Raw genomic sequence first — 60,580 nt, 5'->3', positions numbered from 1 at the left:
GGACCTAGTTCTCACTAGAGAAACGGTTCCTTTTCTCAGGAAGGAGATGGAGTGCAATTTTGCTTTACTGGTATGTTGTTGGAGCTGTTGGAGTGAGTCCAGAGGGCTGGAGCACCTCTCCTATGAAGACAGGCTGAGAGAGTTGGAATTGTTCAGCCTGGAGAAGAGAAGGCTCCAGGGAGACATAATTACAGCCTTCTAATACCTGAAGGGGCCTGCAGGAAAGATGGTGAGGGACTGTTTATCAGGCAGTGTAGTGACAGGACAAGGGGTAATGGGTTTAACCTGAAAGAGGGTAGGTTTAGATTAGATGTTAAGAAGAAATTCTTTACTATGAGGGTGGTGAGGCCCTGGAACAGGTTGCCCAGAGAAGCTGTGGATGCCCCATCCCTGGAAGTGTTTAAGGCCAGGCTGGATGGGGCTTTGGGCAACCTGATCTAGTAGAGGGTGTCCCTGCCCATGGCAGGGGGGTTGGACTAGATGATTTTTGAGGTCCCTTCCAACCCAAACCATTCTATGATTCTATGATTGTGAAAAAAACAACGGGTATAGTTTCTCAGCTACTCAGAAGTAATTCTGTTGCACGAGCAGCAAGCGAAATGCAATAGCTCTACAGCTTTTTGGGAACAGAAGCACTGCTTTCAAAGTTTGAAACAAGGGTTATGTATTATCATTACTTTAACATAACATAAATTGGTATTGCCATCCAAAAGTCAGCCCTGAAATTTTGTGAATTTTAGTCCTAAGGTGGTAGTTTGTGACACTGGAATGGGCCAATCTAATGCCTTACTGATACTGCAGCAGCAGGGTCACTAATCCAGGAGGATCTGGGGGTAGGACAGTAGGATGGAGACTGAGAAGCTTGACTGTAAGAAGAAAAGGTCATTTTAATGTCCTTTGTCTGATATATAGGGCAGGAGGTGATTTTTGACAGTCTTGAGTTATAATTGATGCTAGCATCTAATCAGTGAGTTATCACTTGAGGTGTAGATTGAACTCAAAATTGTCTGAAATACAAGAAGCAAATTTAGAAGAGTGCTGCACTGTAACTGCATTTAAATTTAGCTGCTCATTTTGCCTTCAGGATTTACGGAATGCTCCCTTTTTAAGGTACATATTGAGAACACATTCCATACCAAACCAGTAATTTAAGTAATGCCTTGGACCTAGGTTAGCATTCATAACTCAGTGCACCAAATCTTAACAGCCAGGGTATTAACCAGTAACCATTTTTCTTGTTACCATTTTTTGTGAAGAACTGTTTCAAGATGACCTTAACCAGCCTAGTGAATAGTTCCCCAACCAGAAGGCATATTCGGAGAGCTCAGAAAGAGCCCTGGAATCACAAGGAAGTCTGAGAACAGAGAGCACTGGTAACAGAGGGCTGTATCCCGGCCATGGTGTACTCTCTCTGCCCCAGGAGGCTTTTCTTTGACCTCCTCTCCAGGATACTTTCAGTTCACAGCCTCAACTCAGGGATTACTAGGTGTCCTAACTAGGTAAGCTCTCAGAAACTAGGTCACAGTGCACATCAGGATGAGCCCAGACCACACTGGCTGGGTTGGCACAGGACAGCAGGTCTAACTGGGTGCTTCAGCAGATCGTTTGGGAGCTGGAGTGGGAGAAGAGCAAAAGTATCTTGTGGGCTGACGTCTTGTGTGAGTATGTAAAACTTCACACCACCAATATTTTTAAGAATGACGGCAGTAACATAGTGACACTTGCAACACATGGGAATTTTGCTCCTTTATTCCAAATAAATCGGTTACAATTAGATATATGGATACCTACAAAGGGACTTTCATTGTTTTAAGGCTTTTAATGTTATCTTTGAGATTAAAAGTTTTAGTAAGAAAAGTTAGGAAACTTGGTCACAACACAATATGGTTTGAAAAAAATGTCATACTTAAATACATATATTTGGATTATGTGAAGGCAATAAACAGCTGGAGTTGCTTAAAAGCAATGTAGACCAGTTGCTGAAGACAAGCATTTGGATTATGACATAAATTAATTTTTACAAAGAAGTAGTTATTTCTGTAGCACCAGTAACTAGGGTATGATGACTGGCTGTGTGGACAAGGGGAAACAGGTGGATGCTGTATATTTTGAGTTTACCAAGGACTTTGATAGTCTCCTATAGTACCTTTACAGGCAAATTGGTGAGATACAGATTGGATAAGTGGGAAACAAGGTCAGTGGAAAATTGGCTGGGCCATCAGGCTTAAAGTGTGGCAATCAGCAGTATGACTGCTTGACTCTGGGATCAGTACCGGAGCCGATACCCTTAATTCTTTATTAACAACCTGGCAGACTGAACGCACTCTCGGCAAGTTTGCCAATGATGATGAATCGAGCAGAGCAGTTGCTACACGAGAGGAGGGCAGGGCTGCCATTCAGAGGGGGCTGGACAGCCTGGAGAAACAGGCTGCTGAGAGGAACCTAAGGAAGTTCAACAAAAAGCAAATGCAAAGTCACACATTTGGGATGGGAAAAGCCCGTGCATCACTGGAGGCTGGGGTAGTAACTGGAGTGCAACCTCGCAGGAAAAGACACAGGGGTCCCTGGTGAAGAAGCAGACCATGAGGCAGCAATGCACCTTGCAGCAAACCAGACCAATGGCCTCCTGGGCCGTGTTAGCAAGAGCACGGGCAGGAGGTTGAGGGAGGTCGTTCTCAGCACTTGTGGGACCACCTGCTGTAGTCCTTAGCTTTGGGCTCCCAAACAAATCCCAAGGCCCTGCCAAGCTGGTCAGGGGCTGGCGCACATGACCTGTGTTCAGCTTAGAGAAGAGAAGGCATAAGGAGATCTTAGTGCTGTCAACAGCTACGTAAGAGGAAGGTGTAGAGAAGATGTAGAGAAGACAGAGAAGCCAGACGTTTCTCCAGTGTGCACTAGGAAGGATAACCAACAAAGTACCTGAGTCCACATAAAAAAGCAAAACTGGCCCAGTATAAGGGAGAAATATTTTTACCTTTACTGGAGTCAAACTTGGCAAAGGTTGCCCAGAGAGGTTGCAAAGTCTCCATCCTTGGAGATAATCAAAGCATGAGCAGAATTGGCACAGAATACTGTGCTCCAGCTGGACCTGTTTTGAGAAGGGTGGACTACAGACCTCTGTAGTCCAGGACCTCTGGGGGTCCCTTCCAACCTACACCATTCTATGGTGGGCTGGTCAGCATTGTTTTAGTGGAATGTAGTTTTACCAATTCCTTTTTAAAGGATTACAGATTCAGTTTGTCAGAGAATATTAAGAGATAGGCTATCCCAAAGTGGTTTTAAATCAGCATTAAACCAACCAACCCTTGGAATCTAGAGGAATCCATTCAAATGAAGGGCTTTAGACTTGAGGCAAGATCAGTGGTTCATACCTACAGAATGGTGGAGATGCCAGAGATGGCAGTAGCTTATGACTTAGAGGTCATTAAAAGTAATCTTCTTAAGATTTGAGACCAACATTATAGCAGAAAAGACTTTGAATAATTTAATTTGGAAATAGCAATGCATTATGAAATCGGGTAGCAGTTTACTCAGTAAACAGCATTAGTAAGACTATTTCTAGGAGTGTCAGACATCCAAGGATGTTCAGTGTTCCAAGGAGAACCAACCAAGCTGGGAACAGAAAAGGAACCTAGGATATAAGGCTTAGGGAGCTCAATGTATATAGCCTATAAAAGGGAGAGATGAGATAAGGCAGTAAGTATGTGAAGTAAGTGGTAGAGGAACTCTGGAGAATCCTATGGATTTGCTGCCCAGGGCCCAAGTAGCGACAGCCGAAGCAGGGCAAGTTAAACAGCATATTTTCAGCAGTGTGAATTAACTAAACTTCAGAACAGCGGAAAAAGGAAAGTCATGGATGTATCACATTAAAAACTGTAAAATGGGGTAGGCATTATTTTTTAAAAAACTTTAATCAGCTTTGAGACAAATTTGAAAGACTAACTGAAGAGAACAGTGGATTGAACAGTACAACAATGCTTGCCTGATACCAGTGGCATTTACCTTTTTTTCCCCTCAATTTGTTACAACTTTGTCTCTTGAAGACTGTAAGACTTGGATCTTAACCGTTTTAATACAACTTGTTGTTCTGATGGTTTATAGATTAAACCAAAGGGCATGAGCTATATGCAAATCCAAAATGGGAGGGAGAAGGAAGACAGAAATACATACATCACTATTGTTCCTAACAACAAAAATGCTTTTGCTAGTGTGAAGTCTTTAGTAGCCTTAAATTGGTTACACTTGCTGGCAAGTAACAGCCTGTAGTAACAGAAATTGCTGGACCTTTTTAGTTTCTAGTATTTTAAGCTCTAATTGATGAGCTTGTTTCTACCATAGACATATTCCAATGCTGTTCTTTTATTACTTCAGAAGTGCAAGTCTTTCCACTCACTGATCCGTACAATAGCTTCACATCATAAAAAGGCCAAGCACAGATTAACCAATTTTAATTTCATCTTTATTTCCATAAATCAAAGTTACACTTCAGTGGTTAGATCCTTTGTTTCACATTTCTCACCGTAAATACACACCTACAGTAGCTACCACAAAATGTGCACCTATTACCATTCTAACAGACATTAGTTGTTACTGTATTTTTTCAATCTGATGCAAATATAATTTCCTAACAACAATTTATAGTTATTTTCTCCATTTACATGAAATTGATTTAAGTTGTAAGTTGATGGTGTTCTGTTTGCTGCAGGTCCCACCAATATCAGAATGTGTAGCAGCTTTAAAACTCAGTAATAAACTGTTAAATAAGTAGCAGTGTAAAAGCATCTCAGAGGTTCTCCATATGGAGTTATTTCCCAGTGCACTAGGAATAAGATGAAAAACCTACACAGTAGCATCTATTCTATTCCACACACATCTCTCCATTAAAAGGGCTTGTCTTCATACCCTTTAAAGATGTACCTTGTGCAACTATGAATTTAATGGAATAAAGATGCTGACAGTTAGAACTACTTGTTAAAGCAAATACATGATGTCTTCCATTAGGAGGCCATGATATATATACTGAATTTTTCTGGATTGGCTGAAAAGTGCAGAATGCATAGAAGTTCCTAGTGTCCTCTACAGAACATTTTTTACAGAAAAATAATTTATGCAAAAACATACTTATCCTCTCTACATAAAAATCTCAATTTCAAAGAATCTTTGTATATTCCTTATGGAGTCAACAGGAGAATACATTTCTCTAGAGTTGCAAATACCCTCTTTTAGAAGAAATACTTGGTGTCTTTGGTTTGCTTATATGCTGGATGGGAAAAAAAAATTAGTTTTTAAGAGAATAAATACCTAATTACCTGAGGTTCATCTTTCATTTCTTCTAACATGAACTTTGGGTAAGATTAGCTGTTTGGTAGCTGAAAAGGGAAACTCTCTACAAAACAATGAAACACAAAGCTTATTTTAGTAGCGCACATGAAATAAGACAAGGCTGGTTTAGTAAAGCTAACTCTTAAGGTTAGTTAAAAAACAAAACTAGTAATCCTATTTGTTCCAGAATTAGTAATCCTATTTGTCCTGTATCACCTCTTTCTTTACAAATATAAAGTATTACAAAAATATTCATAATAGTATTTCTACATAAATCCATTATTCCATATTATATTCTGAAAAAGTGCTTACAGGGGCAAGTTTATTAACTGCAAACTCCTATCCTTGCAGTTGTTAAAAACCCTGATCTAGTTGTTTAAAACCCTTGTTCAATACAGAACAAGGAGTAAAAACAACTTTCATTCTTCCTTCTATGAACACCCTCCCTATTTTTACATTTTCATGTCAAATTAAGTAACAGGTGCTTGAAAAGTACAGTGTGATTTCTGTTAAATCGCAGATGAGCAATGTAGTTACTTCTAAATAGGAAGTTTCATCTCTAATGTAAGGCTTTGAGAAATATTTCACTGATTTCATTTTTTATCTTTCTTCTCATTATCCAATACTTTATATTCATCCAGCACAGCATGGCCGGTTTCCTTTGCAGTTCTCTTTACAACAGCTTTGAGACCAATATTGTCGATGTTAAATGCTGTCACACCAACATTGATTGCAGAATTCATAGCGTTGTCTGTAGCATGGCCAGCATCATCTCCATACCTTAAGAAAGAGCAGTTTTATAGGTATGTATACTTGTACTGTTCTCTTCACTAGAATTCTTTTGAAAGTAAAAATTAAGCATTACCAAGAACAAATAATAAGCACATAGCCTGAACGTCTAAAGAATAAAATTAGAAATTACCAAGCCATTTGAGTAAGGGCTGCTCCTCTATCAGATGGATTACTCTTTAAAGAGATACCAATATGCTTCTGCCCTTTTTCCTCAAAAAAACCTTCCAGTCTTTCTCCCTCCTTTCCCCTCTAGTTTTGAAGAGAAGAGCAGAAGCTTATCTATAGAACCATAAGAAGAAGGGGGATGGTCGTTGTGTGCAATAACACCTAAGTACTTTTTCATCTAAGTTCTCAGGTAAAACTCTTAGTAGCCTCTACTCCCCCAGATAAGTCCTCACAGCTAGACCCTTGCATCTGCTAAACCTTCTCAGTCGTTATCATGGGTGGCGGCACTGAGGAGGAGGAAGGGCAAACACTGTCCTGCCTTCTCGCCTGTTACAGAAAAAGGGACTGGAATCATCTCAGGTTTTTTTTTTTTTTCTTCCTCAGTTGGTACCACCACTGCCAGAACCGTGCTTGGTTAGTACTCATCCTATATCACCTTTCCTCTGTCTACATGGCATAATATGATACTATGTCTGGTGTAACAGCAACACACCAGCATGTTAGTTCAAAGTCCCAAAAGTAGACTCACTGAGGTAGTGCATCACTGCGCTCAAGCAAATTAACCCAGACAGTCTCTGCTCAAGCAAATTAACCCAGACAGTCTAAAGGGTCTCCTGGGTACAGAGAATTGCTGATACAGCTATGATCATATGCTGGAGGTGGCAAGGTCCCTACAAAAAAAATCCATTATGCAGTGAAAACTTATCTGAAGTAACCTGGAATCAATACAGTGGCAAAGGGGAAGAGGCGGCAGGGAGGAAAAGTTACACAAAACCCCAAAAGGCTCAGAGCTATCTTGAAGATTTCTTAAAAATTACCAGGAGATAAAAATTTGTGGTCTCTCCACTGGGCTGTGGGTCTAGCTTCTTTATGTTTTAGGGGGCAAGTCAGCAGTCTCATATTAATTAGTTATGTGTGAAGAAGGGTACACAACTACACCAGTAGAGAGCATACTGAAGGAGGACAAGAATATAGTGAGAGCAGTAACTCCAGCTGTTCCAGGCAGCCAGCCATTTCCCCAGAGAGCACTGTCATCAGACAAACCAGGCCAAAGGGAAGTATTTCTGGCAGCACCAGAATCCCAGCAGTTCGCCAAGTTACTTTTCCCCTGTGCTTCTTATGCCCAGATTCTTTGAGGACCTCAAAATATGGCTAGAGAGAAGCACACAATATCAAAGAATCCAGAAATCTATTGCATTTTCAGTACAGCAGCCATGGCATAATGGCTGGAACAAAGAATGAATAAAAAGAATTAGTAATTAGTGCTTTTGTTTTGTTTTGAATTCTCTGATAGAGCAACAGCCTTGAATCACTAACATCTGATTTGCAGATCACAATTAATCTCACAGCAAAACTGCAGTATTTGTCAATTTGATTAATTATTTTCACCTTAGGAACATCATAAGCCAGTTTTATATAACGTCTGTAAAATGGGTAACCTCACTTAAAGTAAGACTGTAGCTAATCCAATACAGTTAGACTATTTCTTAATATTTGATAATTGATTTTTCAGTTTGCCTACCTCAGCCACATCATTCGTAACTTTTTTTTTTTTTTTTAAGGAAAAGGTTGGGCAGATGTAGATACTGCAGTTATTTATAGTATTGTAAAAAAACCCACCAAGGTAATAGCATGGTACTTTGGCAGAACTATTATTTCTGAAGCTATGTTTTCCTCCAATTCTGATCAACATACACATATGATGAGTATCTCTTTATAATTCCATCCACAAAGGTACTGCAGCTAAATTTTAGCTGAGTTTTCTGCTGATTTAGAGACACTGTGATGATGCTCCTTTAGCTTTGTTTCCATTAAGTGGAATTTAGCTCATTCACTGAAGTATTTTGAGTTGCAGAAATCTTTGTCACTGAAGCAAAAAAAAGCTTCCAGAGAGATATGTAGAATTTTAATTTATATAGATAGATTCTAAAGATCAAATATTTTCAATTGTATTGTAATTAACTGCAACATTTAATTACTTATCGTTTTTCACTCTTAGTGGCTGTTGACTGCTGATCTCCATATTTCCTATACAAAAAATAGTAATGTGAATTTATGTGAAACGAGTGCCAGTACAATACCTCCTGACATTCCTACTGAAAACAAACATTAACAATAAAGCACCACTGACTAGAACTTCACTATTTAGCCTCCTATTTGAAATGCATCACAACGCAACCCTGAATGCCGATCCACTTTGTACTGTATGCTGATGATTCCCTTGTTACTTTCTGCTAGTAGCCTGTGTGCACTTTCAGCAATCCTTTTTAACATCTCTTTTGCTACACTTACCCATTCCATTATTCCACTTAACCTACATGCTTTTGCTTACTCTTCACTTTCTATTATACCTACTGCACTTTCTTTTTTTTTTTTTTTTTGAGGGCTGCACTTCATAAGTTTTGCAGCTAATTCAATATATTCCCTTATTCTGCGCAGCATCTCCCAGTATATACACTCATGTATGGGATTTGCACAGCAAGGTTTTGGTAGCGGCAGGGCTACAGGGGTGGCTTGAACTGACCACAACCCCCATTCCCCATCCTGCATCACACGGGAGTAGGAGGTAGAGGTAAATCAGGAGTAAAGTTGAGCCTGGGAAGAAGGGAGGGGTGTGGGGAAGGTGTTTTAAGATTTGGTTTTATTTCTCATTATCCTCCTCTGATTCGATTGGTAATAAATTAAATTAGTTTTCCTGAGTTGAGTCTGTTTTGCCTGTGATGGTAATTGGTGAGTGATCGCTCCCTGTCCTTACCTTGACCCGCGAGCCTTTTGTTATATTTTCTCTCCCCTGTCCAGCTGAGCATCGACAGTAACAGAGCGGCTTTGGTGGGCACCTGGCCTCCAGCCACAACAACTCTGTTCATCTTAATCCCAAATGTTATATGCTCTTCCCCCATTATCTTTTTCTAATAACATCTGTATTTTGCAAGTTGAGTCTATGCTATTATTCCTATTTTATGCCTTAGATTTCCTTACACAATTTTGTTTTTTGTATCTCCTCACTTTACTCAGACCTGCTGATACATGAAGTTCTTCCATTTTTCTTAAATTTAGCTAAGTTTACATAAATTCAGGATCAGAGCTGTGAGGTTTAAAGTAGTAACTTTCTTCATAAAGACATTATACTGTAGAGCGAAGATATAAATCTGAACATTATTTGTAACATAGCCTGAAGCTGAAGAATACTTCTAGAAGAGAGCTAAAAAATACTTACCACAATCATTTACTCATTTCATATTTTTTACTTACAGGAGATGCTCATTACTATGCACTTAGCAGCTTATCATTTGCTGCATAATTAGAGCAAAGCACATATTTCAGTTAGCTTCCTTGCACTTTCATAAGCTTTTTTTTGCCAGTATTCAAACACAATGACAGTATGTTGTAGAAGACAAAAGCAATAAAAACGTAACTTACTTGTATTTGACAGTTTTCACAGTCTCAGTTGAAACACTTTTAGCAATGCACTTAGCTGCACTTTCTAAACCTTGCCACACTGTTGAAAACCCTGTAAAAACGAACAGCTTATTTGAGTTCACAGCATTGAAAAATATGCAATTAAAAAAAAGCATAAGGAATTTTTATTACCTTGAATTCCACTTGCTGCTACCACCAGAGCACCATCAAAAGTGGATTTGCCATCTTTATCTTTCTTAAGGGATTCCGGAACTAATTTGCTGCTGTGCTTCTTCACGTGTGGAGCCAGCTCCCTTCCAACACAGCTTGCTATAGAACACACTCCCTCAACTACCATAAGACAACAGTATGCACATTATTCAGCAAGAACATAGAACATCTTTCTCTAAAAGTCCTTACATGTAATCAAAAGCTTCAGTGAAATCGTAAGTGTTGTTTCTATTTAAATATGCTTATTTGAAAGACAGACTTTAATCCACGCTTAAGTACCCAGCTGATAGAGAAGCAACCTTATTTTTCAGATTCTGCTCAGCTCCAATTCCTAAGAAACAAGTAAGGTTGGTCTTACAGCTAAAAAGCACTTTAAAAGAAATACATACACATCACATACTCTAATTTCAAGATACTGTATCCACTGTTTTATTATCCCCAACTTGCAGATAGCGAACAAGCTGTGTTTCTTTCCTGACCTGTCTTCTGGAGAAGTCTTTCTTACAATTATTTCAGCTCTTCAAAGTAGTTTTATAACATCCAGCACAGTTTTCTTTTAAACTTGGATGAGTTGCTAGACACTAAATATAAACATTAATGCAAATAAATAACAGAATGAAGTCACTGAGAGCTGCTAGGGTTACCAAGCACCTCTGAACACCAAGCCATTTCTATCTGTGAGTTTATACGTAGTCTAATAGACTTGTTTCAGGTGTGAATATTTAAAACCATGCAGACACACATTCTCTGGTGGTACAATACGTATGCTAGTAACCAGTGACACTACAGCTTTTAAAATATGTGGTTATCAACTTAAGAAGAGAGAGAGAGAGATCATTTCGAGTTAACATTCTAAAACTGAGAAAAACATGCCAGTCTTAAGGCTGTACAGACTATTCTTTTAGGAAAGAAAAAGATGCCTCAAGGCCATATAATAAATATTAGTCCTAAAGCATGTCTCTTGCAGGAGATAACTAGGCACAAACTACTGATCACTGGATTTCATCAGGTCAGTCCTTCCTCTAGTTCATTGCCTACAGAAACCAGCTCTCATTTTACAGAATATTTATTATTTAAGGCCAAAATATAATATACTATGAGATGGAAATTTTTACCTAAGAATTGGCTGACTTTCACAGCTCCTCCGGTAGCCTGTTTTGCTACTTGAAGCCCCTTTGCTACAGTTGGGTTGACTTCCAGAGGTTTTTCTTCTGGTTGAATGTGTTCTCGCAGTTTAGAAGCTCCTTTGTGGATAGCTTTACCAGTATATTCTGCTCCTTTTATTAGGCCCCAGCTTACCCAAGATGCACCTTCAAGGCAAAAACCGTGTTTCTTAGAATGGACAATTTTATAGACTATGATTCCTACAGCTTTCCCTCCTCTGCAACAGTGGCTTTAGAAACATTCCTGATTACACACTTGCAATTATACTCTTCCCTGAATGGGCCAGCATGAATTCCTGCAGTGATTTCTGCTCCTACACCACTCACATTTTTTGAAGTCCCTTTATTTAATAGAGCCAGCCCTCATCCAAATGTCAGCTTAATACAGTGTCCTGGTTTCAGCTGAGAGGGTTAATTTTCTTCATAGAAGCTAGTATGAGGCTATGTTTTGGATTTGTGCTGGAAGCAGCGTTGATAATAAAGAGATGTTTTTGTTATATTGTTGAGCAGTGCTTACACAGAGCCAAGGCCTCTTCTGCTTTTTGCACTGCCCTGCCAGCGGGATGGCTGGGGGTGCACAAGAAGTTGGGAGGAGACACAGACAGGACAGGTGACCCCAACTGACCAAAGGGATATATATACCACATGATGTCATGCTCAGTTTATAAGGAGCTTGGGGGAAGACGAAGAGGGGGGAGGAAAGGGCAGCGTTCAGAGTGATGCCGTTTGTCTTCCCAAGTAACCATGATGCGTGACAGAGCCCTGCTTCCCTGGAGATGGCTGAACACCTGCCTGCCCATGGGCAATGGTGAATAAATTCCTTGTTTTGCTTTGCTTGCATGCACAGCTTTTGCTTTACCTATTAAACTGTCTTTATCTCAACCCACGAGTTTTCTCACTTCCCGATGGGGGGAGTGAGTGAGCAGCTGCCAACAGGGGTAAAACCTCAATGTACAGAGATTTTTTTTTAATAGATATCTAATCTCCAGCTGGGTCAGAAGTGATAGAACTGCAAATCTCAATGCTATTAACATTCTGAAAAGGTACAACCCAACCCTCTAACCCTCCCAGCAGATTCATATTTATTGCAATCAGCTGGTGGTCATTAGTATATTCCAAAGGTTCTCAGAGGAAAAAAAAATGTTTATCTGCAGAAATCACAATAGACACCTGCTTTAATGTAACTGCTCATACAGGAATAAAATTATTCTCTCACAGCAGTTTAAGTCACAAGGGGTTATATCCTAACATACAGTCAGATGAGAAGCCTAACTCATTTGCAATGAACAAGACTGTTGGTAATGGATTTAAATTCTGCACTGTCTTTATAGAGCCCATCAAAGTATCCTTTAGACGATCACCCCACCTTCTATGATGGGGTTACAGCATCGGTGGAGAAGGGAAGGGCAACTGATGTCATCTACCTGGACTTGTGCAAGGCATGTGACACTGTCCCGCACAACATCCTTGTCTCTAAATCGGAGAGACATGGATTTGATGGATGGACCACGCGGTCAATAAGGAATTGGCTGGATGGTCGCACTCAAAGAGTTGTGGTCAACGGCTCAATGTCCAAGTGGAGAACAGTGACGAGTGGCGTTCCTCAGGGGTCGGTACTGGGACCAGCACTGTTTAACATCTTTGTCAGTGACATGGACAGTGGGATCGAGTGCACCCTCAGCAAGTTTGCTGACGACACCAAGCTGTGTGGTGTGGTCGACACGCTGGAGGGAAGGGATGCCATCCAGAGGGACCTTGACAGGCTTGAGAGGGGGGCCGTGCGAACCACATGAAGTTCAACAAGGCCAAGTGCAAGGTCCTGCACGTGGGTTGGCGCAATCCCAAGCACGACTATAGGCTGGGCGAGGAATGGACTGAAAGCAGCCCCAAGGAGAAGGACTTGGGGGTATTGATTGATGAGAAGCACAACATGAGCCAGCAGCGTGAGCGTGCAGCCCAGAAAGCCAACTGCATCCTGGGCTGCATCAAAAGAAGTGTGACCAGCAGGTCGAGGGAGGTGATTCTACCCCTCTACTCAGCTCTTGTGAGACCCCACCTGGAGTACTGCTCTGGGGGCCCCAGTACAGGAGAGACATGGAGTTGTTGGAATGAGTCCAGAGGAGGCCACGAAGCTGATCAGAGGGCTGGAGCACCTCTCCTATGGGGACAGGCTGAGAGAGTTGGAATTGTTCAGCCTGGAGAAGAGAAGGCTCCGGGGAGACCTAATTGCAGCTTACCAGTACCTGAAGGGTCCTACAGGAAAGATGGTGAGGGACTGTTTATCAGGGAGTGTAGTGACAGGACAAGGGGTAATGGGTTTAAGCTGAAGGAGGGTCAATTTAGATTAGATGTTAGAAAGAAATTCTTTACTGTGAGGGCGGTGAGACACTGGAACAGGTTGCCCAGAGAGGTTGTGGATGCTCCATCCCTGGAAGTGTTTAAGAGCAGGTTGGATGGGGCTTTGGGCAACATGGTCTAGTGGAGGGTGTTCCTGCCTATGGCAGGGGGTTGGAACTAGATGATCTTTAAGGTCCCTTCTAACCCAAACCATTCTATGATTCTATGATCATAGGTGGAATTGGTGAACAACTACTTCTGACCACTCAGCTTCTACCAGCACACATGCATTTAGGTGAAAATAACTGCTTAAGTGTTACTCACAGAGGTTTATACTCAACACAATCCTCTTATTACAACAGTACCTGACAAGATTCCATGGGCAACTTTCTCGCTCCATTCTGGCAACTCTTTCTGATTTTCTGCTCCTTCAGGTTGCGGTTGGATATGTACAGTCTGAGGCAAGTTAACTGCATCACTAGAGGCTTCTGAAGGCTAACAAGTGAAAGTAAACACCTGAGAATCAGCTTCACAGCATAGCATCAGAATTTCCATCTTAGATGTTTTAGATCATACAGATCCATTATCAGAAAGCGCTAATGCTGTGTATTCCTTGGGTAAATGTACAGAAATTCAATGGAAATTTGTGATTCAATTACTTTTGCACAGAAATGCTATGCATTTCAGAAAAGTTTATCAGACAGCTCAGCATTTTCCGTATACCATCTTCATCCAGTTACAATGAAAAGATTTGCACGGCAACACGGCCATATGGTTAAGTAACTAAGTGGAGGAAACTTACAGTACAAGTTAATTAGCAAAAAAGGTAAAAGATTTGTCCATCCATCATTTTTATCTTATCGGAGGGAAGTCAAGACTGTTGTTATTCAGAATGGGAACCACAGTCCAGCTGCACGAAAAGAATGCAGCTGTTCTGGTTGTTTTGCTTCTTATCCTTCTCTCCCAAATTGAAAAATAAAGGACATTATTCATTCTACGTGCTGTTGGTGCTTTTGCAGACTGGCACAGCCAAGGAACACATCAAGTTGTGTATGATACTGTTCCCAATTTAAAGTTGGATGGATAGGTTTGGTGTGATTTCATGTCAAACATGAGAGTTTTTGGAGTAGATATTAATGGTTCAAGCACAGCAACCACCAGTCTGGTTAGTGTTTCTAAAAAATTTAACATCACTTTACACAGTTCACAGACAACGCCTAATTAAAATTCAATTAGAGAAAGCAAAAAAAAATTGTAATAGATTTAGGTTTTGGTTAGGATTCTATTTTTAAGACTTTTCCAAAGTAAAAGTAAAAAAATAAACATTTCAATGATTGAAAACACTGCTAGTTAATGAGGGACAGTAAGAAAAACCTTTTTGTTTAGTCTAGAAGAGTCTTTATGAAAGCATTCATAAATGAAACCTATGAACCGATTAGAATACACAATATAGAATAATATTTGATATTGCATGGAATTCTTAGATTCCTCTGAAATATTTACTGGAAATAAAAATAGGGTATTGCACAAAGACATCGCTGCAGTAAAACAAAACAAAAATAACATTAATAGAAAAGAGTAGATTAAGTCTTGGAAAGTTGCTAAGTTAACAATGTATCACTGACTTATACTATATCATCAATTACTGCTTGACAGCAGGGTGAAACCTCATGTTTAAGAAATGTCTTTAGCATGTTACCAAAACACTTTCGGGATGAGGCAGGAGAAATGACCTTAATACACAGCTATAACTACAAAAAACAACAAAAAAAATCCCAATAAAAAAACCCCAAAGTGTACTCCAGATATAATTTAGTTACACCACAGTTTGGGTCACTATGTAGAAAAACATTCAACAGACTTTCAAGGACTTTGCTAAGGAGCAGAAATGGGTTCTCTAATAAGACAAGAGACTCTGTACTATAATTACATTAAATATACTTGTTAATTAGATCCTCATGAGTACTATATAGAACAGATACATTAAAGGGCCATCAGACTAGGCTTTGAAATATTTGTGTTCTATCACAAACTTTTTAAAACTCCAGAAATGTGCTACTGATTTGCAAAATGTGGTAGCCTGCAGTAATTGAACCAGCTCTTAACAAACAAAAACAAAATAAAAAAAACCCACAGGGCACAGCATACAGTGCTGCTTCCAACTAAGTCTGGAATCTCAGCAGTTCTAACATGTATTTCAGTGACTTTTTTTTTTTTTTTTTTAACTATAAAATTTTGGAATCACTGTCCTGGAATTTACCTGGACTTTGTGGCCAGACATCTGTTTAAATTTATCTTCAAAATGCGCTCTCTCAGTTGCTGGGAGCTCTGAAGATAACCCTACTCTCTCATGGGATCCTGGCACCTGTGACATTGTATCAGGGAACATTAACAAAAACATGGAATTTTAGGACAACAAGGAACTAATGAGATATCCAATTTGAACTACTTCTACACAGGAAAAATTACAGAAATTCTATCCAGTAAGTCCTGCACTGAAATATCACATAATTCTGTAGGACTTTTCCCTTTGAATTAAAAAGTAGTGGCCTCCTGTGCTACTGAAATTCCCTGCTGAACTCAACAGGGATTTATAACATAACAGAACTTTTCCCACATTGCATGCTGCAAACTGGTCCTTCATCATCACTGCATTCAAGTCTTGGTGATTCAACAAGATTTTATCTTTCATGAAAAGATATAATCTTGCTATGAGCTTTTAAGTAGTTATTGATTACCGTTCTTCCTGAACTGGTGCTCCAGTGCTCTTACAGTAATATTTTTCATCTTTTTTCCAGTCACTGTATCTTACTGCACCTTCATTAGACTATGGGATATTTTCTGTTTTCTCTATCTGTTAATATCTTTCTGCAATAAGACACCAGGTTTATCTATTTTGAGATACCATTTGGAGGCAGATTTTTGAGGCACGCAGTATTTTCACAGGTCTTCTCTGAAGCAGCTTACTATTTTTGAACTGTAAACACATTTGGGCCCAATATTCTGAGAATGGTATCATCAAGACTACACAGAGAGTAGTCTCACATGCAGAGGAAAAATGTGCTTTATCCTGAACAGAAAATTTCATTTTGGGTCTTATGTTCTCTTTTGGAAAATAGAGAAAATATTCAAAATGGTCTCCAATTCCTCTCTGTGCTACACTTTAGTATTTTAAAATTTCTGTCCTCCCATCTCACAGAGTGTACAGTTTCATTACTAGGTTGCTTCATCTTGGCTACTTTATTTCTCACTGGTGATCTTAGCAAGCAAGACACGGAACTTTGCAGTTTTACACAACTAAATGTAAACGGGAGAACGTACTGATCATTTCCACCTTTCCTTATTGGCTTAAAAAAGGCAGCACAGGAATTTACCTGGATTCGAAGGTCAGACATCTGTTTTAAGAGATCCTCAAAGAGCTCTCTGTCAGCTGCTGGAAGTTCTGAAGACAGCACTACTCCCACGTAGGACCCTGGTATCTGGGACATCGTGTCAGGGAACATGTAGACTCCAGTATTGCAGCACAGAACAGGAGACTGGTTACACATCAGAGGATACAACCAGTCACAAACCTAGAAAAGATAAATATATAAAGGAATTAAAGGATCTTTTTAAAAAGAAAGGCATGTAGAACGTACTGATAAGCACCACAAATTTGATTTTCCATAAAGTTTAGTAAGAAAAATAAAAAAGCCTTATGCCATCTTGCAAAAAAAAAAAAAAAAGTAAAAAAGAACCCCCAAACAAAAAAAACCCACCTCACTGTGGAAATACCACTCTTGATTAGTTCTGATAGTCTACTATAGAGAAAATACTAATTTTCACAGAACTATAATTCAGACTGGTAGCCTCTTAACTGAGGTCTAGTCTTGAGGCCTAGGTATAGAAGCAGATGAAACACATTGCCAAACAAGTCGGGCTTCACAGTGCCTGTAAGTTCCTGTAGCTCTCAGGACAGGTTTATATGATAGCATAAAAAGAATGTATGGCTGTTGCTGGCTGACTGTTGAACACTGCTAACACAGGTGGAGGTGAACCAGCAGACCCAAAACCAGAAGGGGTTTTTGTTTATTCCTCCAAATTTCTCCTTCGCTGATGAGAATTTCAACAACCAATCTTAGCAGCAACAATGAGATCCAAAGTCAGAAACCTGACCAGAGACACAACGTACATTACAGAACATGCCCCCATGAAGCAAGCACAGGCTAAAAAATTCAAATGCATCTTTGTTATTTGTAGTTCAGAATCTGGACTAACATGGGCCCTCAAATTCCAAATTATCAGTTGTGCTAACTGCAATACCTTATCACTGATTGAGACTGAAGCAAGTAGCGCACAAGCCCATTTTACACTGATGTGTTACAATGGGTTTATCAACATGTCTGTTCTATGTGAAGAAAGGGAAGTTAATTTTATTAAATGAAAAGGAATGTTAAACCAGCTCCTTTAGAAAATGGAATTCACCAGAACAGTCAGCACTTGAGAACCCTGGGAAGACACAGAGGCCATTTTCTCAGAAAAAGTCATAAAAGCATTTATTTGCAGAAAAACATTTTTCCAACAGATTTCTTATCCTTCATAGTGTCACATGCAGATTTAGGCTCAGAAGAGCAAGAACTTCAGTAGATTACTTTTTAAAGTTTTATGACAGTTTTTGAAATATAATTAAAAGAGAAAATTATTTTTCTCTTACCTGAAGAAATGCAGGTGGACGATTCTGGGCCATCCCACTATCTGTATCCAAGAACTTCACAATGCGTAGATATCCAGGATATGAAGGAGCACTAACCTGCCCATCAGGAGTCACAAAGAATATCTGTACTCCTTGGGGAATCAAGATCAGCTCATCTGCATCCACCCCTAGGTTTTCAAGGGGGGGTGGCTGAGTACACTTACTGTAGTAGTCCTCACCTACAGAAGAAAACTCCCCAGAGTCTGTGCCATAAGACACAGTAAAATGGCCATTGGTAGCTTGAGGAGTATAAGCAGGAGGTGCTTCATTTGCAGGTGGCTGACTCGGTACAAACAGTGACTTAGGGGCTGGGGGTCTTTCTGGCTTTTCTTTGGAAGGAATGGATGGGTACAACTTGGGCACCCCAGCAGGGGCATCCATTCCAGCAGGACCTGCTTGTACAGGTGGGGCATTTTGTTCTAGAATGCAGAGTCGAGTGCGAACATTTTGGAGAGTCTCCCTCATCTTCTGTTGCATTTGCCTGGCAGATTCCCACTGGGCCCCTACGCATGCAGGACCCTGCAATGGAATGCTAAGTCCTCGGAGCAAGTGGTCAAGTCCTTGCTTATAATAGTTTCTTGCCTCTTCCTTCTGACCTAGTTCATCTGTACTCAATCCTTTATTGATTAAAATAAAGGCTTTCTTGTACTCTTCATTGATGGCTTTAATATTTGCATCTTCTTGTGTAACCAGATCCTGTAGTTGTTCCATTACTGCAAATTGGAATAGATTAGTAAGGACATTCACAGATGAAGCCAAAATTCACCTTAGAATAAAATGTCTTCTAATTGGTTTCTAACAATGACTATACTTTGTGTATTAGCGAAAAGCTATCTAGTTGCTTGGTACAGTGTCTGATATGTTACGGTTATCTCCTATTAACCTTTGGATTTGGAATATATGATTCCAAGTTAGCAAGGAATTTAACTATCACATCTAGTTACATCACAGACAGATATTTCTTAAAAACTAAGCATCAGAAGAATATGGATATGACTGATATTAAAAGTTCCATCTTAAAAAGTATTAACATCAGTAGCAAATGATGGACTAAAAAAAATTACTAAAAATCTAACTTTACGTTTGATAATATTTTCCAAAAAATCTCTAGGGTATTAAAAAAAAAATCAGTTAACATTTTGTCTATTTAAATAAAGGCTGAACTTACAAACTCAGTACATTTTTATTCAAATTATTTTAGGGAAAGCAGTCAACAGACTTAAACAAACAGAACTGGGAAGAAATACTTCAAACAGTAAAAGCTATGCCTTACAAAATGAAAACAGGGAATTACTTATTTCTTTTACAGTGTTTATAAAGTAAGAAAGATGACTGGTGTTTTCCCTTTGCTCCCCAGGTGACAAAAACCTGAAGTACTGATATATATAAAGGTTGCAGGTTCTATTTCTATTTTGGAATGTATTCCTCATACAGCCTCTCATTTCAAAAATGTATTCCTCATTTCAAAAACTGAAGAGCAGAAAAGAATCAAATAGGTTTATTTGAACTTTAAAATGCATAAAACCCACTGTTTGAACTGAATGCAAGTCTTCAGTCTTGGCCAAATGCAGCAAATACAAATCATTCTTGGACTAAGATTGTGTTTACAACAAAAAATGTAAAAAAATTCCAGTGAGGTTTTTTGCTGACAGTGTTGAGAGGCATTGCCAATTCAGAAAAGTCAGAGTAAAGATCATGGACAACAAAAACAGGATACTATTTAAAAATGAAAGAGCATGGATTTTTAAGAAAAACAATGATTCTGTACTGTAAGCTGGATCAAAGAAAGGAGAAAAATCTAGAGACATCTGTCAATCATAATGATAGCAAACTACAGAAAACATGGGGATAAGTAAAATCCAAAGTGTGAAAAGAAAAATACTTCCATTACACGTACAGAAGCATTAATGCCACTGTACAAAGCACTGGTGAGACCTCACACAACATTGAGCCACAATCAAGAAAGCTGCAGCAGAGCAGGAAGCGGCATGCAGAAGGCTACTGAAATTCCCTGGTGAATCAATTACTTTTCCCTAGATACAGGTATATTTGGCTTACCTAGCCAATAAATCAAAGGCTAAAAGATTGGATTCATCTCTATAAATAAACTGGATGAAAAGAAGTAAGTACATCAGGAAAGAAGAAAAGAACTACTGAAATCCAAACTTTTATTAAAATCCTGAAATAGTACCTACATTTAAAGTTTATTTAATGTCTTTTCTTGTTTTAGTCTAACTATCAATAAAGTAAAAAAAAAATATATATATATATAAAATCTGGAAAATATCCTTCCTCTACTCCAACAAAAACAGAGAAACTTAAAAACTGCAGGTCATGAAATGATTTTAAAGAGGCAAAGATGAAATACTGTGCTCTACTCCTAGATCCATTACAATCAAAATGCAGATAGCACTTATGTGACTGATGCATCTGCAGTCACATAACAGAAGTTCCATGTAATCTGAAACACATCTGTATTTTTATGATGTGACAGAATTCGACTTCATGCACAAGCCAAGATGCACGACTTCAGTCCAACGACAGACACGTAACTAGGAATATGGCAGGGATGGCTTGAGAAGGCAGCCCATGTGGAGCCGATCAGCAGCGACCTGAGCCACGAGGCTCGCTGCCCATTACCCATAGGAGAAAAATGAATCTTGGTTCTGGAAGAGATTTTTCTGGTTGATTGCAGTCAATCGCTGCCAATAGGCTGGACATCTTTGATTTAAGCTGAACAACAACACTGGCATAAGAATAAATGTGTATTTAATAACCACCAAGGATATCAAGTTTAGAAGTTATACATGTGCTTCTGACCAGCACAATAGCAAGCAATTATAATGAAAGTAATCGGAAAGAACTCTAATGAGTTTGTGAATATAGCTGGATCCTTATATGAAAAATTATATGACATGGTTAAGTATATCTTATAATCTAGGAAAGCCGTTCTTGTGTTCCTACATCACTCATAAGATGTCCATTGGTTATTAAGTTTCCATATAATTAAAAAAAGACATTAACCATTTAACATATACTTAGTCAAATTATTTGCTAGCAAAAAACCTAGGGACTCCCAAACCACATCCTCTTCTGTCAACAACTGTACTTACTAATAAAAAAATCCATTTTTCCTTTTAAGAAGGGTATAAGATATAACTAATTTAACAGTAAAGAACTCTGATTTTAAAATTATTGTAGGCTTCCAAAACATAGAAAATGTTTAGAAGACTGAGAAAGACAGAGTTTAACCTAACATCACAGCTTACTTCTTTATGAGCACAATTTAGTGTTTTGACATTTTTAGTGCCTGTGAATCCAATTCTGTAACAAGTCCCTTCTTAAGGCTTTAAGTAAACAATTCACTTGTGTGAACACAACCGTAGTACCATAGTCTGCTTTGCCCCATTTTTTTAATTTTTTTTTTTTCTGGGGGAGGATAAGGTAGAGAGACTTTCCAGATTTAAAATAATTCTTTTGCTAGTGATTCTCAGTATACAACGAGAAGAGAGATCAAGCAAAACCCTAAAGTCATACATTTTAACCTAATAGTTAATTAATTTACTATTCACTGTATGCTCATCATACTGTCAATACTACTGTTCATGCTAAAGCTCAGCCTTTAAAAGGTCTGTAAGAAAACACAGATGTCAGCACGATCAGTGTATACAGAGCACTAGTGCACGGCCATGCACTGCAGAGCTACAAAAGCTGTCTCAGCAATTCAGAAGAGTGGGAGTGTTACAACTGATCTCTGATTGTTTGAAACATCCCAAGTCTGCAGTGTATGTACAGTATAGTTACTATCAAACTATGCATTTGGGTGGCAAAGCACTTGGAAAAGGAGGAAGAAATTCACAGTAGATTTTAAGTTTAACACAAGATCATTAAAAGTCAGCCTGAGAGCTGAATTGAATTCGTTCTTATTTGTTAAAATTAAAATTATTAAAATTAATACAAAATAATAGATATTATAAAGTAAATAAACCAAAATGGATTGCTCCGTCACAACACAAGAGAAGAAATACTCTGAAATGGAACATTTAAGTAGTAATTTGATCATATCCAAGGAAGATGCTCGGTCATTATTATTTGCAGTGTATGATCTTAATGTAGTATTTAAATGCCCTGCATGTTTTAGTATTTATCTGTAATCCATTTCTGTACAATGCAAAATCTTATATCCTCTGTTTTAAAGCTGAAATGAATTGCAAAGTGTATAATACTAAATAAGAGAATACTGCAAAAAAGAACCTGGGGTCCTACGGATGGTATAGATTGGCCCAGATCTGCACTACTTAGTGCTAGATAAGATTTAGAGGAACTTGTCTTGGAGAAAGCTGGTCCAAAACAGCGCTAAGAAAAGCGGTAACAGGCACTGTAGATAATCACAGATCAATCCAGTGCTTGAGCTCATTCCTTGGTCCTTTTTCATTTATCAGTTCAGATATACTCTGTCGTTTTAAGTGACCAAGGGAGGCTACAGTGCAACCAGAAAACTCGAGTTCAATCTGATATCACAAGCTAACATCTCAACTATGTGGCTGACCATCCTTCCTCTGCAGCAGCAAACCCTACTTAATTAAAAAATAATGTATATTAAAAACCCCAAACAGCTCAATGGTGGATATCACTGCCAGAAGGTAAACATGAAACTTAAAGCGTATTAAGAGGATTAAATATCCTGACTGACAGAGGTAGGGCGCTCTTTCCAACTCACTATTTTTGAAACCTGGGGGGTGTAGGGGAAAAAAAAGCAAAACCAGAACAAACCCCTTAATCCAAGAGTTCTTTCTATATGTCAATTGTTTTTCTATCAGCCACTGACTTCAAAGATGAAGAGGATGAAGAACTACCATGCAGATAGAATTGTTTGAGTCTTATTTCTGTAGGGAAAGAGCAATTAAGAAATCATTAGTAACTTTCAAGAATTTAGAGAACAAACTGAATTAATATAAATGTCATAAAGGATTTAAACTAATACAAGCCAGTTAGTAGCTGATAAATTTACCTTTTTTTGCTTTTAGTTTAAACTAGTTTGTTTATGGCCCTTAAATTTTTCATTAACTGGTGGCCTACTGTTACTTTCTAAGCACCTGAGGCTAGAAAATATAAAAAACTAGACAACAGTCAGTGATCTGATCTAACATGGTAATTAATTCTTACTCTCTTAAAATTACTTAAGTCTTCAGTAAACTCCCATCTTCTGACATTTCAACCTATACCATCTTCTCAGGCCAGTATCCCAACACCTACATTCACCCAGTGAGCGTGTCTAATTTCCCTCCTCTCAGTATTACTGCTGTCTCAAGCCTTTTTTTGTCCGAATAAATGGACTGAATTTCTGACTCCTTGGTCTGTACGTCCATCGCAGAGCTTTTAGGCTCTGAGTGCCTACTCGGCACTTCTCTAAAACAGGAAAGTGAAAAACCAGTAGGGCAGATAATTCCCTTCACCATGCAGCTGTCCGGCACTTGTGTTTTTCACAGTATTCAAGTACAAAGACATCGTCACTATCTACCATTCTGTGGCCAAAGATTCGAACAACATTACGGAAAATTTAGCGCTACATAAGATTGCTATTTAATACTTTTTCATCAGCAGTGTGCCTGCCAGTTTCTGATCACCGCCAACCCATTTTTCCGCATACAAACAACTCGAGCCCAAACTGACATGATTCTTTTCAAAAATACAAAATACAAGGAGCAGTTTTCCAAAGCACTTTGACGACCAACCTCTCAGTTCCTTAAGGAGACACTCAATAAAAATTATTAGCATGGCTACGTTAACCTGGCCTGGTGACACCGCACCCCGCCGCCCCGGCTCTCCCTGGCACCAGAGCTCGCGTTGGTGAGGGGGCACCTCCACCCCCCGCCCCAGCCCTACCACCGCTCGCCCGGCAGCGGAGGGGGATTCCCTGCTCCTTCGGAGTCGGCCTCTCGGCACCGCGGAGATGCGGGGCTCCACACCTGCCGGCCGGCCTCAGGCCTCTCCGCAGCGACAGGATACTCGCCACCCGAGCGCTGCCACCACCCACCAGGCCCTGCCCAGGCCCGTGTCCTGGCTCCCCGCCGCTCACCCATCTACCCCCCGCCCCGCGCTGACTGGAGGGCCGCCTTCGCTTCGGGACACCGCCCGCGAAAGCCCGGGGGCAGCCGAGGCGGCGGCAGCGGCCGCACTGTGGCGCCCACCCCGCCACCTCCCGCCTGCCTGCCCTGCCCTGCCCTGCCCTGCCCTGCCCCGCCCCGCCCCGGGAGAACAAGCCGCCTCACCGCAGCCCGTCGGGCCGGACCTGCCTGGAGAAACCGAGACCCCGTCAGCGCGGGAGCGTCCCACCCCGCAGCCGCGCGCACCGAGCCAAGCACCGCTCGCCGCTCGCCGCGCCCCGGCCCCGCCCACCTGCTCCACCCCCTCCCGGGTCAGGCGGCAGTGGGCGGGGTCTCCGGCACGCGGCTGTGACGCCACCGAAGGCGCGTTGCGGGGGTGCGCGCGGGGAAGGCCGGTGCTGAGGTGGAGGGGGCGGGGCCGGCGCTGAGGAGGCCGGCGGCTCCGGCGGCAGCGGGTCGGGGGTCAGCGGCTGTGCGGCGGGCTTTTCGGCGGGGGAGGGCTGGGAAGTGAGAGAGACCCTTGGCAGGGGCGTCTGCGGGGGGGGCCGTGTCTGTTTGCGGAGGTGGCTGTGTCAAGGTGAGGGGAAGGTGGGGCTGGCTGCCTCCCCGAGTACCGGCTGCTTAGCTCTGGGAGGGAGGAGCTGCGTGGTGTGAAAAACCGAGCCTCGGTTTCCAGCACTTGCCTTACAACATGAACACTCGTGTTGGAAGTGAAACTTTTAACTTCTCACTGAAAACAGCTGTTAAAATTTCTGAATGTAATCTGGCAGTATATTATTAATTTCCCATTTCCATAATAAATGCTAAAAATCTTCTGCAGGTTGACTTTGACATAGAAAATTTCTAACTTCGTTAAATCTAGTAAAGGTGTATTCCATGTATTGCATGTATTCCATGCACAGTTCTTTACCTGAGCTAGCTCTTCCAGAACTTGCTGAGTACTAGCCCTGTTGGGGGTAATTAACTTGCTTTCTTAGGTACCATCATGTGTATGCTGATCATGAATCAACTTTAATACACTCAGGACCACAGACTGTAAGAAATTCATAGTAAACTTTGTGTTTAGGTAGTGGCAGCCCTGTCCAGCACTGTCCTGGAAGATGGGTTTGCCTCTTAGTCTCACGTATTATCTCTGGAAATTCATCACACATTGTAGTTTCTCGCTCAACATTTATCTAGGAATTCTGGGTTCCCAACTTCCCGCTTGCTCTTCACTCCTTTCCCTACTGACGGGAAACAGAGGAGAGGCACACTGTCCACAAATCGGAGAGTTCCTTTCTTCAAACGACGATGAGGTTGACATTTGTATCTGTAGTAGTGTGCAGATGGATGAAGGTGGCACATGTGGTTTGGGCTCATGGAGAGGGTCTGAATGTTGGTTTAGACCAATGATAGGTTGGGCTCAGGTAAACAGAGAACACTGAATGATGTTATGTGGGTATATTCAAGACTTACAGAGGACTAGAAAACAGTTTTATGAAGGAGAGCGATACTTGCTTTTCAAGCAGTGCTGTAAATCAATAGAAGGACTTTGTAAATGTTTGGGTTTTTTTTTAACCATGCAGGTGGTCAGACACTGGTCATGGTTTGCCCAGGGAGGCCATGCAACCTCCATCTCTGAGGTGTTCAGAACCCAACTGGACAAGACCCTGAGCAACTTGGTGTAGCTTCAGAGTTGGCTATGCTTTGAGCAGAGGGTCGGACTAGATGATTTACAGAGATCACTTCAAGCCTAAATTTTTCTGTGATTCTATGAAATAAATGCCGGTCTCATCCTTAAACAGGGAGAACCACCAAACCCAAAACAATCAAAACAGTGGCCTTAAATGGATTCCTAGAGAGGAGGAGGAACAACACACAATTCTTCACCTCAGAGCTCGTCTACTTAAGTTTGGTTCGTCCTTAAGTACATAGTTTAATCAGAATGTAGAAATAGATTAAATAAACCAGCTGAAAGAGTGCTGAAACACAGGTCGGTCTTGAGAAGATGTAAGTGATGAGGTGATGGTAGATTGTTTATTTCTGTAAGAGCAGAAGCTGCAGGTAGTTTATGTAGATCAGTTGAGAGGATGCCTCCTAACGAGACAAAATTGTATCATTTTTACTGGTCAATAGAGAGACCTCAGCATTTTCAGTAGTTCAGCATTTTCTGGAAACAGGCCTAAATAATCCCTTTTACCGACATTGTTTTGTGAAAGCGGGCCTTGCTAGACCTAGAAGTTGGTGAAGGACACAGCAGCGTCAACAAGCCAGGGAGGGATGAGCTGAACAGATGTCTGCCGAGGCTGCCTGGCTGCATGCTCTGAGCTCTCAGGAACATGCGGGCACGTCTGCCGTGATAACGTTTTCTTCCGTGCAGATGCTGCTCTGCCATATCAGGCCCCCTCACATGGCAGCTTGTATCCGCTGTGAATTTATATAAGCCCTAGTACTTTTGCTTTAAGTCAAAATTTGCATTGGTAGAGGGCTGAACCTCTGTCGCTATGCATTCTCCCCTATAGCTGTAGAAATAAACTGCTTCTGTCTGACCTGAATCTGTAAAAATCAGGCTGCATGTTTATTTCACAAGGCTTCATCCTCATTCGCAGATGATAACTCAGTTTGTGGTGAGCTATATCTTTAGTAGTTTCAATCTAAACAGCCACTGTGGGATTGCTTAATTTTTGTCTTCACTTTCACAAAAATAATTTTCCCCAAATATCTCCTTTTTTATGCTTTAATAACATACAAATATGTTCTACATGAGCTAGGCAATGTTTGTGTATATATATGTATTTAGGTATATAAGCATGTATATATATACAAATTATTTAAGCATCATTCGAACAGCAAAATCACTGAGGGATCTCAAATTGATCTGTAAAAGTTAGCAAACATGGGGGGTGTGAGGCTGTGAATTAAAAATACGTGAGAATTCTTCAAAACCACTTACTAGTATGCAAATAAATTTCATGGACTTAGACCAAACGGCAGTACGACTGTGACCTGGTCAAACATCTGATGGGAATCATGCTGTGTAGACAGAGTGCGTTTAGTCAGCAGCCCCAAAATACTGATGGAACCACTGTTGTGTGGGTACCACTGGATATGTAATTATGCCACAGCTTGTAAAAATAGTAAAAACTTTTGTGGTAGATGAGTAGATGATCTTATCTGTGATGATTACCTTTTTTCTGCTTTCAAACCCCATAATCATTTTCAGATAAATTGTCCTCAAGCCAAGTGAGGAAATGGCAATAACAGCTCCCTGACAAAGGTAATACTGCAGCTTTCTAAAATTATGCCAGCTACTGACCTCAGAGTGAACCGGCACTTTGTTAAGGTACAAGAACATGTCTTCAGTGTATATGCACAATGTTGATAGGCTTGAACTACAAGCAGGGGTAACGCACTTAACCTAGACAGCGAGTGTGAAACATCTGGGAAAGGTAGGTGGCTCCCAAGAAGATCTCATCTGGGATGCCCACTCCCCAAGGGCAGTTAACAGTATGGCCCTGGGAAGGAGGAGGCTCTGCCAAGTCAAAATATAGGTACGGGTCCAGATAGCATCTGTGCATTGCATCTGGCCACTTGCCAGACTGCAGCTATCTCGAACAATGTTTTTCCCTGCCTTTCACTGTGAACAGTCATTTGCTTGTGTGTAATCATGAAATGTTGTCTCCCTAATCTGCTTTATTCTTATGTTGAATAGGGGGCACCCACAGAGTAAGCACAGAAAACCTAGACCATTTTATGGGACTCCAAGTTTAACATTTCCAACCTTCAGAGATGCTACAAGCATGGTCTTCATGTCAAGCCTAAGAGAAATTTGGTTCAAACAGCTCTTGGAGGTTCTGCTGCGGCAGGGGCTGCTGCAATGGAGATAGTTATGTGAGAACTAGGGAGGCAGATGATGGACCAGCTTAAGCTGACTGGGAGTTCAGTTTGTTAATTCAGCAGTACATAAAATAAGTTGGCAAAAATGGTCAGAGAAGAATACTACCAGGAAAATACCTGGCTCTATAAAGACTAGTGGTAACAAAGTATTCTCTTGGGTGGTTTATAGCTAAATACGTCCCTGCTGGGACAGATCACAGTAAAGCTGGGCACCACAAAACTCGAGTTTTTTACACGTTGATTAAAATACTGAGATGCTGCTTGTTACATTCAGAGGAAAAATAAATTCAAATGCTGATGGAGTATTCTATCATCCCCCTTTGTGGTGCTCGGAATAGTGGCCACTTTATTAGATAGCAGCTATGTGTTTTCCAGAGTTATTTGACATACTGTCAGACTGCAGAAAGCAGGGGAGGTGGTGAAATATATTTCTTTTAGCACCAAAGGTGCAAAGTATACTGCTGTCAAAAAAGAGAGACTATTCAGGGGCAAGGACTTTGCACTTCACAAGTCTGGGAGTGAAATTTTATACAATTAATAAACAATCCTGAATTCTGCAGTTTATCTTGGGGTTTTTTGGGGAGGCGGAAGGCTACACAGAAGATTAAAAATGCAAAATTGAAAATGCAGAATTAGAAAGCAGTGCATCTCACACTGTATCCATAATTAAACAGGTTTTTTAATGCTCTTGATGTTTGGGAGAAACAGATGTCTGCATGCTGATTTCACTCCACCATAAATTAATTTCTCTGGGAACATGAACGATAACTTCTTGTTTATCTCTGGCTTTTTGTGGCTCACACCACCATCAAGGACTAATGTGTCAAACTGAAAAATAATGTATAGCCCTAGTGATATTAAGCGTTGTTTTTTCCATTGTTTTTCAGTGGCGAAGAATGGCTTGGCATTTGTGATAAATTGAGTTAGTCATTTGCATGTAGTGTCTTCATCTTTTAATAAGAAGGTGTAACTGTCATTCAGCTCTGTGTGCATGTGAGTGTGTATGTGTGCACAAAAGCACATATACCCAAACTTCCAAGTGTGCTATTCCAAAAATTATATTGGCAGAATTAGGGCTTTGTGATATACTGTATGTTAGAACAACTATCATCAAGATCTTGCTACAGGTGACATGGGAGAGCATCTGTTTTCCTGATAATTTAGGTGAGGCAATCTGGGGCCCTGCCTGTGGCATTTCTGGCCTGTGTTCTTATAGTCGTAGCTCTTCACGATTTGAAATTCAGGCAAATCTCCTGTTGCTTGAATTAGAACGAGTCTGAGGGCTGTTATTCTGTAAGTAACAACATGTTTTCTTGCATCTTCCGTGGGTTAATCTGGTACGGCCAGGTTTTGGACTAGACAGTTCTGTGAACTGGTCCTGTGCAGGGATATATGTCATCTTGTATGTCTTGTTCGGTAAGGATATATGAACTACTAGATAAAAGACATCTGCTCAACCAGAATGATTGTAGTTCTCCACTGAGTAATCCCAAACAACAGTCTGGCACTGCACAGCTCTGTACATAATACTCTGGATGAAATGTGGAATTGTGCTGTGGAAATCAGTTCTTCTAGTTCCCAAGATGAGGTGCTGAGACCATCCGTGGCTCCCTCAGTATCAGGGCAAGTCCTCTGCATGTGTCTTCAGTCTCTTGGTCCTTTGGTTACCTGAGGAGGTGTTGAGTGGAATGCTTGGTGGATCAACATCTTGAGCATGCAATGATACGCACCTGAAAGTGCCTCCACATGGCCAATGGCAAATCCAAACAGTGCAGTTTGAGTGTTCAGCTGACACTCTATATAAACAGTTTCCAAAGAATTCATGGATCAAACATAATAATAAGGATATTTGTTAGATAAACTGCTTTGTGAAAATCCTGATCTTTGGTAGATGAATTTCAAACTGGAAAGAGGATCTAGACTTCAGTTGACAAATGTGTGCTTTTAGCTTTATTAGTTACCCCATTCAACTGAAGGCATATATAAACCTTTGAAAAATAAGATCCTGCATTTGTAAAATAAGTCATGCACAAGGAATAGCTTGTTCACCATCAGATGCAATAATTTTAACCTTGTTCTTATCTTTTCAGTTTGATGTCAAAATAGTATTTTATAATATTTTTAATAATAAATGGTGCCTACACCTTTTTAAATTAACAGAAATGCAATTGGAATTTTTGTATCTCTATTCTGCTCTATTCCAAACTGAAACTGAAAGAGTTTCTGTCTAGCAGAACTAGACTAAAGATATACTGTTACTGTATAGCTAGATGGCAGCATTCGCATTACTTTGAGAAAAACAAGGGTTATTTGAAAGATTTTCAGAAAAATCTGGCTGCTCTGTAACAGTTAAATGGCATGGCCCTATTTTGAAATGTGCTGCATAAGAATGTCTGAATACCTAATACATGTGAAAATCTGACCATTTCATGTAGGTTTCTAAATCGGAGATACATAATTTGGCCCTACAGATAATAAGTATGAAATGTAGTATTTCCCTGTTTATCTAAAAAGATAAAAATCTGATTATGTGTCTACAGCATTCAAAACAGGCTAATATATTATTACATATGATTCTTTTTATTTGAGAATTTGGTAAATAAGATACTGCAATAAAATTAAATTAAATTAAAATAAAATAAAATAAAATAAAACCAAAAACATTATTTTTACATACATACTCCATTTCCTTAAAATCTGAGGCAATATTAATAGAAAAATTGAATCTTTGCCATTGACTCAGCAGGCCTTGAATCATTCTTAAAATTATCTTTTACTTTTTTCTGCAGTAGAAAACCTCCCAAACCTCATTTATTTCATTACAAAAGCAATTAAATGTAGTGCAGTAAAATGCGTGAGCTGTTGAACATGTCTAGAATAACAGGCTAGTCTGTAAACACAGTGAATAGGGAAACAGATTCCAGCTCAAATCCCAAGAAGCTACTTTAAACAGCATTAGAGGGAAACATGTTTATGATAGTATCATGAAATGCTACAAGCCTCTTTTGATGGTGTACAAATTTTCTTCCCTTCAGATGCATAACAAAATACTTATTCAACAAAGTCTTTCTGAATTCACCTATCTTCATCAAGCACCCTTCACTCTTGCCTTGCCCTGTAAGGGGACAAAGGCACCTCTCAGAACCTTACCACATTTTTCCCCCTGCTCACCAAGGGTGTTATTTGGCTAGTCCAGGCTACTACGCACAGAGCAGAAGCCTTCCTGTCCCTAACGTGTCAGCCCACGTGGAGGTGAGCATGGGAAGACCTGGGATGGCAGCTTGGGCCCCGCTGGCTCACACAGCCTGAGGCTCAGAGGGAGCTTATACTATGAGCAGAGTTGTGGGCTGGATCCACCTTGTCCTCTCAGCTTTCTGGGGGATGACCAATATCCGGAGGCTCGTTTGCTAAAAAAGCTTGCTTTGCAACTATGTGCAACCTTGGATGCCTGATGCTTTACGAGAAAAAGGGTTTGCTTGCACTCGGCTGAAGACCAGAGTTGCAAGGAGCTGAGTGGCAAAAAAGCACAGAGGAACGAGACCAGGAAGGTATGGGTATGGGTAAGGAGGAGACAAGTAGGTTTGGGCAATGATTTCTGTGCAGCACAGGCAATACTTTGTAAATAGAAGAGATAATCGTCTGGGCTAAGTAGTGTTGCTTTATGGTATATTTGCTGTTGGTAAGATGCTGCATAGATGGTCAGTGACAACTGCGGATCATTTAGGTCATTTGAAGGAGTATCTTGGAAAATGTTGTAAGAGCTAAGTACTCTGGAGGTTTCTTCTACACTTTATTGTGTGCTGACTTTTCAGCATGAACAGACCTGTGAATTCTTTACTTTCATTCGTGTAGGCTCACATGAATATTTTTACTGATTTCACGGCTAACTGCTTACAAATTGTCTCTAAACATACGCAAAGTCATACATTCTTTTACTAGTGACATGGTATTTCCTAGAATCCCCTGTCCGTGACATTCCTGTACTGAGGGTTACATAGATGTAGAGAACAATGGGGAAGCACCTGTGCTGGAAGGAGTTGCCTTCTCAGTAGGAGACTAGAGACAGCGGGGGGTACAGACAAGAAGCGGGGGATACAGACAAGAAGTCCAAGAAAGCCATGGGACTGTTCAGGGCCACATTCAACCTTAAAGTAAATTAAAGAGTAAATTAAAGTGTTCTAATGTCTTCCGAAAATCAGCTCTACTACACACTTTTAAAGGGTCCATGGGGACAGGATGGATGTGGACTACAATGTCAGATGGGCTGGTTCCCTGGCAAGGAAGAGGGAGGTCTGTTAGGAGTGGCTGTCCTCAGATGTAAGCCACCACTTCAGCTGTGACACTAGTTATAAGCGCCTTTAGGATTGTGCTGACCTGATCTGGAGGCCAAAGGAGATCCTGGCATTGCCAGGATGATGTACGCATATTGTCTTTTCTGGTAAGCTGTTGCTGTGGCCTGAGCATTAAAACAAGGCTGAGTTTAGCCCTGCTATCACGGTTCAATTATTTATGAATTTCAGCTCACTGTCCTTGGAGGCACCATTGAGAGAACCTTTTCTGCTGCTCTCTGTACTTTCTTATCTCTAGTTTATAGACTAAACTGCAGAAAGCAAAGCAGGCTAACTATCTAGTGTGCAGAGGGGTCAGTGTGAAATCAAATAATACTGCAGTGAAAATCACGTTTTGCTCAGGGTCTGTCTATACTGCAGACTACAGGATAGTACAGAGATGCTTAAACCTATTTTCAGTATTTCTGCATAACACTGAAGGTTATACTATGGACATATCTACTTGAAATAATAATGTAGAGTTTAAGCATGATTTTATTAGCAAAAATGCACGATTATATTTCTATTCAGTAATTCTGGTCTTACAGCCCTGTCCTGACTGCCTTGCTTGCTAACCCATAGGCGAAAATCTTTCTGAATTTTCTTTATTTCTGTAAATCCAATGCCTGTGCTTTTTAGTTTATAGGAATGGGGTTTTATATTTATCAGCTCAACGGAGGAAAGCTGCCATCAGAACCTGAAGTCAAGCTCCAAAGTTTTTGCAGATGTGTAATACCAACCAAAGGTCAGTAAATCTCATAAGCAAAAGCTGTAGAATATGGAACAAAGGTCAATAGTTCATTAAATCTCATCATTGGAAGCTATAAAAGTTGGATGAAAAAGTCACCTGAAAGTTCACAGCTGTTTTATCAATACTTGGATAGGGAGGTCAGTGCAAATCCTTGGCCTTGAATATACAGGTAAATGTACCTAGGTAATACATTACCTATCAATATAATTGAATTTATTTTTAAATTTGCCAAAACAGAGAGAAAAATGAGACCACCATGATACGAACACGTAAGTACATCCTTAATATTATGGACTGACTTGCTGTAAATGAACCTACATGTGTAGGATTTTTTCCTAGCATCAGGGGAATTTGTGACTCGTCAACCACTCTGTGCTTATGGTAATTCATGTTTCCTGGGTTAGAAGGCTGCATCCTGTACTCAGAGATACCTCCTGGTTATTTCAGCTTGGCAGTCACCATACTTAAGTACCTGAAGCATATATAAAACTTGAACTTTAAACAAAAGCTTCTTTGTTATTGTCTTCATGTACTTCCCTAGGTAAATTACACAGTACAAGTGTTGGCGTGTTGTTCCAACATTGTATAAATAAATTACAGTAAAATTACTGTTTTCTTCATTCAGTCTTCTTGGGTAAAGGAGAAATATGTATTAAATTTAGCAAATATGAAACTCTCGTGAAATGAAATAGATATTTTTTAATTTTCTAGAATTTATATTAGACTTCAAAGTTATTGTAATTGAAATATTTAATATCTTTCCTTTTTATACAGGGATTACAAGGAAAACCCTTCTGGGGCTAATTTAACACAAACAAGTCCCAATAACTAGCACTGAGAACTCTTTAACCTACTGGATAAATATCTGTATGATATTGAAATGCAAGTAACAAAGTTATATCCCAAGGATTACATTTTTATGAAAAAATTTGCATACCTTTTATTCCCTCAGTACCTGAGACATTATTATATTCCAGTGCAATTATTTTATTACCCTCAAATATTATTTATTTATTAAAATATTTAAGAAAACATAATATGCAGCATAATTAAATCTAGATTTTTATGTGCATAGGTCTCAATAAGTGTTATTAGAGAATTAACCTGGTTTGAAGTCTGCCCTTGTAGAACCAAAATACCCTTTCACTTTCCCTTTCACAAATCAAATGAACTAATATTCATTTCACCCTTCAAAAGCTCAGGAATTCATGTCTGCATACTTGTGGAGTGCAGAGAGGCTTCAGGTGGAATAACCTCAACAGGCAAATCATCCTGGTTTAAAAGCCACCCAACGAACCAACCCATGAAGAACTGTTTGTTTTTTCTTTGATTTGGCACATTTTTAATGCCACTGATGCAGTTCAAGGTAGGTCCCCATCACAGTCACATCTGCATACCCGATGCGATGACGAACTGCAGCATGGAGGTGGGAAACTTGTTAAAACAGCCTTGCTGCCTGAGAAAATAGGGCACCACCAGCACTCTAAGGATCTAAAATACACCCTCTAAGCTATTTCTCGGGTGTGTAGTAGTTAGCAGTTCTTTTCTTGTGTTAGCATAAGCTGACGATAGGCAGTAGGACAGGGATCACCATTCTTTGCTGAGAACAGGAGCTCTGCAAAGCTAAGGTGCCGTGAGAAAGGCACACTTCTGTGCGTAGGGAAGGACATGCATTGGGAAGATCGTGGCTTGCATCATCCAGGAAAATAACACCTCCACACAGTATCACCTGTAATGGCGAAAGCTAAATTAGCTTTCCTCACAGTATGCCATGTTCCATCTTGACTGGTCAAATGATTACTTTGTTCTAATTTAAAGAAAACACATATTTGAAGATATTAATTCTCTCCAACTTGTTTTTACTTGTAAAATGCCTTAAATTCAATAAATATTCAATACATATTTACTCAAGCGGAACTTGTTCCACTGTTCTTGTCTACTGCATAAATTCTATAACTATTTTCAAAAGCTGCCTCAGTAAAAATAGAGATATTCATGAGCAGAACGTTGTTCTCCTGACTTCAAGGATGGGTAGTTAATTCGCTTATACAGTCTTCTTGTTTCGTTTGAAGCTTTAAAAAAGAAGTAGTTCCTGTAGACATTTTTATCCAGTAGGTGTGCAGTGAGTGTATAAAAAATGCTTTGGGAATGAAATTAAGGTGCCAAATTCAACCTAAGTTTGAGTTAATCCCTAGTGAACTGAATTCTGTATGAACAGGATTATACACATCAGAGGTGAGACAGCTTCTAGTTCTTTGTCTGGTCTAGTTTGAAATACTTTAAGAGGGTTTATATCACCTCTGAAACATAGCACTCTCGTTTTCTTGTATTAGACCTTTCTGCCTCAGCTTTTGCACTTGTGGTAAAAGCAGCATTCTCCAGTGTTGTCAACTGTTGCCCTGTCTTTAATGTTCCCTTCTGGAAAAGATTATAGCCAAAAAGATTTGGAAAGAGATTACCAATCAATAATTAAAAAAAAATAAAGCTCATGTAAAGCAACAAGTATGGCAGATACTGCATTTCCCTGAATACATGCAGGGAATGCTCCCTCCTAAAAACATTCTTACTTCTTGTAACTGTACTGAGAGTAATTCTGCTCACTTGTCAGCCAGCACTGACTACCCTACCCTGTATAATAGCACCTGATGTCAAGGAATGATCCTAGATGTTATTCTATATTAAATAGACTCAAACAGCAGTGTATTAAGATATAACAAAACTGTGACAGTAACATAAAGAAGCATGAACCAAATTTGAGAGACTGATGGACAAAGAGAAGAAGCTAACATGAACAAGCTGGCAGGCTGATACCACATATAAGGAGGAAAATAAGACAATGTATGATTGAAGCAACACAATATAGCTATGGAAAACAGATGTTTTACTATCAGTTAGTGATGGCCAGGACATTGCACTGCCTGCGCAAGGCAACAGCAATTCTGTGCTAGTGTCAGGGCTCTGGAGGGGAGAAGAGCCCACTCTAACCTAGTGCTTAGGTACTTGTTCCAAATGTAAAGCAGGAAGACTTCCCAAACTTGATGGGGTAATGGGAAGGTTCATATTTTTAGGAGGGGTGGGCCAACAAGTGTTCATTGTCAGACTTGGTCAAACTAAAGTACCTCAGATAACTCACTGGCATAATTAAATCAGAATGGGCAATTATGCTGGAAATATCCCCATCAACCCAAAGATCATGTGCCAGCAATAGATGCCCAGAGCCGGGAGAAGGATCACAGGTCAGCAGGAGAGCACCTGAAGGGCAGCACAGAGGAACTCCAGCCACTCCAGCCAGTCAGTCAGCTTCATCGGGGCCCAGCTGAAATGCCTCTGTGCAAACGCATGGAGCATGGGGAATAAACAAGAGGAACTGGAGACGTGCGCACACCTGCAGGGCTGTGATGTCACTGGCATCACGAGACATGGTGGGATGGCTCCTGTGACTGGAGTGTTGGGATGGAAGGATACAGGCTCTGTAGGAAGGACGGGCAGGGGAGATGAGGAGGGGGTGTCACCTTCTATGTCAGTGACCAGCTGGAGTGCATGGAGCTCCACCTGGGGATGTGTGAGGAGCTGACGAAGAGCTTATGGGTCAGGACTAAAGGGAGGGCAGGGACAGGGGACATTACAGTGGGGGTCTGCCACAGGCCACCTGACCAGGAAGACCGAGTGGATGAGGCCCTCTGTAGAAAGATAGGAGCAACCTCACATTCACAAGCCCCGGTCCTCATGGGTAACTTCAACCACCCTGGTATCTGTTGGAGGGACAACACAACAAGGCATGAGGAATCCAGGAGGTTCCTGGAATGTGTGGATGATGAGTTTCTCCTCCAAGTGACAGAGGGGCCCATGAGGAGAAGTGCCATGCTCGACCTTGTACTCACCAACAAAGAGGGGCTGGTGGGGAATGTGAAGCTCAAGGGCAGAAATGGTGGAGTTCAAGACCCCCAGGGCAGTGAGGAGGGTGCACAGCAAGGTCACTACCCTGGACTTCAGGAGAGCAGGCTTTGGCCTCTTCAGGGATGTGCTTGGTAGAGTGCCATGGGACAAAAACCTGGAGGGAAGAGGAGCCCAAGAAAGCTGGTTAGTATTCAAGGTTCACCTCCTCCAAGCTCAGGAGCGATGCATCCCAACAAAGAGGACATCAGGCAAAACCATCAGGAGGCCTGCATGGATGAACAAGGAGCTCCTGGACAAACTCAGACACAAGCAGAAAGCCTACAGAGAGTGGAAGCAAGGGCAGGTAGCCTGGGGGGAATACAGAGAAATTGTCTGAGCAGCCAGGGATCAGGTTAGGAAAGCCAAAGCCCTGATAGAATTAAATCTGGCCAGGGACGTCACGGGCAACACAAAAAGCTTCTATAGGTACATCAGTGATAAAAGGAAGACTAGGGAAAATGTGGGCCTTCAGAAGGAAACAGGAGACCTGGTTATCCGGGACAAGGAGAAGGGTGAGGTACTCAATGACTGTTTTGCTTCAGTCTTCACCAGCAAGGGGTCTAGCCACACCACCCAAGTTGCAGAAAGCAAAGGCAGGGACTGGAAGAATGAAGAACCACCCACTGTAGGAGAAGATCAGATTCAAGAATATCTAAGGAATCTGAAGGTGCATAAGTCCATGGGACCTGATGAGAGGCATCTGCAGGTCCTGAGGGAACTGGTGTATGAAGTGGCCAAGCCACTCTCCATCATATTTGAGAAGTCCTGGCAGTCTGGTGAAGTTCCCACTGACTGGAAAAGGGGAAACATAACCCCCATGTTTAAGAAGGGAAAAAAGGAAGACCCGGGGAATTATAGACCAGTCAGTCTCATCTCTGTGCCCAGTAAGATCACGGAGCAGATCTTCCTAGAAACTATGCTCTGGCACACGGAAAATAAGGAGGTGATTGGTGACAACCAACATGGCTTCACTAAGGACAAATCGTGCCTGACAAAATTGGTGGCTTTCTTTAATGCATCACAGCGTTGGTGGATAAGGGAAGAGCAACTGATGTCATCTACCTGGACTTGTGCAAGGCATTTGACACTGTCCCGCACGACATCCATGTCTCTAAATTGGAGAGACATGGATTCGATGGATGGACCACTCGGTGGATAAGGAATTGGCCAGATGGTCACACTCAAAGAGTTGTGGTCAATGGCTTGATGTCCAAGTGGAGAACAGTGACAAGTGGTGTTCCTCAGGGGTCAGTACTGGGACCGGCACTGTTTAACATCTTTGTCAGCGACATGGACAGTGGGATCGAGTGCACCCTCAGCAAGTTTGCTGACGACACCAAGCTGTGTGGTGTGGTCGACACGTGGAGGGAAGGGATGCCATCCAGAGGGACCTTGGCAGGCCTGAGAGGTGGCCAACCTCTCCTGGGCCAACTGTGTCCTGGGCTGCATTAAACAAAGCGTGACCAGCAGGTCAAGGAAGGTGATTCTGCCCCTCTACTCCACTCTCATGAGACCCCACCTGGAGTACTGCATCCAGCTCTGGTGCCTCCCATACGAGAAGGACATGGAGCTGTTGGAGCGAGTCCAGAGGAGGGCCACAAAGATGATCAGAGGGCTGGACCACCTCTCCTATGGGGACAGCCTGAGAGAGTTGGGGTTGATCAGCGTGGAGAAGGCTCCGGGGAGATCTAATTGCAGCCTTCCAGTACCTGAAGGGGCCTACAGGAAAGGTTGTGAGGGACTGTTGTGCTAGTGATAGGACCGGGGTAATGGGTAATGGGTAGATTTAGATTTGATATAAGGGAGAAATTTTTTACTATGAGGGTGGTGAGACACTGGAACAGGTTGCCCGGAGCAGTTGTGGAGGCCCCATCCCTGGAAGTGTTCAAGGCCAGGTTGGATGGGGCTTTGGGCCGCCTGGTCCATTGGAGGGTGTCCCTGCCCATGGCAGGGGTTTGGAACTAGATGATATTTGAGGTCCCTTCCAACCCAAACCATTCGACAATGATGATGATGAAGAATTCCTTGGACTAACTGTTTAAGCCTTACTGTTTAAGCCTTAACTCATAATTGATTTATTTTGTGAACATGTTCTTGAAACAAACATTTTACTTAGAAAACACAGTGTAAATGCCATAGAGCCTTATGAATAAAATATTTGTTAGTAAAATTATTGAATACAATCCTCAGTAAGATAATCTCGCCACTTTCCCACTGTTATAGGTACTTACTGTGTTACAAAGGCTGTTGCCACATGTGTTCTTGAAGTGCAAAGCATGATGCAGTGCTTTGTCACACCAGCTGCGGGCCAGTGCCAGTTGTCCACCTTGTACAATAACCTCTTTCTGAGGAGCAGCCATAGCAGCTGGAATTGGTGAGGGCCAGGAGCTGCAAGCAGAAAAGGACATATGTGCATGGCCTTGTTTATATTTTGTCGTGGAGTTCCTATACAACCCAGGAAGTGTCTCAGTGTGGGATAGGTACAATACCCAAGTTTGTTGTGAGGCACTTGAAAACCGAAGTGATTTCAATCTGCAGATGGAAAGAAGGTGTGCAAAGCCACCAGTCTGTATTCTCACATTGACTCCTGGAAAGATGTCCTCTGCAGATGAAGGGTCTTCTGTGGTGATCCAAAAGAGAAGAGAATGAGGCTTCCCAGTCTCTCAGAAACCTCAAGGGGTAAGGATATCTCCAGCTGCAGAAGCTGAATCAATCTCTCACATGCAGTTGCTTTTTTTTTTTGGCAGATGTACTGATCCTTCTTTCTCAGTCCTTTAGGGCTGGAACTGACACAGGCTAACGCCTCCAACACACCATAACCACAAAGCAGTTGCAAAGAAGTGTACCAGCAGGCACAGTACTAAATAAAACCACCGATTTTTTTCAATTTCCCTGTAGGATTCCCTAAGGAATCAAAAATTTGGCTCTGTCAATTTTTGTGTAAGTTAGCAGCTATGTTGATCTGGGACTGTAGCCTTTTAAAGCACATCTTTTCCTGCTCTTTTAAAATATCAACATTCCTAAAACTATCATATGAGAATGTCCTCATGGTCAAGAGTTGGGGAGGAGTAAAATGTCTCTAGGTTTGCTGGCTGCCCACAGCTGTAACAGAGGTGGCCTGTGCACCAGGAACTGCTGCCTGGCTGCTGCCCTCGCTTCTGCCGGGCTCCCCTGGGCACAGCTGCTGCGGAAGCTGGGACCTGGGCTTGGAGAAAGTCCAGGAGCGGTGGGGAGGTTCCAGTAAGCACTCCAGCGCTGCTCCAGGAGCGGTGGAGAGGTTTGGGCAGGCACTCTGGCACTGCTTTTTGTTGAGGTCTCTGTGTTTCTTGCATAAGTGACAGTAAGGACCAATTAATTTGGAAACTTGCAGGAAGGTGGTAAATCTGTTGCAACTGTTGTACATCTACAGCGATGGTGCCCTGGTGATGTGGAGTGCCGGCTGTGCTGAGAGCAGCTCGTATTAGCAGTGGTGCTGGCAGGAGTGAGAGCAGCGGGTGTCGTGAGGGGTGGTGGGGAGTCCCAGCCAGGCAGCTGGGGCCGATTCGGACCAGCTGGGCGTGTAAGGGCACACAGCGCTGTGCATCTGGGATCCGGGGCAGCTCCGTGCTGTGGGAGCTCCCTCAGCAGCAGTTGCTTGAAAACTGACAAATTCCACCTCGCTTCACCCCTGCCAGGAGGCACGTACAGAGTCCTTGCATTTCCCAGCCTCCTCCTGTGGTACTTCCCGCTGCACCGGGAGGCAGTGGGAGCCGCCAGACCTGGGTGTCTGCTGGAGAAGCTGACTTTCACAGCCCATCCTTTATCTTTGCTGTAGAATCGCTGTGGGATTTTCCTCAGAAATGGCTTGAGTTTCTGTGGTTCCTTTGTCTGGTGTATGCAATTAATTAAAATCTCTGTGTGAAAAGCTCTTCTGAATGAAATGTCCTGTATAAATATGTTATTATCACTGCCAAAAAATAATTTTGAAACCCTGCTTATCTCTAGCTTGTTTTTCCTAGTTTGGTTGCTTTAGAAAAAAGCATAATAATAATGAATAATGTGACGATACCATCTTTTTCTACTACTTTAGTCTTCTAGATGTGTCAGTATTATCTTTCGCAGCAGTCCTCATTGCACTGAGTGGATATAAATTCTTATTAGGAGACTGCATTACAGCTTAAATTGCACATAGCAATCACCTTGATTTTGCTTGTCTGTCCTTCAAGCAAATTCTAAGCCAGAAAACCATTAATAATACCTTAGTATTCCTGATGTACATCACCTTTACAAACAATTCAAGTGTTAATAAATTAAATTCATTCCAAGAAATAGTGCCCTGTGTTCTTGTGAATGAATCCAAATCCCATCACTTTACCATTTGCTAATTGAAGCTGGACAAACACTTGGTTTATGGAGACAGCTAGTAAAGAGACAGGAAACAATATGCATTACTCATCCACTCTCCACTTCTGAGACTAGTATCAGCTGGAAGCTGCATATAAATATTCTGCGTTGTTCAATAAACAAATGTCGATAGATGCATAGAGAAGGCGGCTCTTGATAATATTTTATGAAAGACTTCTTGGAGAAGCTGGTATCAGTGGAAGATCGTGGCCTCCCGTGTATGAGTTTCTACAAGGTGATGTGTACACTAGTCCTAATTAGCATGACTGCACATCAGCTCGAAGCTCTCTTGGCAGCTCGTATCAGCAGTGCTACAACTAGGTGTGGAACTGAAGAAACGTGTGGTGGTCACTATTGTACTGCACTATTGGAATTACAAAGATGTTGCAGTCTCTTAGTAAAAGACACTGCAGGTTAGAAGACCAGGTATTTTGGCTCCTAAAACAGCAGGGCTAAAATCCATACAGAGCTGCAGGTGCAGTAACAATTTCTTGGAAACAGACTGAGCAAAACCATTTTTAAATTAAAAAAAAAAAAGCTATAAGATTAAAAAAAAATAAATCCTGATATAGATCTCTGCACCACAGAAGGTGCCTGGCGAATGCTAAAACAAAGACCAAAGGGCACTGGAGAGAAACATCCTTGTAATCTTTTTGCTGCTCTTCCTCCCACCTTACCTGCAGCCATTTGGCACAGAGGGACGTGCCGTGGGGCACCCCCCAGCTCTGCCTGCCTGCAGTGCCCAGCAGCAGCCGGCTGTTTGTTTTTCTTCTTCAGCTACATCTCTCAGCTTCCCTTTGAATCTGTAAGCCCTGTGGTTTATCTTTCATTGCTCACCGGAAGTAGATAGCAAGAATAAACCCCTTTGTTCCAACAGCGATAAAAGCACGAGAGGGAGAGATGGCATCCTCCGTCTTCCTTCAAATCAACAACAGTCACTCTGTGAGAATGCTGTGTGCGTGAGGCTGTGGACCAAGGGGTGTGTTGGGCCAATGTAGTGAGGGAACATGATGCCAGGACGGTTTGCTTCATCCTCCTGGCAAGCCAGCAGCAAAACATTTGCAGGAGAAAATTATTGTCTGCAACGATTCATATACATTTCTATCCAGAACATCAATCTGTCAGTGGGAAAGGAAGCAGTAACAACTAGTTCAAGATCATGGTAAGCCAAAAAATCCCAACCCTGCAAGCTGCATATCAGAATGTCCTGTCAGCTCTGGGAGTCATTTGCAGGCAGCAGCTCTCCGAGGTTCCCAGTATCTCATCTTTGTGGGATGAGGTTACACTGGGCAAGCTGGTGACGGCAGCCTTTCCAGCCCATTTGGGTTTGCTTGTTCCCACCACAGAGAATTAAAAGAATCCCCTCAGCACTCTCTGCCCCATGAGGGGATCCATCTCCTGCCTGAGGACTGGTTTTGGCCCATAAGACAATGCAGGTCACGAGTTAAAGGGTGACAGCACTCTGAGCACAAAAAAATCTAAACTTTTGCTAAATACTGCGTTTTCATGATGAGATGTTCGACATACAGAAATCAAAGTGAGTATGGAGCCCTTGGTGGTCCAGATGATTAGACTGAAGTTCCTTTTCAAGACAGGTATTTTCCCCTCTACTCAAAAAATGTAATGACTACATTAGCTGATGTCATAGTATAGTTACACTTTAATTTTTCTACTTCAAGACATTCCTATAAAGGTCTGCCCTGACCACTGCTGTGGAGCTGAGGTGGCTGGGAGCAGTCTATGGTGATTAGAGCACAGAAAGTGTCGGGGTTCACATCCTCTTTGTCAAGGAGACATCTGACTTGGTCTCCCCCATCTTGGCTTGGGACACTTACTACCTGAGCTTTGTTACCACCAGCACTAACCATTTTGTGAATCTAGGCTGTTCTTTCCCATGCTTTTCCATGGTCCTAAAATAAGCCCTCAGATAAAATATTTATTTCCTTTGTTACAGAATAAAATAAATGCAAACCCCTGAAAATACTTATTTTATCTCAGTATCTGTTCTTCTTGGGGTTGCGTGGGTGTTTTTGGTTAAGGCACAAGAGAAGAAAGACTATTGGCACAATCCTGGTCTGTATCACCAGGCAGCAGATTTAAATCTTGAGGTTTTATTACTGTGAGGGTGGGGGAATGGAGCTCATTGACGGCTCTCCTCCAGGTAGCAGGGCCCCCCCTCAGTGAAACTCTGGCAATACGTTCAGCTGAATGCCAGCCATATCGGTTAATATGGATCTGGCTACAAAGGGTGATTTTTGTTCCCTGAAAAAGTCGCGCATTTTCCTTATTCAGAGTCTATGCAGACTCTTTTCAGCGTCATTTCAAAATACGCTCTGTTCAAAACCATTGTCAAAAGCATAAAGGAACAAAATTAGTTTTTCTTAAATATGGCATATCTTATTTTTCTTAAGATCTTACCTTGCAGTGGTTTTCTACAGATAATGCTGTACATGGTACAGTATATATTGGCAGTATTATTGAAAAGCCAAGTGCAGGGGAAGAAAAAATATGAGGTTTATCTCATTATTTTTAGGAGCCTCCAGATAAAATTGTAAACGGGTGTTTTCATAAAGCTTTCCGGTTCTCACCACCCAGTACTAATTAAAGCTTTGTATAAATTCACATATCTTGTCACAAGCACAGGGAAAGTATGGGAAAATTAAAACTGCAGGCTTTGCTGACATGCACGTGACCTTTTAATTTTGCATATTTTTGCTATCTTTGTCTTGAACAAGAATTTTGCAGGGAAGTTAATGCTGTCCTATTAAGAGAGCTCTTTTATGTGTGTGTGTGTGTATTACTGTACTAGTCCTAGCAGTACCTGCACCTGGAATAGAAAATTCACAGGTGGACCTGAGCTAATACAAACACACAGAGACATTCAGCCTCCTCCCAAGAGCCTTGCAATACAATTTAAAGTAAGTTGTAAGCATGAGGAATAACAATCGTCGGGAAGAACGAGGGAAGAAGACGGGATATCACAGATAGCACTGCAATACACGAGCCATTGTAGATTTAGCTTTGAGCCCTTCTTTTAATTTCCTATGCAGCGAGCATCTGGCTGGGTGGGTATTTCTGGCTGCCTCTGATATCAGAGAAAAGCAGGAGCCTGCTCTGCTGGGACCTGCACGGACAGATTTGTTCAGCAGGACGTTTCTCCCTCTCAAGGCCACTTAATGTTTCCAAAGCGGCCCAAAGAAAGCTTGTCTTCCTGAGAGCCAGGCTGCCTTTTTAACGCAGGGCAGCGCCGGCGTGTAATGATTTCCTCATTATTTGAGGTCTCTCTTTCCCGTCAGTCAGGGTTGCCTCTAAGTCAGGGAACCGATGCGCTCTGCACTGCAAAACCTTGCAAGAGGCGAGGTGATGCTCTGATTAAAGTAACCCTGAATCTCTGGGGAACATGCTGGCCTTCGAGAGACTCAATTTGTTGTTTGACCTGGTTTTCTTCAGAGAGGCCACTGGAGAGCGTGGAGGAAAGGTTTGACATACGGTACCCACACTGACACAGCAGGCAGAATCACGGGAATACGTCATTTATGAATCAGTGTATTAACTCACCTACAGCTCTACAGAAATACAACTTGTAGAAAAATTCTTAATGTGTTACCTGAGGTACTGCAGAGCAAATCAATTAATAATTAGTAATCCACTAATAACAAGTGATTTTTACAGTTTAATAGAGTTCTGTGCTGAACTTAGATGACAGGTTGTTTCAGGGGGTTATAGGAACTACAGATTTTATCCATGGCTGTATGTGTTTGATTTCTCACTGCCTTGGATTTTGTATAATGGCATGCATATGGAAAAAAAGCTGGAAAGCTCTGTTAAAGCACACTGGTAACGATATACAGTTCGGACAGTTGCAGATGACTACGTGGCTGGAGAATCAGACCCTTTTCTGTGAAGACAGTGGTGAAAGGCCAAGCTCCAAAGCCTAATGTGGACAGTGAGGGATAGGAATAGCTTTGTAGCAAATCATTAAATAACAGTGCATTTATTCTGTATAGAACTTACGGTAGTGGCTTCTGCATGTGTCATTTTAGCAATCTTTTTTGTTACCAAGTCTCAACAGATCATGCAAAAACCAGAATTTTATCTTGGCAGTCACAACATTAGTCTGCTGCACATTTAAACAGACTGTTGAAAGAGAATTTTTTAACAGCTAAAATCCAAGCACCTGGCAAACAGAATGTTTTCCAAGGAGATTGGTTTATTTCACTTGACAGTTTTATTAAACTTTAATCACCTTCTCAATGTGCGTATTGTCTTGTGCCCGCTGTTCTTACGGCCTAAATTGAGGACTTTTAAAAACGGTGAATACTTATTTTTCTGATTCTGAAGCACTATGCAGTTCTGCTGTCTTTCATTATTAACCATAAACCAGAGACAGAAATTGGTGAGATAAAATGAGGCAATAAAACAAAATTAAAGTGCTGTCAACACTAGATTTGTCAGGACTTTAATGAGCTTTGCAATAAAGGGTGTTGATTATAGGTAATATTTCACAATGCCATTCATCACTCAACAAAATAATATACTTTTAGGAGACAACTGTAACTGTGTTCTGAAATGATGGAGGTACTTACAGACAAGATTGATGGGTGCTGTGAGCAGGTGCCATTGCCACTATGCTCCAATTAAAGGCTGTGTGCGTTGTACAAGGTTAAAGTTGTCTCTTACCCCTGTTTGCTTTACAGAAAGCTTAAATAACAGTAACAGAACACCCAAATCAGCTCACACTGTCTCCTGCTGGCCATTCCTATGGTTTTGTGCAGATCCCATGTTTCCCTCATTTCCCTCTAATGTCCACATCTTCTCCCATGCTGCAGGAATGCGTCTGGCATCTGCAGCTGAGGCGTGTTACCAGTCAGTAGCCAAAGGCATATAAGGCTACTGCCCTGGCTGGCTACTGTGGACCGGATGCCCGTTAGCAGCCAGGCCTATGGCAAGCACTATGCAATGTTTACATTTCTGGCATAGGGACCACAGTGAGACACTTTAATTGCTCTGTCACTGCCCGGGGTACCTGGGAAACTTGTCCTCCAGTTTTCTAGGAAAGTGGAACACCTGAAGAATTTGCTGAAGAACTTAAAGGCCAGTTTTCTGGCTGGATCAGATCTTTCATTTACCTTCAATCCTTTTTTCTCAACTATAAGTCTAGTTGTTTCCGTAGATTACTTTCACTTCACATTTGTGTGGATGAGAAAATGAGGTCAGTCAGATCTGCTAGGTGTCATCCTGTACCTATTTGCATTGGTATAACTTCAGGTAGTTGCTAAACCTGTGAAAACGAGAGGAATGAGGATCTATCAGCACAATGACTCATGCCTGGTGGGTGTGCGCAGGTAAGATCGGAAGTGAGCCTGATAGAGAATCTGCTTGGAAACTGATCCTTTGTGTCCACAAAGAGCTGTGTAGAAATGATGGTCTGAATAATGAAGCAGCTGACTTCAGTGTGGACACAGGTACTTACATGCCCAAAAGCTGGAAAGCATTTAAATTGCACATGTACCTTTATGCTACATGTTATTTTTGGCTGCAATCACAGAAAAAATATTGGCCGGCTTTCTTGCTAGCTGAGGTTGAGAAGATTACATCAAAACTAATAAAAAAGGCAGTTTCAGAGCTGAAAGCTATGATATGTCAGTCCAAGTCCTGAAAATCCTTACTGAGCCTGGCAGTCTGACTCACACAACTGCTTCTTCCTTATCAGAGCCCTCTTAATCTGAAGGAGTACCGAAAAGTCTGAGAAAATCTGATCACGTATTACCTGGAGCTGTCTCAGTACAGCTGTAAGATTCAATGCATTAGTATTTCTGCAACTAAGAAAGAAATCATTTATATGCCCTAAGATTTTAATTGGTACCCGGATCAACAGTATTCAGTATTCCTCAAATATGCAGCCACTGCTTTATTTTAACCACATTTTGTCACTGATGCATGTGATACCAAGAGATCAGGAGATCAAGAATGTAGGCCTGAGCCTATGGACTGTCATGTGAGGCTATGGCAGACATTCTGGGTAATGTAATATGGACAGGGATAAAAGGGAAACCCAGAGTTAGCTGTGACCGTTATCAACGGCTTTACACCTTACAGTGCACACAGCACTGGACTCGGCATTGACATTGAGTTAGACGGCACTGAGCGGGCCAGGCCAAGCCAGGGAGCTCTAAACCTGGGGCAGTTTCTGGTACCCTTGTAAGTGTCAGCCAAGGCATATAGAGTATCATTTTGCTTTTTGATGCATGCCACATCACTTTTGGATTGAGATTTGTAAAAGTGATTTTCGTTCCTTTTGGGCTGCTCTGGAAGATGTTGTCAAGCTCTTTAGTATGTCCATGACTAGCTCTTTAGTAAGACCCAGTAAACGCTGGAGTGAATGGAAAAACTTTTTGTCTCCAGTCATGGTTAGATGAAGACACAAATCTCCTGGGATTCATTACAAAATCCAAAACGGTGCAGGCCAGTTCAACACCTGATAGCCTGAAAGTTGGCTCTGATCAATAGCTGGGGAGATTTTGAACCGTCGTTTCTCTTTGGATATTCACAGTCTGCAGACATGATCTTCTCTTTGGTCTTTCTCTTCCTTCACAGGGACGAGATCCAAGTTCAGTGCCCACCACTGCACATACGACACAGGACACCTGTGGTCCAGTACCTGCGTCACCCCATGCTCCTCAGGACCAAGAAGGGAACCACCCGTCAGCAGCCACCTTCCTTGGTAACTTCCTATTCTCAGACCATAGTTATTCAGGGTGTTATGTCATTTGTTTCAGCCTGGTTTTATTGACTGGGTAAATAACTCCTGATTACAGCAGTTAACAGTTTTCCCTGTGGTTATGTTTGGCAACAAGCTGCTCACCCTTCTTTAACTGCACAGTTAATTAGGAGGTCTGTGTTTCCCTTCTTGTCAAAAGCAACTAAGCTCCCTGCCACTGGAATTCCTTCTTCTCCCTTCTCCTAGGGTGAGAGAACAACGGTTGTTTGCGTCGTTACACTTCAAGTCTTCTGTATGCTTTTAATAAAATCTGTAATTAATACTTTTAGAGGTTTGGGGTTTTTTCCTGCAGCTGAGCACATCTTGAGCACAATTTTTTAATGGCAGTAAACAAAATTAAAGAATCCTTAATTGCACTTCCAGCACGACTCTGACATTTCTCGTAACGATGCAATAGCCTTGGGTGGCTAAATGTGAATGTCTAAAAGAAGTCAGTATAGTATTTGTAACAAGAAACCTGACTTCATTAACTAATCAAGCGTTGGAGGGAAAAGTCTGTACAAAGATTTGGCAGTGTTAAAATCCAGAGACCTTGGACCTTCTGGGAGCGCTGGGCAAGTTATTAGTGCCCTTTTCCTAGGTTTTAGAAGAAAGCAGCAATAGTCTTTGACCTGTAAAAATGTATAAAGAGCATGAAAAGCTTGAACTGACTCCAGCTGAAGCCAAAGACAAAACTAGACATGTCAATACAAGCACAAATGAGCCCAAAACATCCACACATGGGAAAATGATAACAGTATTATTTCTAATTACAGAATATATATTACTTATTGCCATCAGATATCACAGACTGAGAGTTTAGTTTTAGACTTTGAAAAAAGAATTAGACATTAATATGCTTCTAGATACAAAACAATCACAAGACATTGTGTTCATCTCACATAACTTGTTGAGATAGTCTCCATCTATAGGCAAAGGAGGAAAAAAGACACCTACTGAGGTTCTCAGCTTTTCAGTCTTTAGGCCCCAGTTTAAAATGAGATGTACCCTTCTCTCACAAGAGAAAATAAATTTCAAATTTGTCTTCAAGAGAAGATAAATTTTCAAGCAAGACATACTCTGCGTTCCATATCTGGACTACAAGAAAGCTTTCTCTGATTTATATGCCACTGATCACTATCACAGCCAGAAATCTGGGATACAATGAGGATGCAGCACTTTCTGTATTCACACAATGTGCACATGAAAGGAATCTTGTATATTTCAGAATAATAAAGTGTTGGTCCTTGCCTGAGGTAGGCTGTTCAACCAGATGAACCACAGGTCTGCTGGGAAGATTGTCATTATATACCTATTCATACATTCTTATTCTTACCTATTTTCATATTCTTGTAAGAGCTTTACATTACATTTGAAAACCTCAACATAACTTTCTGAAAGAAAGTGAATGAAAATGTATTTATTGGCTCTGAAGAAACACACTATTCCCTACTATGAAGTGCCCCGTTCAATGCTTACAAATCCTTTACCGCTTTGTTTGTACTATAGCATTTCATATAGTTTGATTTGAAGGCATCCAACTGTTTTCAAGTTTTGAGATTCCCTTGCATATGAAGAAACTACATAGATAGGTTCATTACAATACCTTAGGACAGAAATCAAAAGATTCATTTAAAAACTTGAGCCTGGAAGAGGGCAGAAGATGCCATATCAATGCAGCCTTAAACATCTATTGTGGAGATATAAGGAACGGCAACTCTATCACATTCAAAGTACAGGTTACATAAAGTGACAGGGAGGTGGATGCTCTGGAGAGAACGACCTGGGAGTCCTGGTGGACAACAAGCTCTCCATGAACCAGCAATGTGCCCTCACGGCCAAGAAGGCCAATGGTATCCTGGGGTGCGTTAAGAAGAGCGTGCCCAGCAGGTCGAGGGAGGTTATCCTCCCCCTCTACTCTGCCCTGGTGAGGCCACATCTGGAATGCTGTGTCCAGTTCTGGGCTCCCCAGTTCAAGAAAGACAGGGAACTACTGGAGGGAGTCCAGCAGAGGGCTACAAAGATGATGAGGGGACTGGAGCATCTCTCATATGAGGAAAGGCTGAAAGAGCTGGGTCTGTTTAGTCTGGAGAAGAGAAGACTGAGAGGGGATCTCATCAACGCTTATAAATATCTAGAGTGGGTGTCTAGAGGAAGGGGCCAGACTCTTCTCAATGGTGCCCAGTGACAGGACAAGGGGCAACAGGCACAACCTGGAACACAGGAAGTTCCATCTCAACATGAGGAAAAACTTCTTCCCTGTGAGGGTGACCGAGCACTGGGACAGGCTGCCCAGAGAGGTTGTGGAGTCTCCTTCTCTGGAGATATTCAAACCCTGCCTGGACACAATCCTGTGCAACCTGCTCTGGGTGATCCTGCTTTAGCTGGGGGGTTGGACTAGATGATCTCCAGAGATCCCTTCCAACCCCTGCCATTCTGTGATTCTGTGAAGACTGGCTGAAATGCCAGGCTGAAAGGACTGTAGTCAGTGGCACAAAGTCCAGATGGAGGCAAGTCACTACCTGTGTATCCCAGGGGTCAAAACTGGCATCCATCCTGTTTAACGTCTTCATTAGTGATCTGGATGATGGGAAAGAGTTCACCCTTAGCAAGTTTGCACAATACAAAACTGGGAGGAGTGACTGATACACCATATGTGTGTACCACCCTTCAGAGGGACCTCCACAGGCTGTAAAAATGGGCTGACAGAAACCTCATGCAGTTCAGCAAGGGGAAATTCCAAATCCTGCACCTGGGGAGGAACAAGCCCAGGCACCAGCATGTGCCAGGGGCTGAAAAGCTGGGAAGCAGCTTGTCAGAGAACAACTGTGGGGTCATGGTAGACAACAGGGTGACCACAAGCCAGCAGTGCACTCTTGCTGCAAAAGTGGCCCATGGCTTCCTGGGCTGCATTAAGAACATCATTGCCAGCAAGTTGAGGGAGGTGATCCATCCTCTCCACTCAGCACTGGTGAGGCCACACTTGGAGTACTGGTCCAGTTCTGGGCTCCTCAGTACAAGACACAGATTCACTGGAGTGAGTCCAGCCCAGGGCTATGAAGATGATGAAGGGACTGGAGCATCTGATGGATGAGGAGAGGCTGAGAGAGCTGGGACTGTTCAGCTCGGAGAAGAGAAGGCCCAGGGATATCTCAGTAATGTGTACAAATATGCGATGGGAGGGAATGAAGAAGAGGAAGCCAGGCTCTTCTCAGTGGTGCCCACTGACAGGACAGGAAGCAATGGGCACAAACTGAAACACATGAAATTCCATCTGAACACAAGAAAGGACTTTTTTTGACTGTGAGGGTGGTCAAACATTGGAACACATTGACCAAAGAAGTTGTGTAGTCTCCATCAGCAGCGATATTCCAACCCAACTGGGCACAATGCTGGACAATCTGCTGTAGCTGACCCTGCTTGAGCAAAGGGGCTGGACTAGATGATCTCAAGAGCGCCCTTCCAACCTAAATGTTTTTGTGACTTTGTGATTCATGATTCTTGAGAATTCTGGTATTACTAATGGCTTACTGTAACTTGAGTTGCATGCAACTGCAGAGTGAATGGCTGCTTGCTTTGTCTTTCTAAAAATTTTCCAGAATCTTGGTTAGAACTAGGCCAAATACATTTGTTGGGTTTTTTTCCCCCACAAAATCATATTACTCCAATGAAAATTCCTATAAATATTTCTCCATATATTTAATTTTGGAATATTTTCATTTCAGAAAACTTTGAAACTCCTTCATAGTTGTATTTATGCATTTTTATTTATTATTTTTAAGTGTTTCATGACAGATCAGGAATGGTAGTGCTACAGCATAGATGGAATATTTAATTCTTAAAATCAGTAAAAGCACTTAATACATTTTACTGATTGAAACAGCTTATATTTTTTTTAATATTACTATCTCAGGTTGTTTCATTGCAGTGCACAGGGAATCTAGGGAAGGTATTCTGTCCATCCACAAAGTAGTAATTTATCTTCATGATTCTAGAGTAAAATTAAAATAACAATATTTCCTCTCTCTATATATGCAGTATGCTTGTTTGTGGTTGTACACATTATATAGTACAATAGGTATTTTATGAAATATATCAACATTAAAAAATTTGAAATTACATTCTCAAATTTAAAAAAGTTTTACATATTATTTTTTATGTGCAAATCCCATTTCATGGGAAACTAAAAATGTGTCTTCAGGCAAGGAAGACGTTTCAAAAAGTCCTAAATTCCAGCAAATTAGGAATTCTATTTCAACTCTCTCAATTTCTCCAGATTAGGAGTGTTTTACTAGTCCATTTCATAAGCAGCAAGTGAGAAAGAGCATCACATAAAAAGAGGCAGACCTGATCCCCTGGATGTTATGCTTACATAAATCAGAGTAGAAAGTCTCCCAAAGGAGAGTTTCTTATGTCATGCCAATAAATGTGAGAGAAGAATCACGTGTGGATGTAACTAGCTGGTTATTTAGATACTAATTAACCTTTCCAAAGCTTCAGTACATCACTGTTTCACAGGCATGCAGCAGAGAAGTCTTTCTGGGTATTTCCAGCCAGGTGTTGAGAAGCTTCAGTTACCCCAAAAGGGTACTGCACACATTAAGGATGCTCAGCACCATCCAGGACTGGGTCCAGATTGCCTCTGGTGAATGAGTGTGTTCTGGGACTGCCAAATAACCACGCTGGCACCGTGGAGAAGGGGAAGAGCCATGCTTGAGCGGGACTGCCGCACAGGGGAGCTGGCCCTGCCTGATCTGCTGTGACAGACACTGAGTCATTCACAGGCAGAAGCATAACTACCATGGTCCAAAAGGGATACTGAGATTAAACGGACAACAAGGAGACAGTAATTACCGAAGGGGAAAGCAGTGACATTTATGTCCTGTTTTGGTGTATCTGGCTTCCTTATGTGCCCTAAACCAGTGGGATCCCATGTCTCCATCACCCTAGTGCTGAGATCAATGCAAGAACCAGGTGTAAAGCTGTCAGCAGTGCACAACTCTGTGCTGGAAAAGGACCACCAGGAAAATTCTTAGTGGTCTTAAAGGGTATAGTGCATTACTGTCCGAAAATGAGATCTGAAGCCCTAAAAAGCTGGCAAAAAGGTAAAAGCTCTCTTGGTGCTACACAAGTACTAAAAATAAAAGAAGAAAGTCTGAATACATATGCTAGGCATTAAAAGGAAATCTAAATTCAGTAAATGAAACAGAGTTCTGTAAGTACCTTCTCTGATAGTATATTCTATTTCAAGAAAGGCATTTATTTCTGGTTATCTTATCAGTACCACAGTGGTAGTCTGTAAGCTACAGATAAACAGAAATTATTTTTTTCTGGCTAACAAATGAGTACTTACAGGCCCTGGCTGTTTTACAGATAAAGACTCTTCTGAAATGGCTATAGTTCCTTCACCTCTCTTTTTCAGCAGCGTATCAGAGGCAAAGGTTTCCCTGGCTTTAGAGACAATCTACGGATGCTTATTACTACCCAACAGTAGGACACAGTTGGCTTCAGGGGTGGAAAGCAGGGAATGATGAAAACAGGGAGAAGGCAGCATCTGGAGGACAGAAGAACATGACACCAATCTCTTGACTCTCCTGACTAAAAAGGGAGGGAAGAGTTTGCAGTTCTCTTCCTATGTTTTCTGAGGAAAGAGCTGCTTCCAGCATAGGGAATTAGTTAAATATAAACATGCAGGTGAAAGCTTATGGGGTCATCTTGTCAGTGATCCTATAGCCCAAATATAGTGCTACAGGAACTAATTTTCAAGTAAGAGTTGTTTTGACCTTAGAGGCCAAAAAGTCTGTTAGATCGTCTCATTGAGCTTTGTATCTATTAACATACCATAAAATTTTTCGCCTGTATACAGTCTGGTAGCATATATATCTTTTAGATAATGTGTATCTTAAGTAAAGGCATACTGAACACATTGAAAGACATCCTGTTTTCCCCTGAGGGTTCACTGTAATGAGTAATCAATCTCATTGTTACAAACATTTGCTTTATGTCTAATTGGAATCTGACTGTTTTCAGGTACCTGTCATTGAATCTTTTAATCTCAGTGTCTGCTAGAATAAATGGGCTTTTCAGGCTTGGTATCTTATTCTCATGGGAGTCCTGATGCAATCCTGTCATGTTTCAGTCTTCTGCTTAGTAAGATTTTGAGATATTTAAATCTCTTCCTGCAAGGCTTTTTTTTTTTTTAAATAAAAACATGCACATCTTTTTATTTATTTATTCTTTTCTGCATCCCTTCCTACATTTTCAACATCTTTTTTATATGCAGATATTGGTTTTCCCTATTAAAATCATCATTCATGTTTTCTACATTATAGATCTCATAAGTTCTTATTCTCCACCACATTGAATTTGGAAATTCAAACTACGATCTCAAAGCTTCTCGGCTTTCCAAGATGTACTCAAGATGAATGTTAGCAAGCCAAAGAGCACAGATGACTACATGAACAGAGCTTTTTAATTTTTAAAGAGTGCAAAATAGTTGTGCTGAATTTTCCAGTCCTCTATTTTCCCCTTCTAATTACCTATTTTCACTGCTTATATACAGATCTGTTCTCTATTTAGTAATCGGATTCTCCTGTTGTTTGGATTTCTTTTATTCACACTAGACTTTTAATATCTCGCCCTCCCACAAGGTCATTTTTTTCCAGCTATGCATTGCATTTTCATGAGAGGTATACACTTGCAATTACAGTTGCTCTATAAATCATCATCACTGTGAATCACGGACATAAATAAACAAAGTTGATGAAAGACCTTTTACTGCTATCAGTTATAACATAAAACAGGTTACACAGACAAGCTGTGACCTGTGAGATCAGATTGGTATCTAGAGTTTTAATCTCTGTTCTTGGCTGCAGTAGAGAAAAATGGCTATCATTTATCACTACCAAAGCATACAGTAAGCAGTAAGAATGTGTGAGCTCAACTACATTAAACAGTAGCTGCTGTGTACATACATAAGCAGTGCAATACCATACATCTGCTACAAACATTTATTAGCAATATGCTGTAATTATGAACACAGATTCATTGTAGATGACTTGAAACAGCAGAATTCAGATAATTGCAATGGGAAAGTGTAATTGCAATGAGCAAGCATCATTAACTAATTTACTCAGATAATCAAGGGCCAACTAAAATTACACTATGGAGAAACCACACGGTATTCCAATTAAAACACATAAACCAAAGAAAAAAAAGGCAAGGGAACTCTCCAAGTAATGGAAGAGTTTGGCTACTTCTGTTTCCTCTTTCAATACACTTTCCTGGCCATAAGGCTAATAATCCCGGTATACGGTTTGTGATGAACAGTGCGCTGTTGCAAGCTGCCACATATTTGTATTTTTCTTTTGTTTGAAAAAGGCAAGACTGCAATGTTTTGGGTATGATCAGTATAGTACAGCCTATTTGGTTCACAGGTTATTGAAATCCACACTAATGGCCTGATGTCTAAGGAGCTCATCTGACAGTTTTGATGAATCTTATCACTGACTTCTAGGGCAAATAAAGGAAAGAGTGCCAGGGACACAAAACCACCTGGCAATGGCTCTGTTAAGCCATCATCTATCTAAGCACCTCTCTCCCTTCACCCGTGCATGGTGGCATGAAAGCATGTACTTAATACATAAGGCACAGAGTTCAGAGGCAAACCTCTCTTCCAGTTTAGATGAAACCATTGCCAGGCTCCAGCAATGCCAAATCTTGCATGGAGAGGTAACTGAAAAACAACAGTAGTTTTCATGGTTCATTCTGATAAATAGATGTCATTCTGATCATTCCCTTCAAAGCCAAAACATGCATTGCTTTTTTTCAGAGATTGTTCATGCCTTCAAAAGAGATTTTCAATTTGATTTGAAATAAATGCTTGTAGTATCAAAAAGTTAATTACTGAAAGGTAAGATCTGAAAGTTTTGGTGTTTGATTTCTTTCTCTTATAAGTCAAAAAGGAAATCCCATATCAAATTGCTATTCTATTAAGAAAACTATTAAAATGGCTTCAGACAATTATAGTGCCCAGTTCTGCCTACATCCTTTAGTTTAGCTGTAACAAAGTCTTATGGTATGAATTTTAGCATGTGAAAAATCCCAGAGTCACCACCCTGTCAACATCCAACATACAGCACTTCAGAGCTCTGCTCAGCTGAGGCCTTCGTGAATAGCCTTTGCCTTCACAACACTATAGATGTTGATCATTGCATCTACTTTTCAACACAACAAAGATAAAAACCTGTTTTCTAAGACTACTCTAGCTATAAATTTTGCCTCAATTTTTGTTATAGGTAGTTGATTTCCAGCTAGTCATGCATACAAAACTCATCTGCTTTATATCCATACAAGCCACTCCATTTGAATTACTAACACAAACAAGTAGAACTGATAGCAACAAATAATAAATAACTAGTATTTTAATGTCCAGATGCTTCGCTCTGAGAACTTGTCTGTGATTTGTAACCCGAGAAACAGAGCCAAGAGACAGCTTCCATAGGATCATTGAGTCAAAACATTAATTTCTTTTGAAATTTCTGAACTGTCAGCTTCTGAGTAGAAACGAACAGCAGCTGTCAAAAACAGCTGAGTAACAGATGCTGTGAATATGTGGACCATAAATTAGGGGCCTGATTGAGAAAAGATTTACTATACATCAAGGCATTTTAGCAGGCACTTCAGCAATATCTGGCAGCAAGGGCCTAGTGCTGGAACTAGACAGTTATTAAAGACTGATTTGAACAATCAAGAAATGTCTATTTCTGAATTATACAGAACCATTTCAAGGTTCTGTCAAAGTTACAGGTGTTTTCCTGTGTAGTTCTGAAATGAAAAGCAGGGTTGAGATATTAATGTTCTGCGAAGGACATTCATTTAAAACATGTACAGTGCTATCAGCTGCTTTGCGATACAGAGAAGCTTGTAAGCAAATAAAATAAGGACAGCAGAAATGTTTCATTTTAAGCTTGATATTTTCCCTTCACATTCAGTGCTAAAGGTTATCGTTTATATTCTGTGATTGTTTTGATACTGAAAAACCTCATTTTCTTGTCCTTCTAGGTGAAATGGAAGTAACTGCAGTGGTGCTGGGAAACCTACATAGTCCAAAGCTAACAGGAGCAGCCCTAGACTGCTGTGGAGAAGCAACCCTAAAGCTGGAAATGTTTGAAGCCATATTTGTCACCTGTCACACCACTTGATTCAGAAACATCTTTGGGGTCAGCTCCAGGCTATTCTGCTGATACCCTGTAATGCAAGGCACTGGGCTAATGTACCCTATGATCCCAGTAAGAAAGGCACTCAGACACCATAAACTATTGCTTAAAATACCATTTTCTGGAGCTAGCACAAGAAAGAGACAGAATACGGATAATCTTATGTCCCTTCAGGTGCTGGGAACCCTGACCTGTGCAGTGTCAGACAGACCTCTGCTCAGGGCATGTGATACAGATCCCATCCGTAGAAAGGTTCACTGACATTTTGGTTTCAAGACCTCTTATAGAATTTTCTTAGACAAAAAATGCTCTATTCGTCATTTCTACCGTCAAACAACCATATGTTCACATAAGAACTTGCTGCTCCACTTTGAGATAAAGAGAAGGCCAGGCAGGTGGTGTAATCAACAGCACCAAGTGGGAGCTGCCTGTGGGCTCCTCTGTTACCATCACCCAGCTGAGTTTATGCTGTGGCCAAGAGACCTGCGCAGTCCAGGCCTGAAGGACAAGCCGTAGGTGCAGCACAGCACAGCACCAGCCTCTGCCTATTCAGGTTCACTGTTACGTGGATCACTAACTTTGATGCACAATAGTCTTCTGATTAGGATCATTACAACCCCAAAGGGGAACACCTCGCACCTGCTTGAGGTTTTATGCTTTGCTTCCCTGCTGTGGGCATCAGCTGGTGGTCTCTGCCAGCTTGGTAGCTTCCACTGCTCCTTGAGGTGAGTTCTGCCTACTATCAGACATGAGACACGGTGGCAAAGGATTGTTCCTGGAGGGTCCGTGTATTATCTAGCATGAGGGTGATGGAATTTGTAGGTAGGCTGTGCCTCAAGGTCAGGGGACCTAGAGAGACAATAAGGATGCAGAGCACATTAGGCTTCTCCCAGCATCAACCACGCCACAAACAATGCAGCTGCAAGCACAGAAGCAGGCATTGTCCTGTAGAGGGAACAAGATGTTTGTGGCTCTGTCTGGGACATAGGATATATTGCTGGTTCCCTTCCTTCTTTACATAGACACCCTAGGACTTTCACAGATTACTTCTGTTTTCTACAGCAAATTGAGGATGAGTATGTGCACAATACTGGCAAATCTCACAGTCTTACCTTGCACAGCAGTTGCCAGGAATGCAGATTGTGTACTGTAACTCTGAAGACATTCAGCATCTGGGGAACAGGAATCTGCTTTTGAGAGTTGTTCTGGGATCGTCACAGCTTTTCTTGCACCAGCCTCACATGGTTGTCTCTGGGCTGTTCTGCAGAATGCATTTTCAAGAACACTCTACTTATCAAGGTCCTAGATTTATTGTCCTCCCTCATGCCCCTGGCTCTGTCTCTCTATGTAAGAATTACTCCACACCCACCTTAGATTTAATGTAACTGCTCTAGTGGCACACAGCATAGTAAGACTCAGAAATTGTCTCATAGCAGTCCACGTAACAAAACGGGCTGCTGATTGATCCTGCAAGAAATATGAACCTCTCGCACTGACTGGTAATTTGGCTTGAGGAAAATCACATGGTTCACTTTCCAGATAAATTTTGGGTCTCAGATTTGATAATCTGCTACCATACACATAATGAGTAAGAGTTATTAGTTTAGGCCTCTATTTAGGAAGAAAGCTTTAACTCTAAGTCTTGGAGTTAATTGATCTTATAAAGTATATTTAAAAATACACGAAAGTTTGTATTGCAGCAGAGCCCTAATACACATACAAAAAAAGTAATTTTGCACAATGTAAAGTGGTATGTGTATGGCAGTTGGATTGTTTTCTTTTTTATAACTGAAAGGTTTAGTGTATGAAACCTAGTGGAACTTGCTTAATAGAGAACGCTGACAAAGTTACGAGAGCAAACTTATTCACTAAATGATTTTGAAAGGCAAATATCAATTATTTTCTGGAGAAGCCTAAGGAAGACTGATGCATTACAAATTAAAGTTACATAGACATCATTCACAGAAGCATCATAGAGGGGAAACATAGATTTTAGAGTACATCAGCTGTGCATACACCAGAGATTAAAGAAATATGTCCTTTGAAAGAAGCTACTTTCTTTTACATCCTGTAAATTACAGGTGAATATTACACATAACGTCAGCTGACAAGCATACATGTAGCCCTACTTAAATTATACCAATTAACACTAGATAATCAGTACAACCTGCACCCTTAAGTTTAGATTAAGGGTTAGTAAAAAAAAAAAAAAAAAAAAAAAAAAAGGTTGTAACCATTCCATCTCAGGAATATAGGACTCAGAATATAGTTATTTTTGTAAAACTTTCCTGAAATATTTTAGAAAAGCAATTTAGTGTTTTGAAACTCTGATTTAAACACAATATTTCTTCCTTTTTACCTCTGTTCTCTTTTTGCCCATGAAGGCAACAGAATAAATTATAGCTCTGATTTTCTTCTACTTTTTCTTTTGGACAAGTGTAACTTTGCAAAAGCTAAGGGCAGTTGGAAAACTTACAGAATGGCAAAAGGAGAAACACAAGAAGATGAAGGGAGACCAGATGGCAGATACTACTAATTTGATTCTATCCTGACAACCTCTTTCAATTATGGCCACTTTTTTAGTTTATAGAGGGTGCTGAAAGAGCACAGTCCTTGCTCTCAGACCATTTTTTCTATGCTTAGGAATATAGTCTCAGAAAAACTTAGAGTATCAGGTTCCAGGGAGTCCATGAGTCTACTGCCAATGGGGCCTGGTCCCTGGCCATGTTAACCTTTGGATTATGCTCACAAACTGTTGAAAAGCACAGTCTGCCATGAGCCTGAACTGCAGTAGAGACCATGTCAGAGCTGTACTAACAACTGTATGGTATAGATGACTGAGCTGCATGGGCGTGTGCATTTTCTGGCCCTTTTTAACGCACTATCATTAGCCAAGCAATACAGACTGTGGCTGTGACTGCCCACGGTACCAGCAGTATGTGATCCCATCCCTTAGGTAGTTGGGTACACTGAGCTTTTTCTTGTTGGGCTGCAGAGTTGCCCAAACTCACTGTTCGCTGTGGGCCTTCCTGCAGAGGAATACTAGGTAAGCTTGGACTCGAGAGCTGGTTTGGGCCTCT

The 60,580-nt window shown here is 41.2% G+C and overlaps 1 protein-coding gene and 1 long non-coding RNA gene across 5 annotated transcripts; one reads left to right on the top strand and one right to left on the bottom strand.

Moving 5' to 3' along the window:
- Nucleotides 1-4,437: 4,437 nt before the first annotated feature.
- Nucleotides 4,438-24,445, bottom strand: SPART (spartin). 4 transcript variants are annotated; one of them, XR_012833350.1, is made up of 11 exons: nt 24,414-24,437; nt 22,915-23,027; nt 18,103-18,854; nt 16,784-16,981; nt 15,670-15,774; nt 13,775-13,904; nt 11,025-11,219; nt 9,871-10,029; nt 9,700-9,790; nt 6,245-7,505; nt 5,971-6,102 (listed from the first exon to the last, which is right to left on the bottom strand). XR_012833350.1 is itself a non-coding variant. In XM_075741979.1 (10 exons), the coding sequence occupies exons 3-10, from the start codon at nt 18,850-18,852 to the stop codon at nt 5,916-5,918; spliced, it is 1,815 nt and encodes a 604-aa protein (XP_075598094.1). In that variant the 5' UTR covers nt 18,853-18,854; nt 22,915-23,027; nt 24,414-24,437; the 3' UTR covers nt 4,438-5,915. The 4 variants fall into 4 exon arrangements, 3 of the variants coding, with proteins under 3 accessions (XP_075598094.1, XP_075598095.1, XP_075598096.1); XM_075741979.1 differs by lacking the exon at nt 6,245-7,505 and having other exon boundaries at nt 4,438-6,102; XM_075741980.1 differs by lacking the exons at nt 6,245-7,505; nt 22,915-23,027 and having other exon boundaries at nt 4,438-6,102; nt 24,414-24,445.
- A 6,760-nt stretch (nt 24,446-31,205) lies between these two features.
- On the top strand, nt 31,206-59,706 carry LOC142599903 (uncharacterized). The gene is made up of 3 exons (XR_012833354.1): nt 31,206-33,197; nt 48,120-48,246; nt 57,346-59,706. It is a non-coding gene; the product is annotated as an uncharacterized LOC142599903 (long non-coding RNA).
- The last annotated feature ends 874 nt before the right edge of the window (nt 59,707-60,580 follow it).

The sequence above is a fragment of the Balearica regulorum genome, chromosome 1 (assembly GCF_011004875.1).
Source record: "Balearica regulorum gibbericeps isolate bBalReg1 chromosome 1, bBalReg1.pri, whole genome shotgun sequence".
In the NCBI taxonomy this organism is placed as follows: Eukaryota; Metazoa; Chordata; class Aves; order Gruiformes; family Gruidae; genus Balearica; species Balearica regulorum.
The sequence above is the reverse complement of the archived record's forward strand: the minus strand, read 5'-3'. Positions and strand labels throughout refer to the sequence as shown.

Bases quoted from the DNA above. Each gene is read 5' to 3' on its own strand.
- SPART (XM_075741980.1), bottom strand. From the start codon at position 18,852: ATGGAACAACTACAGGATCTGGTTACACAAGAAGATGCAAATATTAAA. The intron at 15,775-16,783 runs GTAAATTCCTGT...ACAATGTCACAG, and splicing joins TGTCTGACCTTCGAATCCAG to GTGCCAGGATCCCATGAGAG. The intron at 6,103-9,699 runs GTAAGTTACGTT...CTCTTTCTTAAG, and splicing joins GTGAAAACTGTCAAATACAA to GTATGGAGATGATGCTGGCC.